Below are 72,089 nucleotides of genomic sequence, written 5' to 3'. Positions count from 1 at the left end.
AGGGGGTAGTTGTCCTCGGGGGGTAGTTGTCCCCAGGGGGTAATTGTCCGGGGGGTAATTGTCCGGGGGGTACTTGTCCGGGGGGTACTTGTCCGGGGGCTAATTGTCCGGGGGGTAATTGTCCTCGGGGGGTAATTGTCCGGGGGGTAGTTGTCCTCGGGGGGTAGTTGTCCTCGGGGGGTAGTTGTCCCCAGGGGGTAATTGTCCGGGGGGTAGTTGTCCGGGGGGTAGTTGTCCGGGGGTAGTTGTCCGGGGGGTAGTTGTCCGGGGGGGTAGTTGTCCGGGGCGTAGTTGTCCAGGGGGGGTTGTTGTCCGGGGGGTAATTGTCCGGGGGGTAGTTGTCCGGGGGGTAATTGTCCGGGGGGTAGTTGTCCGGGGAGTAGTTGTCCGGGGGGTAGTTGTCCGGGGGGTAATTGTCCGAGGGGGTAATTGTCCGAGGGGTAATCGTCTGGGGGGTAATTGTCCTCGGGGGGTTATTGTCCAGGGGGTAGTTGTCCGGGGGGTGAATGTCCAGGGGTAGTTGTCCTGATACGCTAACATTGTTATTTGGGTTGTTATTAATGAGGAAAATTATTATTCAGTACATGTACTTTAATAGAGGCCTGAACAAGTTCACATCAATTTACAGATTTTCTGGTAACTGAGTTAATCTGAATGTATATTTGAATTAAAGCAATGTTATGTCATGATAATCAGAATTGAACTCTGTGAACAAAAAGATTACCCACATTATTTTTTCATTCCTGATAGACTGTTAGCTCAGTCATTTTTTGAGTACCATATTGTAGTCGATTTGACATTTTCCGAACCTAGAAATGTTCTTTCCGATGAAGTTTTTGTCTTGATTCGTGTTCCTATGGGGTCCTAGAACAAATTCAGCTTGGTTGCCCAAAGTTGCCGTTTGGGCAATTTTGCTAATTTGCATAAATCCAAAATGGCCGCCAGATGCCATCTTAAAAACCTAAATTCTGAATCCCTTGACCTAAAATGATGAGGAATGTCTCCTTTTATGGGTTTAGGGGTGTGTAGAATCCATTTCTATAATAATTTTTGCAATATAAGGTCATCTTCAGGTCAAATCCAAGATGGCCGCCAGATGACGCCATCTTGAAATATTAACTTTTGAACCATTTGCCCCAGAATCATGAATAATAACTTTATTTAGGGGTGTGTGAAATCTCTTTCTGCTATCTATTTTGCAATATAAGGTCCTCTTTAGGTCAAATCCAAGATGGCCGCCAGATGATGCCATCTTGAAATATTAACTTTTGAACCATTTGCCCCAGAATCATGAATAATAACTTTATTCGTGAACCATTTGGTATGTTGATTTAATATCTGATGTTATTTTGCAATAAAGGATAATCTTCAGATCAAATCCAAGATGGCCGCCAAGCGCCATCTTGAAAAATTACTTTCCGAGTCTTATAGTGTAAGAGCTTATATAAGGAGATTTCAGTAAGAATACTAATTTATTTTAAATTTCAATTTTTAGTTCAAAGGGAAGTCAGATCTGAGATGCTGTCAGACGTTCGACATTTACTGCTCACCTAAAAGAGAATCCTCTTTAGGTTTCGGCTATGATCAATTTTGTATTCTTTTAATGTCCATCCATACTTTTGTACGGAAGAGGCTTTTAAGTCTTATTTGAATTTGAAAGTGTTTTCTCCATATTTTCCCTAAATCAAAGTGTCCAATGATAGGTAGGCATCAGTTCGTCTCAAAAGACGATGGTGTAGCGCGCTAGGTATTACATTTTCGAGAGTGGCTGTAGAGCTCCGCTCTAGAGTGGCAGTCTCTAAAGCAAATTTTGTACAGATGAAGGAGGATGGCGCTGAGACAGGTTCAGATAGAGATGCTGCCCTAGCCTTCCTCCTTGGTCTTTGGCCTGCCAATGTAGCATTCCGATTTTTTCTGACGTCTTGACCCCTGTACTTAGTAGCTCTCCATAGATGGCGACTATCATCTACATCTTCACAAGTGTTAACGTTTATGGCGGTAAGTTTTTTCGTCACGTTTGCATGTGTGTTTATAACGGATGTGATCTATCTGGGGATCAATCACACAGCTCACCTTACATTGGCGAATCCCTACTAGGATTTGCCAATTTCTTATCCGGCGAACATGAGTCACCAAAGGAGCGAGAATAAGCTGGGGATGCCAGCATGCACGTACGCTGAAGGGCCTTATATTTTTCAATCTGTCCTGCCATTCAATGTGTAGGATACGTCCGAGGCAGCTGACATGGAAGGTGTTTAGTCACTTTTCTTGATCGGTGTACGTTTTCCAGGACTTATTTCCGTTCAGGGGCTTGGCCATGGCTGTGACAGAGTTTCCTATCCTGGTGCTTATCTCCTTGTCCAGTAAAGGGGAACTAGAGACAGATAGTCAATGCATGGTAGGTGAGGAGTCCATCACAACCAAACTAGTGCGTGCTGTTGATAGAGATATCTGGAGGACAGTCAGTGTCTTGAGTCGATCAGGATTTCTGTCTTACAGGCTGATGGGTCATCCAAACTCCTTACATGCACAGGACAGGCGGCTGCATGACTAGGTCTTGTAGGCCTACTCCAGCTTCTTTATGAAAGGCAGGGGCGACATCTCGCGAATGAGAACCATCCTGACCATTGTTTTGGAACGTAGCCGGTCGATGTTGAAGAGTTTCCCATTTGCTCTGTTATATGGATACGTAGATGCATTCTGTGCATTCGCCAAGTGCATACTGGGGAAGCATAGAGAAGAAGATCCTGAGTGTCAGGGCCGGGCCCAGCCTAATTGCTTCACGCCACTGCTCACAGGAACTGAGGGAAGCTACCAGATGTTCCAGCATTGTAGCAAACTGTTCACATAGAATGATATGACCATGGATCAGTCTTGGGGAGCCTATCTTCTACAGGTGGCTAAAAAGTGCACTCGTGCTGACCAAGTCAAAGGCTTTTGTCAGGACGAAAAGTCCAATGATATTTATAAAGGAAGGTAATAAGTTAACAAATTTTCTGAAAAATACGGAGAAATCACTTTTTAGTTAAAAAATAATACTTTGAAGTCCTTTCACTAGAAAAATATGGCTGGACATAAAAAATGATGAGAACTTTCGAAATAGGTCATAGCCCAAACCTTGAATGGATTCATTCCAAGGTGAGCGGTTAATGACGAATTATATCAGAAATCTAACCATCTAAGACCTGACTTGACCACTAAAAATTGAGAAATTAAAAGAAATTAATCATTTTACTGAAATACCCTTACATGAGCTCCTACACATAATAGTAAATCTCTTTAGGACAGCCTGTACGATTTTGGGGAGAGTACATCTTCAAGGTTTAATAGTCTCGGGGGGTAGTTTTTTTCTAATATGGCGTTTATCGGCCATCTTTTTTTTCTTTATCTGAATGATCCTATATTGCAAAATTATTAACAGAAATGGAATCAGCATATCAAATAACTCACGAAAAGCTATTATTCATGATTCTTGGACAAAGGGTTCAGAAGTTAATTTTTCAAAATGGTATCATCTGGCGGCCATCTTGGATTTGACCTGAAGATGACATTATATTGCAAAATAGATAGCAGAAAGAGATTATACACACCCCGAAACCCCTAAACAGAGGTATTACTCGTCATTCGGGGGAAAGGGGATTAAAAGTAAATTTTTCAAGATGGCAGCTGGCGGCCATCTTGGATTTGACCTGAAGATGACCTTATATTGCGAAAATGATAATAGAAATGGATTCTACACACTCCTAAACCCCTAAAAAGAGTCATTAATAATCATTTTAGGGCAAGAGGTTCAAAAGGTAAGTTTTTAAGATGGCATCTGGCGGCCATTTTGGATTTATGCAAATCAGCAAAATTGCCCAAACGGCAACTTTGGGCAACCAAGCTGAATTTGTTCTAGGACCCCATAGGAACACAAATCAAGAAGAAAACTTCATCGGAAAGAACATTTCTAGGTTGGTGTATTGAGCCTATGGGACTGTCAAATCGACTATTGGGTTGATCAAGCCTGCTGGCTTTGCTCGTATTTTGGTCTCCTTGAGCCAATAGAAACAATTGTTCCTCTCATGACATTCCATTTCATGCATCCACTGGCTATGCTTTACATAGGAGTTTTATAGCAAGTGTGCTTTATTTACTAATCTATTCAAAGGTAACAGACAAGTTGCAGCAAACAATTATTTCATGAGATTGTCTTTTAAATCATGGTTAATTGTCAAAATATTATCATACATCTAGATCTGGTACAATAATGTAAACTTCTCTTTGCAGGGTGATCAGATTTCACAAAATGAAATAGGGGACAATCGACAAAGATCTACGAAGAAGGCTACACAGTGTTAGACTTGTGAAAAAAATATAAAGAATTGGAAGGGAGGGTGAACGAAATAATGAAGGAGAGAAAGAAAAAAAGAAAGAAAAGAGATCAATTGAAAAGAAAGAAAGAAAAAAATGAAGGGGAAATGAGGGAAAAAGAAAAAAAATTAAAGAAAGTTAGAATAAAAGAAGGATGAAAGAAAGAATAAAAGAGAGAAAAAAAGGTTTCCATCATTCTTTGAAATGAATATAGAAAGAAAGAAAAAGAAAGGAAGGGAAGATAGATGAATAAATGTGTGAAAGACAAAATGAAGGAAAGGAAAAAAGAAAGTAAGAAAAAATGCAGGAGGAAAGAAAGAATAAAGGAAAGAAAAATGTTTCCTTCATTCTTTGAAAGAAAGAAACAAAGAAAGAAAAAAAAAAGGAAGGAAGGAAGAAAAAGAAAGAATGAGGGACAAGAATTAGAAGAGAAAAAATAAAACAAAGAGTAGAGGAAGGGAGAAGGAAGCAAAGAAAGCAAAGAAAAGTTTAAGGAAAGAAATAAATAAAGAAAATTTAATACAGATGGAAAGTAAGAGAAAGAAAGAAAGAAAAATGAACTGTGAGAGAGAAAAAAAAGGTTAAGAAAAGAAAGATAGGAAATAAAGATAGATGGAACAAAAAAAGGGCAAGCAGGAAGGATAGAAGGAAGACAAAAGATGGATAGAAAAGAAAGAAAGGAAAAAAGTTCAAACTTCAGCAAACAAAAAATCCAATCATCTAACAAACATAATGATATTTGGTCTTTTTGCCTCGCCTGCATAGCAGAGCGAGACTATAGGCGCCGCTTTTCCGACGGCGGCGGCGTCAACATCAAATCTTAACCTAAGGTTAAGTTTTTGAAATGACATCATAACTTAGAAAGTATATGGACCTAGTTCATGAAACTTGGAAATAAGGTTAATCAAGTATTACTGAACATCCTGCCTGAGTTTCAGGTCACATGACAAAGGTCATTTAGGGTCAATGAACTTAGACCATGTTGGGAGAATTATTTTCAAAATCTTAACCGAAGGTTAAGTTTTTGAAATGACATCATAACTTAGAAAGTATATGGACCTAGTTCATGAAACTTGGGCATAAGGTTAATCTAGTATTAGTGAACATCCTGCTCGAGTTTCAGGTCACATGACCAAGTTCAAAGGCCATTTAGGGTCAATGAACTTTGGTCAAGTTGGGGGTATTTGTTGAATTACTATCATAACTTTGAAAATTTATGGATATAGTTCATGAAACTTGGACATAAGGTTAATCTAGTATTAGTGAACATCCTTTTTGAGTTTCAGGTCACATGACCAAGGTCAAAGGTCATTTAGGGTCAATGAACTTTGGCCAAGTTGGGGGTATTTGTTGAATTACCTTCATAACTTTGAAAATTTATGGATCTACAATGTAGTTCATGAAACTTGGACATTAGGTTAATCAAGTACCACTGAATATCCTGTGCGAGTTTCAGGTCACATGACCATGGTCAAAGGTCATTTAAGGTCAATGAACTTTGGCCGTGTTGGGGGTATTTGTTGAATTACCATCCTAACTCTGAAGTTTATGGATCTATTTCATAAAACTTGGGATATAGGAGTAATCAAGTATCACTGAACATCCCCTGTGAGTTTCAGGTCACAAAACCAAGGTCAAAGGTCAGTTAAGGTCAATAAACTTAGGCCATGTTGGGGTAATTGTTGAATTGCCATCATAACTTTGAAAGTTTATGGATAGAGTGAATGAAATGTGGACATGGGTGTAGTTGACAAGTCTTAAGTCACTGTTTAAATGTCATCTATGGTCAATGAATGTGGTATGTCATTATATGAATGGTGTTTTTGTGAATGATTATTTTATAGTAGTTTTCAAAGTTAGCACTGCTGCTATATTACATCGCGTAATGCAGGCGAGACTGCCAGAGGCGTTCCACTTGTTTAATATATTTTTAAAATTTCGAAAAATTAAAATGTTTTAGAAATGAATAAAATTTCAAAGTGAAACATTGTCAGACTTAAAAATTAGATGAAACATCGCGGCATCATACACACCAAATCTGAAACGAAAGCTGAAATAACTAGATCTAGTTATGAAAACTCAATAACTTGTTCCTCCTATTACATCTTCAAATCAGCAATCTGAGAATCCATAATACAATTATAAAAATAATATCCCGCTGATTTTTTTGATTTATTTCGGTGGAAAAACTGTTTGTCATGTGAGATTGTTTGCACCATTGAGAATCTCCTCCGATCCTACATGCCTAGCTAGTAGCTGCCACACTCAGGCAGGAGGCCAGTTCGTTTGCAATGTATTGGGTTAGCAAGAAAATCACCACAGACCTTGCAAAAGTTTACAGTTATTGATTTTATTGTTGTCTCTGCTCCGTCATCTGTGGTTATTTGATGAAAATTCGTCTTTTTCAAATGTTATAACTACATTTCGTTCAATATTCTGAAATACGGGACAAATAGGTGTCCCGGGAGGGGTTTGCCGGTTTGCCGAGACAAAGGAGCAGAATATGAGACGATCCCGGGAAATGTCTCTTTGTGAAATCATGAAATCTTATCTCAAAATCGATGATTCTGTTGTTCACTAACGCAGAAAAGCATATATGGGAGAGTATATTAATATTGTTTCGAAAAATGTGCGACATTTGTTGGAATTTCGTGCTTATTTTGCTAAATTCCTCAGCTATTATGCATAATCTTCCAGACTATATATTTGACACATTACATCCAAATATTTTGGTGGTAATTTCATTGGATTCTGTTTGAAATCATTTTGAGATCATTACCACAATTTTTTAAAATCTTTAACAGGCTTGCTTGAAAATGATTATACGTTTAAAATGAGACATCTATGATCTACACATACATATATGCTGTACCTTCTATATATCCATATGGACAAAAATGTTTTGCAACAATCAAGGGAATACATTGTCTTTACTATCATGATAGAAATATACATGTATGCTGTCATGCCTTCCATTTATACATGTAACAGATGAATTCATTAACAAGATGAGATTCGTGGATAGTATTTTCTGATTACCCTCTAATAACTATAGGGACGGCCTTGTGTTTTGTTTGTCACCTTTGAAACACAATAAACCCTCACTGAATTGAAAGGCAATAGCTTTTCAGTATCAGAGTGAGCCAATTAATTAAGCTCTGTGTAGTAGGCTTTATAATAGTGATGAGTAGTTCATTCTGTAGAAAGACACGGTCATTTTCGAATAAAATTGAACATGAGGCTGAAAATTAAAACATTACTTAAAGTAAAAATCAGTAGGGTTCAATGTTGTGTCACTCACGGTATCATATTGTGTATAAAAAAAGGACATTGACTAATTTTTTACGCATTATACAAAATAAATTCAGGGATAGAGTCAAAAGTTGTTCATGACATCATTTAGACCTGTTTTAGGCTCATCATTTTCCCAACTTCATCCATATCAATGGAAGTATTGACTTTGACGATGAGTTCATCTATTTTCTCTCCATGGTCACCTCAGTTTCAAATTTCTTGACAAATTTCCATTGGTGTGAAGATTCGGACCCTAAATCATTTTTTTGATGAATGAACTGTGATTAAGAACATAACATAATCAATCAACACAAAATTACAAATATATCAAGAGAATTATGACCATACACAGTAATGAACATATTTACAGTGTGTATAGAGTAAAGATGATGTTCAAGTCATACAGGTATGACTTGAACATTCTCCGTCTCCATTTACCAATGTTATTCTTTGTTTTACTCATTAAGAAAGGTTTGAAGCTAACAAAGTCAAGGATCTTATTTTGAAATTTGCAGAGATAGATAAAATATTCTAACCAGAAAAAAAGCTGCTGAAAACTGCTTATCTAATAAAAGAGAGCCAATGGAGTAAATTAGAGAGTCAAAAGGGGCTTAAGCTTTCGACGAAGAATCTGCTAGGATCGAAAGCTTAGGCCCCTTTTGACTCTCTAAAATATTCTAACGTTAGAATAGTGTATGAGATAAGACTAAGAGAGTCTCTGTGAACACCAAACATTCTTTCAAAATCAAAAAAATATGTTTTTTTTTTTTCCTTCTGATTGATTAAATTAACCTTTTTTTTTCCACAAAGCTTGTATTCGAGGACATGAAATAAACAAATGCAAGTATGTGGATATAGTTTGAAGTAGCTATATGCCAAGTTCAAAATCATTCTCTGTTCGGCCACCATTCATACCACGAGTGATGAACTAGGGTCTGAGTAGCAAACTACCATAAGCGGGCCGATGTGGGTTCAGAGCAGATTTGGATTACACATTTGACAAAATGATACCTGTAGGTCCCAACAAGTCCCAAGTGGTCTTGGAAGCGATCTTCCAAACCAGTTCGGAAAACCACCTCGCGATGTAGTTTTCAAGATCGCTTCGCCTCGGTAAACTGGTTTTAGCACAAGTGAGGACACAGCCGTTCTTCGTGAAGCAATCTTCGTACATGTTGAGCGCACTACTCCACACGACATGTGTAGAATGCCTACGCTGTGGTTTCAAATTTCGCGCGAAACGTGTCACCCCACTCAGAGTATTTCCATAGCAACAAGATCGCTTTACGTGAAGTGATTTTGAAAACCACTTTCCTGTGATCAAGTGGGAACGCCATCAAAGTGATCTTCCAAACTGGTTTCCTGAACCGGTTTCCAGTAAACTAGTTTAAGAAAGCGTAATGAGAAAGGTGTCCAAATCTGGATTTGAGCAACTTTGGGTGGGTTGCCATGTTTTCATGTACATTATTTTTGTATCCTGGCTAGAACTGAGCTCGACCTGTGGGAAAAAAGTTATGGAGGTATAGGGGGAGTAATTGATTGTTGGGGATGCTGAATTGAATTTCAGTGTATGTTTCGTCCCTCGGCAAAGGAAAGGCTAATGACTTGTAGTTGTAGGTACCTTACTAACAGACTGTGCTGTGACTTTCTGCAAGAATCAGATACTGACTATGCATCTTTCACCTAGTGGGTTTCCCAGGATTGCCCATGGTTTGGTTTTTATAATAAAATGTGATAATTAGGAATGAAAAGCCGCTTGCAAGATTCCTGCTGAAAGTCGCAGCTCTGTAGCTCTGTTTTCCATTATGATGAAATAAGTTGCGGCAATAAATAACGCACTTAATCAGTTGTCAATCCAAATGTTTTAGTTCTTAGTAAAGAAAATTTAATAATCCTAATTTCATATAATAAAATATAAAAGAACAAGTGAGAATATGACATCAGCCCACCTGATGAATATTCATAAAGACATGCCTAGAACTGTTTCACCGGAATAATGCAAATCTTTAAAATTCAACATTAACTTTGTTATTTGTTGTCCGATTTGATAAATATTTCAGCATTATGCTCAGTGAATTTTACTCTATTTATTGAGATATTTATATCTGGGCAGTTCCAAGCAAATGAGGACATTTTCCAAAAAGTTATATTGGCTCTATTTCAAATCTGGATCAAATTTCTCTATCGAAACTCATATGGAATTTCATAAATACAAAAGGGGAACATAAATAGCCACAATTTTTTTTCTTACATATCTCCTTATAGGAGAATCCAAACCATACAAGAAATTCTATACATGGGACTACATATTTTTTGTTTTTTACTTAATTTCAATTAACAGAAAACTATTGCTTGTTTTGTAAAATTTTCTTTTGGATAATCTGAAGGTCATCATTTTACATCATATCAAACAAAAATTTTAAAAAATAAGTTCATTTTACGTTGCTCGTGAGTGGATATTTCTGATGTCACTCCGTAACCGGGTATGGGTTTACGTTTTAAGTTGTAATTAATGAAATAATACACAAAGTTTTTAATGTAATGCAGCATATTAAAGCTAGAACAACATAGAATCCAATCAATAAATCAGAATTATGATAGCATTTGAAAATTCACAGAGTTTGAGCAATACGTTTTCTCCTCAAATATGCATGTCCATTTTGCGTCACTCCGTAACCATGTTTATGAATATTCATATCTCATTAATTCAGTGGATCAATATAACAAATGTTATTATTTTGAAAAGTAGGTTTCAGCAACTACTGTCAGGTACCATTTCTTTGAAAATAACTATTCAAATATGGGTGATATCTTTGTTTGAATGCAAAAAAGTTGTTTCTGAATGTCACTCCGTAACCGCGGAACTGCCCATCTCCAGCCTGGACCATTCCTTTATGGCACTCTACTTTTCTGCATAGTCTCAGCTTGAGATGTGCTGAATATCTCACATGTACAAAAGGGTATGCAGTGTCCCTTGTGATACCAAATGTAATTAGCCAATCACATAAATTACATAAACCTGATGAAGTTTTGATGTGATGATGTAGACATGCCCCAATATAAATAACAACTTTGGAAAGTTTGAGCCAAATTCAATTTTGTAATAACAAATGAATAAGAAAAATTGTTGTAAAAAAGGTAACACATGGAACATGCATACTTTGGAACGTTTCTAATTTGCATGCTCAATTAGCCACCCAACTGTGTGAGTGTGTGACTACTGTTTTTTCTCTCTTCTCAATCACTTTTATGTTACAATTTATGAAACGTGTAATTACAATGTAAATGCAACTGTAAAAAAAACATAATGGAAGTTGAATTAGTGTATAAAGTACCTAACCTTTGTCTGGCAATCACTCAAGCAAATTGTTACTGACAAACATTGCCACTTTTTAATTAAAGACACACTGGAGAAACTTCATTATAGTTCACCACAATTATTAGGTTTGACTAAATTATGATAATGATAATAGCTGGATTTATATAACACTTTTTGCCTGAGTAAAAAGCATTGCTATTATTACCCCGGCTTTAGCTTGAGCTACCATTTTGTCAACAGCTCTCAGTATTAAATGCAAGGAATTCATCCTCCCAGGTACCACCATGCATTTTCATCAGCATAGAGGACTATCCTTTGTTCATGGGGGGACATCTATTGTTGCTTCCCCCACCCCCCCCCCCCCCATACAAAAGGTATTCCTCTACTCTGACACCCATGCCACCATGGCTAGGATTTGAACCCATGACCCTCTGAAAGGCACGGTCAGAACCACTAGACCATTACGCGCTCACATACATATGAGTTGGGTTTGGGGACTATGATAAATATTCATGCTTATGAGAAAAAAATAGGATAAGAGGAAAGGAAATGGAAAAGGGTAAGATGTGATATTATCTTCTGAATTTTATGTCCCCTTCAAAATTTACGGTGCATTACACTACTGGAGTCTACAAGAGGCTAGCCTTTTGACAATGCCTTGTGACTTGGCTATGTATATTTTTTGTCAAATACTGGCTGAATGCCGGGGGGGGGGGCGCAGTCAAATATGCTGTACACATGCATGACAACAAAAAACGCGTTTGGGTGTTTTTTCAGTTTTGGATGTGGGCCGCGCGTGCACTTGTTAAGGGTATCAAAAACATTGATTTTCAAAAAAAGGGGTAGTTTTGAAAGACTGGTCAATGGTCAATCGCAGGGTCAAATGTATTTAGGGTATGTTTTTTTTCCAAACCTTTTTTTTAAAGACTAGCCAAACGTGTTTAGGGTATTTTTTTTCCCCCAAGCTTTTTCCCCGGGGTCATATTCTGGCGACAACTTGTTTAGGGGCCAAAATGTGTAAATAAAGCCCGCGAAAAACTTGTTTAGGGGGTGTTTGGAAATAATTTGGACACACGTGTGTACAGCAATACATTTAACTGCCCCCCCCCCCCCCCCCCCGGGGGGCTGACCAAGACTTGCAGTTGAAGAAGAGAGCTGCATGGCAATACTGGGCCCAAAAAAGTCTTGTTTCATTTGTGGGCGTTATTACATTTGTGGGAGTTATTACATTTGTGGGTATAACAGGGCACAAGATATCCCTTTTTTTTTTTACATTTACTTTAGAATCAACAGATGAAGAAAGATAGAAGCTTACACCCTTTGCCAAAGATTTAAACAGGCTTATAAGGGAATCATTTCTTAGTTGGAGTCTCATACAGCACCATACACTGCATCTTTTCCAGATTCCCAATGGGTTGATTTGTGTTCTAATCAGTTTTTGTTAAAATGCCATAGAAATTCCAGTAGAATTCTTTTTAGGGAGGTGTGACATTCACGATCTGACAGTAAGTCTGAGTTATACACCAACCATAAAACGAAAAGCAATTTTTCATGGAGCTCTTCTTTTATTGTACTATTTTTATTCGTAATAATTATTGACAGATATGATTTTGTGTCATCACAGTCAAAGAAATATGAGAATGAGGCTTTTTGTCTGAAGGCTAAACATGGTTTTTGAATGTTTGATAAATTGATGCATTTGGTAACCTTGACAACTGCTATGCCTTGAAAATACTTGATATATTATGCCTTGCTTTTATAGTACAAGAAATGAAAGAGAGAAAGAGGGAGAATTTCTACTTTGGTACAACTGAGACTGCTTTATGTGCTGCCAAACTACTTGTATGAAACTAGCTGCCTCTTTTCAGGTCTATGATTGTTAAATATGCTAACAAATGCTCTTGACTTTAAATTTCATTTTTTTTTAATAGAAATAAAAGTGTTGATGTAAATATGCATATATTATATACCTTGATATTTTTTTACAATTTCCAATATATATGGTTTTTGTATTGCGCAATATCCAGCTGGTGAGGTGCTCAAGGTGCTTCTATATATGTTACCCCGGCTAGGCTTGGCTACTGGTTTTGGTGCTCACAGCTTTTTGTGGAATTACTTCCTGCCAGTACCCATTTTCCTCACCTGGGTTGAGTGCGGCACATTGTGGATCATTGTCTTGAAGGAAATTAAGCCATGGCTGGTATTTGAACTCACAACCTTCTTTTTCAAAGTCGGAAGACTACTCCACTGGGTCACAACACTCCACATCAAAATTTGATGAAGAATGAGCTATTAAAGGCCATTGTTCAGTTTTACATCATCGTGTATACATGAACATGCAATAAAGTGAGCTAATGTATAGTGATCCCCACTTTTTCTTTTGTGTATACAAGTCATTATAACTTTCCTCTCTAAGCAAACTTTTGGGTTGATTACTGAGTTAATTTTTTTTTACTTAAGATCATAATATTGTGATAAATTAGACAAGGGAAATATTGTCATAGTTTACACACATGTAAAAAAATTGAAAGGATTAATATTTCATGTGATAATAAAAGGAATATCATTAGCATACTCCTTGCACATTCAGACATATATTGCTCAACTGCTTCGCCAAAGTACATGTACATGTATGAAAAAATCTCTGATTTATTACCTTTGCTTTTTCATCCAGTTTATATGTCTTTTTTATTTTTTGCTCCTTTGTCATTTAATTAAATTGTGTCATATTATTTTCAGCATTCGCCTGGTAGTGTTGAAGTTTTTACCAGTGAAATATTATTTTGTCCTTTGTTGAAGTTGATGGCAGAATAATTGTGCTAACCTTGTAATGGTAGTTTTCTGGACCATGCCTAGATGTTCCCTGTTAAATTGCAGCTACCCCGGTTAATTCAAATCTTTTACTTATTTTTTGTGTTTCTTTTTATTTTTTTTTCTATCTTTTTTTGTAATTTTATTTCAAATTGTCATGATTGTGTAAATATTGAATATGTGATTCATGCTAGGTAACAGATTGCATCTTAAACTTTGCTGACAGAAAGTATGAAGCATTGATTATTCCCTATTAACACAAGAGCCCTAGAAATAAATCAATATGTAGGGCCCTGATTTTATTTGATCAGTATTGCTATCAGTGAGTAGACATACATTCTAGATGGAGATTTTTACAATACTGTGGAGGGAAAGTGATGTGACATCAGACTGAAAATATGAATTCCTTTATAAAATGCCCTGAACACACTGAGTTATCAATAAACATTCATGAGATATCCATAACCAGGGGAGATAGTTCAAACCGAAGCGGTCTCCAATGATATGAACATACTTTGATTTTTTTGTCTTTTGTATGGGTTTCTATTAGCATTTTATGAATTATGCTTGGTGTCCACCATAACAAATCTTACATGAGTTAGAGAATTGGCTTATTTTCTTCATGCAAAAGTTCAACATCTTCAAGTTTTTAGTTTGTGGTTACATTGTGATTATATCCTGCCAGTTAAATATGGCTATGTTCATTTCTTCAGAGATTTCTCCTACCTCTGAAAATGCATGGAACATTTGTTAAACAGTGTCCAAAAGTGGACACCAAATTGCTGCCACATTAAAAAAAAAATCTACTTTTGGATTGATTTTATTCATCTGTTTTTATAGACCTTTGTGCTTTAGATTTCTGTATATGAGTATTTATTGCAGATTATAAATTAACAGAACTATGACCCGGATCCCTGCAAAATGGATGCGGAACATGTGTCACGATGGACACCAAATATTTATATAATATAACCCATGATTTCAAGTACCCAGAATTTATTACATTTAGTAGATTTTGAAAACAATTTCTCATTGTTTATCCATTATTCAAGGAGTTCTTCGAATTGAAGTTTTACTAATGTATCTCATGTGCTAGTCCATATTCTAGCTGTGCTGTTGAACATTTGTTACCAAAAAAATCTCTACACTATCATAAAAAATACTCATATTTGTTCGCTTTTTTGTTAATTAAACTTCATAAATTTTTAATTAAAGTTGTTTGGATTTATAAAAAAAAATCAAGAATAAACCTGAATAATTACTTTGAAGATAAACTCTGTGACATTTTGATGCGATGCTCATTCAATGTTGCAAAGATTTAGATAAAATCCAGAGTGGCTATGAACAGTGACTAGCCCACATAAGATTTACATGTTGCCTTGTAGATGTAAATTCAAATCCTTTGAGTTTGGAATATAAATTTCTATCTAGGATTAGCTTTTGATATGAAAAATTGAACTATTTTATCAATAAAATCTAATAATGTATTGGAATATGCCTGTCTGATAAATATTAAAAATCAATTTTCATTAGTGTTGCCACACAAAAGGCTAAGACCAAATCTCTTGAAACCAAGCATTTATTAGAAGTAAATATTTCAAGAGAACTTTGTTTTCAAAGTTTCTGATATACATGAATATCAAGAGTAAAAAAATATCATCTTTATCTTCATTACTGATAAGATCCTAAGTATCTTTTATGGATATTTTTTAATCTTATTATAATCATCTCATCAAATTGTAGTTGACTATTAACCAGCAATGAGCATGCACCAGAGATTTTGTTTTGGCTGCATATAACATATAAATATTAGTCCTGAGAAAAGTATACACTGTACATCCATTTTACCTTCTCAACTGGAACAATACCAAATGGAAGATACTTGCTTTATCTTGCTTTAACTTAAGAATCATGTTTTTGTTATATAATGGTTGTCTCTATTATTCTTTTCAGCTGTATAATTTCTTCAATAGCATGATGCAGACTGTCAGCTCAGAGGATAATAAATCTAAATACATCATACAAGGGTCTAATGAAGGTTAGTATAACACCATGGATGAAGGCACCCTGATGATAAATTGATTTTAATAAAAACAGAAAAATTAAGAGAAGATTACTGGTGACAATCTGACGAAAATCCGTCCAAGATTAAAAGAGTAATGATTTTGTTAAATTTTGATTTTCTGACGTCACAGATTTTTCTCAAAAAATTGAAAGTGATTTTAATTATGCAGTGGAGACATCAGAAACATCATTTTATGTCCCCTTCTATAAGAATAATTATATTATATTGGATGGCTCAGAATGGAATACACGGAATATTCCAAGAGTTCGGTAAAATATTCAACGAATCGCTGATGAGTAGAATATTGGCTCTAACGAGTGGAATATTTCTGGCATTTCATGAAATAACGCCATCCAATATAATTATTATCATCTATCCCACCCCCCCCCCCAAAAAAAAAAAAGAGGGAGAAATTTGATTTAACAAGTCATATCACTTATCACATTATGCCATTATCACTTCATAGGATCAATTTTGGTCGTTGATGTGCAACTTGCATGTAGTTCATTATGACGTCATAGAGCGTAGTTGTGCTCTATGCTGCGCATCGCATTGCTTTCATTGTTGTATATTATGCGGCCGCGCCCTAAACTTGTATAAGCTCTCATATTCAATAACAAATTTTGTACAGGAGCCTATGGGATATTCGTTGGATTTCCGTTCTTTTTAGGGATACGCTCTGATACTGCACGGCAATTGATGCAGACCAAAATACGCATTTTTAATGCATCGCGAGAACACTCTATATAGATGATAATATCTTTTATTCACCATATTCCATTAGTTGAATTTATAGAATTGATATGTTACATAATATATGGGGATGGAGGCTGCTCGTTTATGACATCGTAAATCAAAAGCTTCAAAGTTCATTAATCTATTTATACTATTTGATGGAATTTTATTGAACCTTCATCAATATATTGATAGAGTGATTTTACCCTTTAATTCTATTCTGAAGGATATGAATTAATGAACTTTCTAGGCTCACCAGATTCAATATTCACCTTATTCAAGATTCACCTTTGGTTGTGCTTCAATAGCATACAATTGGGTAGATTATCGAAAGCAGAAATTCCTGTCCATCTTCCCTTGAATTTTAGCTGAAAAAATCGCCAAGAATCGCGCTACTTTGCTCTAAAAAAAATGACCCAGGATTATATGTGTAATATCAAGATGGAAACCTACAAATTTCTTTCTTTTTTTTTTAATCTTTCAAGATTATTTTGTTTGGTATGATTCGGCAGATTGGAAATAAGATAATGTGAATAATCTCAATTATTTTCTTTTTTAGTAGAAAATAATAAAACATGTAGTTTATTATCTCAGAACATGAAATATAAAAGGCATTGAGAATATATTTCAAGTTAAGAACCTTCATGTATCATATTTTCATGCCCTCCTCAGATATTTGATCTATTAATGTAGTCAATATTAATATTTTAAGAGGGGTAAATTTCATGAAAATATCAGACTGTATGCCAGATGTTTGGCATGATAAGTTAATAAGTAATTTATGAAGAGAATGTTTTGACAGTTTCAAGATGCAGCTATCCATGAGACCATTAAGGAACAGAGCGATGGTGGGGGGGGGGGGTGGATAATAGAAGCACAGATGTTCTCAAGGCATCAAGACTAAAGTGTCTCTATAGATTATGATGTCAGATAATTAAGCTTCCATATCCATCAGGGTTGCTAGGTAATTGTGGCATGTACCTCAGTTTAAAATATTATTCAAAAGCTTTATGTTCATGATCAGTGCCATGAGAGGATGCTTCTACAAAAATTGTGTCTTTAATTTTAGTCTTTGATAGCTCACACATTTTTTTTCTAGTTTGCAGTCAGATGATAATTCATTTTTTACACTAAATACTATAATTCATGAATGAATCCAATTGGGCACTGCTACGATAGAATTATACGCCATACACGGTTAATTTGAGCAAAGACCTTAATTGCAGTCTGCCTTTTTTTCTGATTTGTGACATGGCTGTTGGAGGAAACTCAGATTGTTATAATATATCATCTATTTTATATTTTTCGATGGAAAATTCACCATATTCCCCACAGAATATATACCCATTTACATATTTTATTGACAATGAACATGCACCACCTCCCCCATCTAATGTAGATTAAAATTTATTAAGCTTTAATATGTGATGAGATAATTGCAGTGCATTTTCTTTTAACTGCTTGTCGTGCAAATGGAAGACTAAAATTAATCAAGTAGTGACCCATTTAGTTATGTATTCTAGCCCGGATTCAAATTTTGATTTACTTTACAGTACATGTAAGTACAGGGTCTGAAAGTTTCATCATTAAGGAGTAGAATGTTGGATTATTAAAAAAAAAAGAATATTGGATTATTTATTTCCCAATTATCCATCAGGGGAATAATTCCATGCAGCATGAGGTGAACCACTTCTAAGATCCAATTTGAAATTTTCAACCCATCCGTATTTCAAACTAGTAAAATTGAAGGCATTGGTCAACATAGATGTGACTTTTTTTAAAATCTGAGCTGCAAGGTATTTCTTGTCACCTGTGTCTGTGATAAAAATAAAGCCCAGAACAAAATTGCATCTGAAAATCATTATTTAAAAAGTGAAATAAGCTATCAGGAACGCCATCTTAATTTCATCCCATAAGTTATAACTTTTCAGTCACAGATATCCTGAAATTGTGTGCACAAATTTATTTTTATTTTCTTCCTGTGTGTTTTTTTTTTATCCATATGAACAATACAGCATGAATCAAAGTTCAGTATGTTTGTTAATTAAGACCTTTACATTGTGAGCCTATGCCTTTAATATTGGTTTTACTTTATATGTGCAAAAAAATCATATTAATCATAATGTTTATGTATTTCTTATGAATAAGATTAAGCCTTTATAAGGTGCCAATTCCTATTATATTCAGATGAAAATGGTTGAATGACACTATTGTCAGTAATAAAATTATTTTTTTCTTTCCATTTGTAATTTTTGGAGGTCTACATATTTTTTTTCAAAATTCCTTTTAATATTATTTCCAACTCAAGAACTTCTGAAAAATTGTATTCATGGTCTTTCCAGTGATAGTCATTTCTCAAAAGACAAACATTTGCTCTGTTGATCTTTTGATGTCATTTTTTAAAATAGAAATGCTGATAATAATAATTGCATTTTACTATATAAGTTCAAAGTCTTTAATACAATGTAGATGGAGAAATTGTTAAATTTAGACCTAAGACTGCTTGAGCTTTGTTATCGCACTATCTATGTGAGTGTCTTACATTCAGTAGTACTTCATGCAATTATTCTTTTTATCTAGTACTACATTGGCAGTCATTTATGTCTTTGTACTAACACCTATTCTTCCTTCAGTTTAGATTCATTGGATTGTTTTTAGTTTTAATATTATTTACACAAGGCCTATCTTTCTATTGTACATGTAGAAGGTGTTAGTTTGAATTGTTTTGAGGCCAATTCTTCCAATTATTGGCAGTATTGTAAGCAAACCTCTTGAATGTTTCATTATGATTCCTAAGTATTCATTGAGAACTAAAATATATTCATCAAGATCTAATGGATGTAGTTTGTATAATTTTATATCATGAGAATTGGAAAGGGGGCACTGATTGAATTTTGGGGTTTTATGAGTAGAATATTTTGATGTTATACTCAAGTTCTTTCTGGGTTTTACATGTATGAGTAGATTATTTTGATGTTATACTCAAGTACTTTCTGGGTTTTATGAGTAGATTATTTTGATGTTATACTCAAGTTCTTTCTGGGTTTTATGAGTAGATTATTTTGATGTTATACTCAAGTTCTTTCTGGGTTTTATGAGTAGATTAATTTGATGTTATACTCAAGTTCTTTCTGGGTTTTATGAGTAGATTATTTTGATGTTATACTCAAGTTCTTTCTGGGTTTTATGAGTAGATTAATTTGATGTTATACTCAAGTTCTTTCTGGGTTTTATGAGTAGATTATTTTGATGTTATACTCAAGTTCTTTCTGGGTTTTATGAGTAGATTATTTTGATGTTATACTCAAGTTCTTTCTGGGCTTTATGAGTAGATTATTTTGATGTTTAAGTTCTTTCTGGGTTTTATGAGTAGATTATTTGATGTTATACTCATGTTCTGTGTGTTTTTTGTCTAAATATTGTATTGTTAGATAGTTCTTCCTCCTTGTATAATGTGTAGTATCTATTATGTCAGTATAGTGTGTCAATGCAATGTACCAGTTTCACAAATGATGCATTCTCTGTACAAATCTACTTGTAACTTTATGTTTGAATGCATTTGTGACTACATTATGTTGCATTGAATTATATTTATTAGTTTTGTTTATAAGATATGAATCCAGTCTGGTTCATATTTTCACAACTTTTCACAATGTATTTACTGCATACTCATGCTTTGCTGATTAATTATCTTCCATATTGTTCCTGTAACTAATTTCCTTCTTAAGATCTGTGATAATACTGTTTATTTTTCTATCATGTCATAATATTTCCTTTGATGTATGAACCATTATCTTTCATGTTTATCTCTATCTTTCCTGTCATGTTGCGCCAATGCCTTCTTTAATCTTCATACAAACTCAGACTTACAAGCTGAAGGTGAGTTGTTTCTTTGTGGATTGGGCTTGCTTATCATTCCTACAGTACACCACAGTTGGTAAAACAGTGTTGATCAAACTACTCTAGTCAGTGTATGAGTAGCCTATAATCTAGGCGGAGGCTGCAGTTATTGTCTTTGCTGTATGCTGAACGTAAGCGATACGTCTGATCTGGCGAAGACTACGCACTGTGGCTGCGTTAGCAGGCACTGCCTCTACACTCCCGTCTTGCTTTGGATGTTGTTTTTTTATTATCGACTTTGAAATGACGCCAGTTTTTCGTATGAGAAGAAATAAATCAGACTAATAAAAAATACGTTGGAAAGAAGAAGGTAATGCATATAAGTCACGTGACATGATGTCACTTTCTTCATCCACAATGGTGAGTATAAGTACACGCAAGAAACTTCTGCGAGAGTTTGGATTATGCTGCCGATAAACTCCACATTCCTAGTGGAAAATTCCGAGACCTTGGAGAATCTGCCATTCGTAGCATTATTGACGACGGAAGGGATGTGGAAAAAGCGAAATCTACCAGGCAATCCCTCTGTGTGACGATAATATCTTCGCTTTTATGATCTGAAGTTATGGCACACAACAGCAATACAGGTACAGGTACCGGTACGGATCCCGTTACCACAACACGTCAAACGACGAGATGAATACATGAATATTGATTGGGCAGACAGGAGTGTATAGGTAGTGGCTGCTAACGCAGCACACTGCGTAGTCTTCGCCAGATCAGATGTATCGCTTACGTTCAGAATAACAGCAAAGACACTAACTGCAGCTTCCGTCTAGATTATAGGCTAGTGTATGAGTAGAAAACACCAGATATTTTACACCAGTAAGTCACGGTGATAGTTCTACATTCATTGATCAGGGACTCGGTTTTATATTTATGAGGGGAGCAATAAAAAGCTCTCCTAGAACTTTTAAGGAGAGCGGTAGAGGAGCACTGCAAAAAGCTCTTCTTCAACATACAAGGGGAGCTTTTTGTCCAATTAACAAAACAGATGGAGGAAATATATGTACTAAGTTACAATCAACAACCAAAAGGAAGGAAACAATCGAATATGCAATATTTATAATTGTTTTACAATGTATTGTAATTAGATTGTAAAACCTGTTTGAGTGAGGTTTTGACTTTGGCTAAAAGTTAAGTCACTGACAATTTTTTTTTTTCGGGGGCTCCATTTTAATTTTTTTGTCAAATTTTGGGGCTAATTTTGCATTTTGGGGGCTCTTTTTAAATGCTACTTTTTTGTATTTTCAGGAATACCTGTTCACTTATTAATGAATTATTACTTTTTGTTAAATATTGTATGATTTTTTAAGTTATTTTTTCATGCTTAGAATCTTGGATGTGGGTGTGTGTGGGTGTGTGGCACTGTGCGTGTATGTGTGACTGTGAGTTGGACTTGGATGTAAATGAATTCAATATCTAATTTCTACTCCGTCTATTCCAGTACAATACCCTGTACTCGGCCATGTACATGTAATAAAGGCCCACACACCCTAACTTTTCCTGAAGTTCTTTGAAAACGCAGATCTCCACGAAAATTGCATTTCTCTATGGGGGAGTCTAAATTTGGTGAGAATGTATTCATTAAGAACTTAAATATACATGACAATGAAGAAATCATCAAACTTTATTGGCAGTTTTGAATAATATACCTGAAATGTAAACTCTGTCTGAAACAGAAAATCACCATCATTGAGGCCTTTACTGAGCGAATTGTCCCCCAGAGCTCTGGCAGAGAGACAGAGCTCCGACTGGCTACATGCGCCAATGCGTTCGTGCGTGAGCCTGCCGCCGGCCTTGTAAAATAGATGGAGCTTTGTTTGATGATTTATTTTCTGATATTTACCTCATCCTCTAGAAAAAGAAAAATTATTTTTTAGTTATAATTAATAAATAAGGTAACTTATTTTGGATGTTAATAGGCCGTTTTGAAAAGCAAAGCCGAATGACAACTCACCAATGCTAGGTTACTAGACTCTGAATTGTGATATCTGTAGGGGAAACACGTGCATTAGAAATTGCACATGGTGCGTGGTAGTCATAATGGACCCCTATACATGCAACTGTTTCCCGACCGTTGCGTTGATTTTTTTTTCCATACCTGGTACCATGTGTATGGAAATACGTGGTACAGAAAAAAAGACGCAAAATTTGAAACTGCGCTCCTCGCTATTTTCAAGGCTTATTCATGATTTTGAGTGTGGATATTTGATGATTTTTAAATGGTATGCGGAGCTCGAACATATGGCGTTAGTGGGCCGTTGAGTTGTTATCACTCGGCAATGATTTTGGGTGATTTCGAGGGCGACTTAAGGCATTTCCGCGCAGCTCAGCGATCACGAGGCGCGCTATTAATCGCGCTACCTAAAATGGATTAAGGCGCGCATGTAGCGCGCGATCGCTCTCGCGCGCCTTAAAATCGAGTCCCTGATTGATGTTACTGTACTACATGCTCTATCTTTTTAACACTGAGGATATGGCTATTTTTTTAAAGATTACCACTACAAGACAATTTGTAGAGTACATTGTTATTCACTCCTTTGCTAATGTATCTGTTACAAAAGGCTGATTGCGGAACAGAGAATTTTTTTGTTCTTTATTTTGGAGACTGATTGCATGTACATGTAGTTATTTCACATCTACCTTAGATAGTCTGTATTCAAATCTTTGTTTATTATCAATTTATATAAGTAGGACTTCCAACACATCCTCATCTTCCCAAATAAATCGAATCATGGAAATAAGGATTAGTCATACAAGTAAATATACATTAAAGAGTATATTATCCAGTCCTCTCCCTTTGTTTGAATGACATTGAATTGCAATACAATCACTTTTTTGGTGGGGGGGTCATGAGAATTTTCTTAACATAAAGACTGGATACTTACATTCTGGCTGCTAATATAAAATACCTTATATAAATAGAGAGAGAGTTGAGGCCAAAAGTTTACATACCCCATGGAATTCAGTGAAAATTGTTTGCTTGAGAAACATCATACAATTTACTATATCTTCGAAAATATACTACCATGACGAATTTGGTATCAAATGAAAGAGCATATTAAGCTCTTACACATGATCGGGATGCTGTTGGGATTAAAGTATATTTCAGGTGAAATTTTCTTTGAAGGAAAAAATTAATATTCATGCCAAATGTATTCTATTTGTTATCATATTTTCAAACATCATTTCATAGAAATGTATAAATTTAAATCTATGATTCATATTACATTTTCTATCATGATATGTCACCACTGAACAAAAAATTGTAATCTGAAATGTTTGTGTTGAGAAGTAACTAGCACAAATATGAAAAATTTTGTCAAGTTTTTATTTTTAATTTGTCTAAAATATGAAGATCCTTGAGGGAAATGACACCTAAATATTTTTCAGCACCTGATGACAAAGCGATGTGATGAAGGGGCATGACATACTCATTTGTTTGATATCAAATTGATAGCACAAATATTTCATAAGATACAGTAAATTTTATGATGTTTGGCAAGTGTCAACTTTTGTTTGAATTTCCTGGGTGTATGTAAATTTCTGGCCTCAACTGAATATATATATATATATATATATATACATGTATATATACAAGACCATGACACTTTATTCTTCTTTGTGTGTGGGGGGGGGGGTTGTATTAAATTCATGTTAACACACTTCATCATAACTGCTAACTACTGCAAAATTTCGTTTAGTTTGGCATTGTTTTGATTTGTTTTATCCATCAACAGCAAGCAACAACAATTTACCAAATGAAAAATGGATATTAAACATTTTGAATGAAAATTGTCATTGAAAAGCATGTTAAGGACGTTCCACGGTTAAAATGAAGTCCATGTCATTTTCACCAAATTTTGCAGAGAGTTACTTTGGTATCTATGCATTATGAAAATGCAAAAAAAAACATAGGTTTATGTGCTTATTTTTTTTCTACGGGTCTTCAAAGTCGCCATATTTGAATGATATGCATTATTGCGCAATCAAGAGAATTATGCCTCTCTTAGACCTCACGAATTCACCAAATTAGTTTAAAATCATCTTTACTCAGTGGATACCACATCAAACTTCATCAAATTCTCAAGATATATAACAAAGTGTATACCAAAGTAAGAGAAGGTCTTTTAATTGGTAAAACTATATCTATTTGGAGTCAGCAGCGCCCTCATTTGGCAAGGATGGTGCAAAAACTCGAAAAAAAAAACAAACCTTCAAAGACGTGAATCTACTCAAAAATTAAAAAAGTATTTTGTAAGCTGCACTTTTTTCAGAATCCATGTCATTTTTATAAAATTCGGCTAAATTGTAGAGGAATGCATATCGAGAGTGTAGCGAAGTTAAAAATATGGGGTCCATGTGCTCATTTTTTAACTGTGAGTGTCCAAAGTGAGGCGAGTTGGCATGAAAATCGCCCAAAATGCCCCCAAAACGTGCAAAAGTCTAATAATGCCGTCTAAAAGGCGAATGGCTCTGTAGTTTTGCCCCAAAACATTCAAAATCCATGTCATTTTCATCATACTCTCCAGATTTGTAGAAGAATGTATTCTAAAGACATTTAAATCTTAAAAATATGAGGTCCATGTGCTCGTTTCTAAACTATGAATGTCCAAAGTGATGCGAGTTGGCTTGAAAATCGCCTAAAAATCGCTGAAAACATGCAAAAGTCTCATAATACCCTCTAAAATGCAAATGGTTCCATATTTCGCTCCCAAACATTCAAAATCCATGTCATTTTCATCATACTCTCTAGATTTTTAGAGGAATATATTCTAAAAGCATTAAAATATTAAAAATATGGGGTCCATGTGCTCGTTTTTAAACTATCTGTCTCAATTTCTGCGAGTTGGCTTGAATATATTGAAATCCACCTAAAATGCGCCGAAAACGTGCAAAAGTCTAATGATACCGTCTAAAATGCGAATAGTTCCGTAGTTTTGCTCCCAAACATTAAAAATCCATGTCATTTTCATCATACTCTCTAGATTTTCAGAGGAATATATTCTGATGACGTTAAAATATTAAAAACATGGGGTCCATGTGCTCGTTTTTAAGCTATCAGTGTCTAAACTGTTGCGAGTTGGCTTGAAACAGCCCAAAATGCGCCGAAAACAAGTATGTCTGATAATACCGTCCAAAATGTCTAAAATATGAATGGTTCCGTAGTTCTGCTCCCAAACATTCAAAATCCATGTCATTTTTATCATACTCTCTAGATTTGTAGAGGAATATATTCTGAAGACGTTAAAATATTAAAAATATGGGGTCCATGTGCTCGTTTTTAAACTATCAGTGTCCAAAGTGTTGCGAGTTGGCTTGAAACAATCCGTAATGCGCCTAAAACGGGCAAAAGTCTAATACCATCCAAAATGTCTAAAATACGAATGGTTCCTTAGTCCTGCTCCCAAACATTCAAAATCCATGTCATTTTCATCATACTCTAGATTTGTAGAGGAATATATTCTGAAGAAGTTAAGACATTTAAACTATGGGGTCTATGTGCTCGTTTTCAAATTATCAGTGTCCAAAATATTGCTAGTTGGCTTGAAACAGCCCTAAATGCGCCGAAAACAAGCAAAAGTCTGTTAATACCATCTAAAATGCGAGTGGTTCCATAGTCTTGCTCCCAAACATTGAAAATCCATGACATTTTCACCATACTTTGCATATAGATACTTTAGCACCTGAATATTCCAAATATGCACAAATTAACATGGGTCCATGTGCTTGATTTTTTGCTTTAGAGCTTAAATGTTAACCCAAAATGGATGATGTTCTTAAGAATTGCGCATCCAAAATAATATGGCATTTTTAGACCTCGCAAGATCGCAACATTGAGTTTAAGCCCTATTACTCAGTCAAAATCCATGAAAATTTCATTAAATTTTGCAATGTGATTAATAATTGTATCCGTAACATGGATAATCTATCTATATTGCTGTCAATTGTTTGCTCATTTAAGTCTAACAACACTTTCAGTTCTTAGAAATTGTGGAAAAGATACTCAACCTCAAACAATTCAAATTTTAATAACAAGTAAAAGAAATGCTGCACTTTATTCAAAACCCATGTCATTTTCACCAAACTTTGCAAAGTTGTAGAGGAAGGTATACCTAAGAGGTGCAAACATTAATAAATATGGGTTCATGTGTTTGTTTTCAAACTTTCAGCACTCTTATTAGAGCAAATTTGCTTCTTAAGACACCCGAAAACGCCCCAAAAGCAACCACTTTTCCATTTATTGATACTCGGGGTCATATTCATCATACTTTGCAGCACTACAGAGAAACTATTTTGAAATTGTAGAGGAATAAAAAGAAATGGTCCATGGAATAATTCCAGTTTATTAGCTTCATAAAATAACACATCAAATCTGCAGTTAGTGCAGATGAGGAGAAAAATCAGCTCACATTACCTACAGCCGATTAAAACACAAGTTGGTCCATTGTGACATCAGCGCGCAGAGTGTAAAATATGCGCAGATCATGATGCGCACAAACATAACTGTGGAACGTCCTTAAGTGTGTCTGTTCTTCCCTGAGGTACAGATGAAAATATCTCCATGCAGTAAGCTTACATGGGTTACATTTACAGTACCTGTATCTATATGACTTGAATGCTCAAAAGTATTAGATTGTGTGAAGTATAAAGAGCGCTATGGTTTTATAGTGGTTCTTACTCCTTTGAATCAGATGATCATGGGATCTTCAGCAAGAAAGTTATCCATATTTTGTTTCACTCAAGCCAGGTTTGGTAATGGGTAACTTATGAGAATTATCATTGCACTGGAATTGTGCTAGGCTACAGCCATATTGATATACAAAAAAAATTATAATTATTATTATTATGATTATTATCATTATAAGTAGTATGTAATAGTCACTGTGGAAGTAATGATATTAATTTCTATCATGATTCAAGTATAAATTGGTGCATCTATTCATTTGAGTGACAGTAACACTGCAGATACAATAAAACACTTTTCTATTAATTCCTATTATTTTGACCGTCCTGCTCTACATTATCAGAATATGTTGGTAAGTAAGTAGATGTTATGGTTTAGTAATATCATTTAGATTCCATTAAAAAAATCATCTTGTAGTATCACATCCATTACCCCTAATTTCAGTCATATCCTGATCTATCAAAGCACTTATGTTAGTTCCATGTATTAGATCATAGAACTTCAAACACAATTTTAGTTACTTACCTTCTTAATTAATTCTTAGTTTGATACATGCAATTGTGAAGATCAAATATAATCAGATATTATTTTTTTTGCAAAAACAAAATATTTTATAATTTGACCTTCTCACTTGTTGAGTGAATTTTGAATAAAACTAATAAGAATGATTTTACTTTTTAAAAAAATGATTGTTACCCTTCACACATTATGCAAAACCATGTATTTTTTATTATTTGTCTTTCTAAAATGAATTATAGCTTTTAAAAAAGCTTGTCTGAATTAATTTATCACAAGAAGATAGTTTTTCATGTGCATGAGCATACCATGTAATTTATTGAATAAAAATTGAAATACAACTCCTTGAAGTTGTAGATCTATGGTGATTTGTTTGTACTGAGTCTATGACTCTAGCAAAATACCCCCTGTCAATTTGTTGAAATTAATTTACATCTCTATAATCTGAAGAAAAAAATGTGTAAAGATTTTTGTGTCATCAAACTATATTCTGTTACGCTTTTTTCACAGCATCTCAATACTTCTCTTGAATTTCTTAATTTTAATCCACTAGATTTTACTTCAATTTTGTAGAAACAATCTAATTGATCATATTTTGCCACAAATGTCATGTTTTGTTATCCGTGTTGCCATGGAAACTATTTTTGTGTTTTTTTGCATGACTGGCACCTGATTTGACTAATAAAAAATGAACACCTGATGCATGTATACATAACACATTTTAAACTTTGAAGAAGTAATGCTGAATGAAATTAAAGCACAAGTCCACCCCAATGAAAGGTTCAAATGAATAGAAAGAGAAAAATTAAACGAGCATAACACAGGAAATTTCATCAGAATCCAATGTAAAATAAGTTATGACATTTTAAACTTTCGCTTATTATACGCACATCCTGGTCGGTATGCAAATGAGCAGACTGGTGACATCATCCACTCACTATTTCTTTTATATTTCATGTATTTATTCATTGGTTTTCTTTATTTTATACAGCAGGGTAGGCCTGTTCAGTTATGCAAAACTGCTTTCCCATGGCGCCCTGCAGTTTAACAAATAGCACTTCAATGTATGTAATATATAATAAAGTAAAAACAGAATACATTCTATACATATAGAGTGAAATCAACAATTATCATGGAATCATTACATCTACATCAAGTTATTCAGTTTAATTATATGTATGACAGTCAGAATTTTAATGATTTACAGTGTTATTTAATGCTTGGAAGGATACATGTGCATTTTTGCATATATCACAAGGGAGATAATTAAATAAGACGGCAGCAACATATTCAAAAGATTTTCTTTTATAATCCGTCCTTGGGCAGGGTATTTGAAGAGGATATTGTTCAAAATACTGTGTTTTGTAAGTTACATTACGTTTGCAGATAAGTAGTCCCAGATAGGCTGGGGCTAAATTGTTTGGTATTTTGAAAGCAACAGCACAAACTTGATATTTGATACGTTCCTCCACTGTTTGCCATTTGAGTGTAGACAACAATTCATGTTGGGGAGTAAGATAGTCCTTATTCAAAATTATTTGGGCATACTTATTCTGCAGTTTTTGTATTTTTTTTTATGGGTTTTGCACAGCTTCCCCAAGAAGTACAACAATAATCAATGTAAGGTAAAATCATGGCAAAATATACATTCTTAGGAATTCTAGGTGGAAGGAAATGTTTGATTCTTTGTATACAACGTTTGAGATGCATGTTCTCCCCACGTCATACCAACGTCAAGTGTTACACCCAAATATTTGATCATATTTACATTTTCTATGAGATCATTTTCAAATTTTATCATTAAAGCATAATTTTTCAATCTCTTTCTACATGTATGACCAAAAGCCATGACTTTTGTCTATTTTTATGCAAATTCATACCGTTAAGATTGAGCCAGTTATATAACATCAAAATCACTTTGCAGATTTTTTTGAACCTCAGATAATACATCATGACAGAACACAGCATTATCATCTGCATAAAGACACATTGTGGAATTAACATTCAAATTCATGTTACATATATCATTGATAAAAATATCAATGGACCCAATATGGATCCTTGTAGGATGCCTGATCTAATTTTTACACTTTCACTGATACAATTATTTACTACGACAGACTCCTGTCTGTTAGATATGCTTTCATCCAATCATATTCGTTACCCTTAATTCCATAATGCTTCAGATTTACAAGAATGAAATTGTGTGGTATAACATCAAAGGCTTTACGTAAATCAAGGAAAATACTGAGTCCGATCATTTGCCCCTGATCCATTTTTATCAAACAAATAGTCTGTAATTTCAGTTAGACATGTAGTAGTAGAATGCAAAGGTCTAAAACCTGACTGGGAATTTGTTAGCAGTTTGTTTTCATTCAAGGATTGCTCTTTCTAAAGGAAGGTAGAACTGATATCGGTCTAAAATTATCAACATCATATGATCCTCCTATATGTATGGAGTCATTCTTGCCGTCTTTAAGTCTCTTGGAATAGTACATGTTCACAATGTCATATTGTATAAATATGCCAATCGTTCTACTAAAAAAAGGGCAGCCAATTTAAGAAGCTTGGGATGTATGCTACATGTATCTACTCCAACAGCCTTTATTATATGAAATATGAAATGTTCTAATTTTCTCCTCATTGTCAAGTGAAACAAAGATTAATTCCTCCTTGAACATGTGGAATTAGCAGTATTTTAATACTCTATGGTTCAGTCAAGTTGGCCCTTATTGTCAAATCTGTAAAAAAAAGAGAAATATTGTATAATTCAAACAATAAAGAACAAAAGAAAAAGTGATTGATGGACACTATCGAATGTCTCATTTGCATGTCACTGAGTTTTGCACATAACTATTTTGTGAAAAATAAGCAAAACTTTAAAATGTCATAACTTATCTTACATCCAATTTTGATTAAATATTCAGCATTATGCTAGTTTAATTTTTCTCTATTGAAATCAAACATTTTCTGAGGTGGACTTGACCTGTAAAACTGAATATTTAATACCACAACAAGGTGAATCTACTTTTTCCATTATTTTCTCACATTTATTTCCTTTATTAAAATATTGTTTTTAGATATTATTGTAAGATTATATTCTTGCAGTATTTTTTTATTATTTTGGTTTACTATTTACACATTCATTATTGATCAATTGTATTATATTATATTATCAATTGATATTTGTTTATTTTTTGTTCTATTTTTCATTCTTATTTTATAATTTATCAATGGATCAGTCGTTTCAATTTCCTCCCAAAAATGGAAATGGATATCTCTTGTACATGTATAGCCATCTCATTGCTTTCACACAGGTATTCTGGTTGTCATGCAATCATGTATTGTTTTGTTCTACAAGGTCATGTGACAATAGAAGCTGGAAGGCAAGGGCAATAGTTAATTAGTCTCTCATTTAGTTGCTTCTACCCTATTGTATATGTATGCAATTTCCTGAAATCAAAACATATTATCTCATTTTCAACTGGAATTGGTTTCTCAACTGCTACTGACTCTTCAGACTTGAAATTGCAGGATGTACTGTAGTTATTTCTTTATGACATGAGCATTGAAAGCTGGGCCTTAAAATTATACTTTACATATTAATAGAAACAATATACTCTCTTATGAAAAACTCAAAATTATTTTTACGTTTATGAAGATGATTTTTAACGTTGACAGATACTCTCAAATATCCATCATAAAACACTAAAAAGAAATCTTGTTTGTCTCTTGTTTCACAAATTGGCATTAACAGAAAAAGTCCTCTATTTTTTTCACTTTCAATTTTTGCCGTCTCATGATTAATGTGCCTGGTCTAAATGCCACTTTGTAAAACCAAAAAAGAACATGGATCCTTGATTTCAGTTTGAGCGTGTGGTATTGTTTCATTTCTTTCTATAGCAATAACTGTTGTCCCTAGCACATTAAAAATTTAATAATTGATGTATAAGTATAGATCATCTAAAATTCAAAATACAATGCTAATTTCATTCCTCTATCAACAACCCAATTAATTTGTTAATAAGCTCATAGTCATACATTAAATACAACTTATCCGACTGCCCACTTAACATATGTTTGAAAATTGTTGGAAGTTAGACCTGTGTGTAATGCATCCCTAATATAGAAGTGGTGGAGGCATTAAAACTACCGGTACATGCAGTTTCTGTATTTACACCCAGTTTATTAATTGGATATGCATTTTTTTTTTTATGTCCTAAAGACAATATGGGCTGAGTATAATCCTTTATGATATTCTCCATGTAATTTATGTTTCATAAATTCAGATTTATTTAATATAATCCAGTTATTATGTTTGCCTTAAATATGAAGCACATATTTACATCATAAACACTTTGCAGACATATTTACACACATGTATCAATTCCTGTTCACATATTGTACACATAATTTCCTTTTCATTTCTTTGTCTTTCTGATATTGTATGTAAAGTATGAAGCTGTCACTGCAGTCTTTTTAATTTATTGTAACTTGTACAAGTCATTTATTAAATGTACAGTGTATATCATTGTCAGTTTCAAAAAGTGATCCTTTTTTTTACCACCGCATGTACTGTACATTATCCAATCGATGCCATCTATTAAAAGGAAAAACTCAATCTTACTGGACATTGATGGTTTGGTAACTAAGCAAAGCCTACATCCTTTATAACCTGGTCATCGTCATAATCACAAAATTCTTTTGGCTTCTTAAATATCCTCAATTAAAATTCCCCAATTGCTTCTTCCATGAGGGTGAAAACTCCTTGTCGTAAATGGGCCAGTTCTTGTGACGTCATGTCATGCCTTTAGTCACCAGCTGTGCACAGAAAACAATGCATGAGCTTTGGAGAAACTTTGTAATGTGTTTTTAAAAAGGTTGAAAGTTATATAACCCAAAACCCTGTGCACAATTGTTCATATCATGTATGTAGTTCACTCTATGAATACTATTTTGCTGAGAAATGTGTGCTTATGATGGGTTATTTGATGTTTTTATGGGTCATTTTGATGATGTTTTTTTTAATGACTGGCGAGATTGCCCGGGTTTGCTATACAGTGCGTATCAAAAAAAAGTTTACACTTTGAAAAAATCCTGTAAAATGAAACATTTGTAATATCCTGAAGATTTTTCCACATTTTAACATTGGTACAGATCTATTTAAATTTAAGCAAATGACGATATAACTGTCGAAAAATATATATATGTGAGCACCACTTTTAAAAAGTTAGTGAAAAATGATATGAAATGGTTAAATGCGAATAAAAGTAGATAATCATGAAGAACACGTTGAATTTAGCTAGTAAAATTGATTTGAAGATATCTTTTACCTTTTTAAATTTTTTTCCTTGCCCAAAACACTTCGAAGAGTGCATTGGGCCCCACCACACTCCCCCACACACCGAGGCAATCGTGACGATATTTGCTTTACACTGAGCTGTGATTTACATAAAATGGCTTAGGCTTGATTTTCATTTTGTTAATCATTGTCAAGCTTGGAAAAGGGGTGGATAAACAAGTATTAAATAAAAAATGAAATGTAAACCCACTTTAAATGATAAAAACTTAGTGAAGAAATGCTGGAGATGTCTGATATAAACTTTTGTTCAGATTTAGTTATGTCCTCAGATCCAGCTGGCACAAAAAGGGTAAATGTTGTGCTTACTAAGTGTTGAAATTTCAATTTGGGTGGCAAAATTGTTACCAAATGCTTGAATGTATCTATTTTATTTCAATTGACTAAAAGTGCAAACAAAATGTATGAGAAATGTTTCGCAGGGTAAATTTGATTTCGCCCTTTTTCCTTGACACAGCGTGAAAACAAGCATTTCTGCGCAAACAGATTTCTGCGAGCTTTACAAAAATGGACAGTGCTCACTCAAGTGTAACATTCTGTCAAAAGTTTTACTTGCATTGGATAGATGAGACCCAAACCTAAGATTATATGTGAATAAATTACCCACTTACTAAATAGGTTCATTATTGCGGATTGAAAAAATCGCTAGAGGGTATTCATTTGTCTCGCAATCTACTATGGTCAACAAGGAAATTCGTGATCACTCTCGCAAAAAGTGTTCACTGGCTTTCTAGGAAATTCGTGATCACTCTCGCAAAAAGTGTTCACTAGCTTACAAGTTCACGAGCTTTCGAGTGCCGCTGCAACTCTTTATCAAGTGACGGAAATTATCTGATAACGTACTCTATTTATACTAATCTCCAGGACCGTACGCACGAACGCGAGAACAATAGGTGGGCATTGATCCGTTGCGTCGGTGTGCGGTGCGGCCGGTAATCCGTATATGCAAATATGCCGGGGGTATATGCAAATACGCCGTGGGTCGGCAATATGCAAATTAGACCAAAATTGGCGGGCTCGCTAGTTTCCCGTGGGCGGGGGTTGACTAGCTGATCGGTCCCGCGTTCGGGGCCGGGAACGATCGGGTCGGCGTGCACTGCCAGGTAAGGGGGTATTGTGCTGTCGGATGGTTCGCATCCAGAAGTCGGGGATGTCGATCCCGCTGTCTCTGTTGAAGTTGTTAGGACAAAGACGTATACTAATAGCCTCCTTAATCCTGCGTGTATACCAATGTCTCTCTTTGGCAATGCAATGTACACCCTCCCAATCTGGGTGGTGTTGCTTCTCCCAAGCATGTTCTGCCACCGCGGATGTGTCGGTTCGCTGTAACCGAACATCGCGCTTGTGTTCAGAAATGCGTTCAACTATCGGTCGGGCTGTTTCTCCGATGTAAGACCCGTCACATCCCTGGCAAGGAATGTTGTATACTACGCCATCACGTCTGTGATCAGGGATAGGGTCTTTGGGGTGTACAAGCTGTTTGTGTAAGGTGGTGTCCGAGCGGAAAACCGTTCGGATACCGTGACCTTCTAATCGGCGTTTAAGTTGTTGTGAAAGGCCATCTATGTATGGCAAGACTGTGCAAGTCTTGAAAACCTTCTGATCCCTTGGTGGTTGTTTTTTCTTCAAAGTGTCACAGGGATGTGAGGATTATATTTAAGTCACTGGACAAGGGTTGATTTTGTTTTGCTTTGTTGATTATATAAAATGTGTAATTATTCTCTTACATGTAACCCCCCCCCCCCCTTTAAAATTCTTTACATAAATCACCCATTATTTGTTGACAATGATTCTACGGTTATAAAGGTAAATTTTATTTTTGGCTAGAGGTTGTGTGTCAGCAATATCAGCAATGTAGAGGTACTACCCAACATTTTTTGTCCATAAGATCTTAAGTAAACACAGGCCGAAAACTATTACACATATAACAATTTAACACCCAACATTATTAAAAACTTTTACGAAAAAATGCAGTAAAAAGAGATTACATGGAAAACCATATTATTTTCCAGAAGAAATGCATGTCTATAGGATATGTATGTGCTACGTAAAACAATGTTTAATGTATATTAGTTGAATATGAAAGCATTTCTTTATCTCATTTATGACATTAATCAGGTAAGAGTAAAGACAGTAATGATGATATCTACCAAGATATGGAAGTAGAGGATTCCTACGATGGACCGCATCTCAAATTCCCTCTCTCTTTGGATCAGGTAGAGAAGATGATGGAGGCTTTCAAGGAACAGAAACTACTCCATGCTAAGTATGTTTTAATGGTGCTTAGGGAGACAGAGAAAGTCATGAAAACAAAGAAGAATATCAACAGAGCTACCACAGCTATTGCCAAACAGATTACAGTTTGTGGTGAGTTTTTCTAAATACAATAGTTATTTGATTTATTTCTTTTCATGAAAAGTGTCAGTTCATCATCTATAATTATAATATACATTTGCATAATTTTGGACACAAGTGATAGTATTTAATGAAATACATGCTTCTACCAATATTTTGGGGGTAAGACTTTGTCCACTCTAGAAAAGACTTTCTGAAGTCATCAAATAATTCATAATTTCCCCTTTTCTCTCTGCCTGGTGTCTAGTGATCACTCAAGATTGATAATAACAAGTTATTAACAACCTTAATAAATGGTTCATTCCATTGGGTTGGTGTTATGTGACATACCAGAACTGAACAAAAATTGTGTCTTGTTTAAACTAGGCACATACAATTACATTGAGCAAAAAAAAAGGTGTCCCATGAAGGTTTACGCTAAATCAAACATCAGTTTGTGACCTAAGTTTCTATTGCCAATTATATGATGTCCATAATGTTTACAAATAAACTGCAACAAATCCAGAAAAGATTTCAAATTCAACATGGATATCTAACTAGGAAGTGGACCTTCCTTACATTGACTCATCATTAGCCATATCTAAATAGATCTTCATTCAGAAATGAAACAGTTGATAACTATGTTACATAATTTGTGCCCCCAACCAATTGGAATGACCCAAATCACTATCAAGTGTAGGTTAAATAATTTTTTCTTTGTAATGGTGTCTTCTTGACCAAGTTGGATGTAACTTAAATAGTCAATAATCAGGCCATCATTCCTTCCAATATTGTGTTTTATGTCAAGAGTATTTTTGTGAATTCATTCAAATTAAAAATTTAGATGAACTCTTAATTTCAACTTAAGCGTAATTATAAATGTTTTTGAATCCCCATTTTGCTACATATGAAATTTGTTCATAATTATTGGCATGCAGGAAAAAAATAGAGAGCTCTACGAGACCTCATGGTATTAATTGAATAGATTGGCAAATACTCGGCATTATTTCAATTCAGTTTGCCATATTCTCATTTATAAAATATCCAATTACTACATGATCTATGATCATATATTTTGTTTTACAAAGAATCTCTTTAAAATGCACACAATGAGCACCCCCTTCATATCAATCTCCTCATTACAGGTGATTTACATGGTGCTATTGAGGATTTATATCTGGTGTTTTACAAGGTGAGTATAATAGAGGTAGAAACCAATTTGCATGATTGATTGATTGTTATACCCCCAGACTGTGTGAATACTAGTATGATATTGATTAGTAAATATATGATGATGGATTGGATATAAAAGTGATATGATTTAGAATGAATTATATAATTTGAATTAGAGGTGTATTTTGGTCAAATCAAAAAACAGCATCAAGGGAGATATTATGCAAGGAAATGTGCTGTTAGATTCAAAGTAGAGAAGTTAGAGAAAGAAATAGAGAGGGGAGAGATGGAAAGAAAGAGAGAGGGGGAGAATGATGTAGGGATGTTGGTAGATCCATGGATAGATGGGGAAGAACAGAAAGAAAAAAAATAGGGAAAGGGAAGGCTTTTTTCTGCAAGGGGAGGGGGGATTTTTGGTAAGGAAACTATACCCTTATTTGTAGTGATAACCTTTTTGTGTTTATCTTGTGAACCAAAAAAAAATTAAAAAATTGTGCCCCTCACTGATTTTCAAATCCAAGGTCTGCTCCTGGATGAGATGGAGTTAATAAATGATATCTAAACACAAAAAAGTAGCAAGAAAGATATATTAAATGAATTGGAGGAGAGGATGAATTTTGTCATTGGGTGATTTCAATTATAGTGTTGAAATCTGGTGTTGGTGTTGTAACAACACCAGCCACAACACTGTACTTGATTTGATGCTAGTGTTGGGATTGACCTTGGAAAATATGACGTATTTCCGCCAGTTCATGTTCAGTGCTGGTGTTGAATGTCGTCTGCTGAACTGAGCTTCACAGCTGGTGTTGACGATCTATGTACGTGCAATTTCCCAATTCACCAACACCAAACCCCAAGGATTAGGAAAATTGTGATTTCAAGTTCGGTGTTGGTGTTGATGATTTGAAGCCCATGAACAGGCGGCAAACAGGATAAAACATCCCCGTAAAATGAGTTTTTACAGTTTAAATGAGTGCAAATCATTAGAACCTTAAACATTTCAATGGACAATAATCTTTACTCTTTCGCATTCTTGAAGTGATTTTAGCCTTTGCATTCTGTACTATGAGATTTTACTGTAATTTCTCCCTGATTCCACTATCGTCGTTGAGAAGTTCTCGCGTAGAGTTGAGAACATCTTGCAGCGCAGTGCGGAGGCGTGATGTCATAGGCTATCGATAGCGCGATCATTATTGCTCCTCTGAACCCAGCTCGGTGTTGGAGCTTGGTTCATCAGCCTTTTCACGTTCTCAACACCAAACACCGAACTTGAAATCACCCATTGGGTAACTTAAATACAATAGAACGAGTGGATTGGTTGAAATTCAAGAAGGAAAGCTCTGTTCTATTCATGGCTAGGGACAGTATTGAAGAAAGGTGAATAATTGAAAAGAGTTGCAGGGAGAGAGAGAGAGAGAAAGATACAGGAACCTCATGAAATACATCTTTTATCATCAAATGCAGACAAAATAATAGAGAGATGAGGGGGAAAAGAAACAGAGAGAGAGCGGCCGTGTCATGGGAGAGAAAAATAAGAGCCAGATCAATGCAATGAAACAGAGTGAAATTGGTTTTTAGTTGACATGGTTACAGAACAAAACAATTTGATTTGTTTTTGGTACACATACATGTAGGTTTTAATTGAGCATCGTGGCATCATAGCATGATTTTATATCAACATGACACAATGCTTTGCACACTGTAGCCTTTTATAGCACTCTAGAAGCACTATCCTCACATTATTATTACATTACTATATCACTGACTGTACATTTTATGTGAGGTTGTTTGTTTATAACAGACACTGAAAGTACTTATCAAATTGTAATTTCATCAAATAATGTCTAACCCTAACCCTTTCCGCAAGAAGGAAATAATTTGCAAAAAAACGCAAATTATGTTTTGACCTTATTTTTGTGCTTTTAGCAGCTAGTGTATTATTTTCTGTCCTAATTCTCAAACATTCTGACAAAGGAAGATTTTTCTTAATTTATATTTTGTGATTTTATTTAAAACACTCATAACCCTTTCTAATCTTAAGAATAAACACCATACGCCCTTTTCCCGGGAAGAAATATACACAATTCACTGATCAAGTTCCCGCAAAAAGTTACTAATGCAAATGCGCAATACAGTTCCCTGAAAAGGGTCGCTAGTGCAGATCAATCTATGCGCGTAAGCATGTTGAACGAAGAACTGTCTTTTTTCCGGGAATGAAATGCGCGATCCATTTACCAGAAAAAGGACGCATCTATGTGCGTAAAGCACATTGGAATGTTTTTGCTCCTTACGTCATATTGACATCACATTTAGGTTTGAGAATGGTACCAGAAGAAAGTTCATGACATGCTTTTTCCATTCCAGCAATAAAAAAAATAACCTTTTTAAAAGAAAATGTTGATAAGTCCCTTCTTGCGGGAAGCTGGCGATGTGTCCTTGACATTAAAAAATGTTGCTTTATGGTAAAGACAGTTGTTCTTGCACATTTAAAACACTGTATGACATCTAAATTGCTCCATTTATTTATTTGCTCTTTATAGTCATATTTTTAATGTTTATGCCAATATGGTACCAAGGGCATGTAGAGAACCTTATTGACATTGGTTGACAATATCAGCAATAACTTATCTATTAGCTGCAAAGCACTGTTAATAGTGGTATTGTTACTGTAGTAACTGTTGTATACTCAGTTTTGTTTCTACCTTATTCTGTCATTAAATGACCATCTTGAATGAAATATTGTTAAGAAACTGTGAAAGATAATTGCTGTTGAATTAATTGAAATTGTTTACCATCAGCTAAGTACCCTTGTATCTTTAATCATGTTATCTCTTACAAAATGGTTTACCATCTGCTGAGAACCCTTATATCTTTAATCTTGTTATCTCTTACAAAATGGTTTACCATCTGCTGAGAACCCTTATATCTTTAATCATGTCTTTTACAAATGATTTACCATCTGCTGAGAACCCTTATATCTTTAATCATGTTATATCTTACAGAATGGTTTACCATCTGCTATTACCTTTATATCTTTAATCTTGTTTTCTCTTAAGGCGGTGCTGCACCATCCTGAGTTTGCTCAATCTCGAGATTTTAGCCCGATCGGCCCACTTCGCGATTTAATCTCGAGATTCAAGAAACCCCGTCTCCACCATCGCAAGAAGAGCGATTCCTGCTCGAGCAAGGCAACAAGCCCGATATTCCGAGCATGCGCACTTTCGGATCTTGGAGTTTCAACGGCCCGCGCTTTTGAATAACTTCCCGCGATATGCAAGCAATGTACTCCTCTCACTAGCACTTTCGCCGAATTCGACCGGTGTTATGCAACAATCCTCTCAGCTCAGCGAGTGAAGAAGTGATGTATTCTTCGTTAAATATGATGGCGGAGTAGGAGGCAAAGAGAGAGAGAGAGGGAGAGAAGGAGGAAAGAAATGCTATTTGCTCACATTTTGCAAAGGAATAAGACAACACTGCTGTCAGTGTTGTTATTGAATATGACCATCGTCGATGAGCGCCTCAGCTCCCCCTTCGGTCTGGTCTCTCCCAAAATCCATTCACTGGTGGGACACCATCGTTGCTGATTAGGCAATTGATGAACGCTATTCGCGATAATATCTATTCGCATGTATAAAGTTGACTTTCGCACGTGTTTATGTTTTGACCAAGGCGGAAGTGGAACGCAAATTGCATTATGGACTGACGTCATGAATAAATTACCCCGAGTCCAATCTCGAGTGCGTCTGCACCTACGAATTAGCAGGATAATTCGTAAAATAGCGCGCTATTTTGCAAATAAACCCGAGTTGACTTGGGATTGCAATCTCGAGATTAATCCTACGAACTAGCGCGATAATTGCGTCTCCACTGCAAACTATCTCGAGATTTTTCAGATCGGGATAATTTGCCGGATCAGAAATAACGCGCTAATTTGGAAACTCGGGATGGTGCAGACGGCCCTTTACAGAATGGTTTACCATCTGCTGAGAACCCTTGTATCTTTAATCATGTTAGCTCTTAAAAAATGGTTTACCATCTGCTGAGAACCCTTGTATCTTTAATCATGTTAGCTCTTACAAAATGGTTTACCATCTGCTGAGAACCCTTATATCTTTAATCATGTTATCTCTTACAGAATGGTTTACCATCTGCTGAGAACCCTTGTATCTTTAATCATGTTATCTCTTACAAAATGGTTTACCATCTGCTGAGAACCCTTATATCTTTAATCATGTTGTCTCTTACAGAATGGTTTACCATCTGCTGAGAACCCTTGTATCTTTAATCATGTTATCTCTTACAAAATGGTTTACCATCTGCTGAGAACCCTTATATCTTTAATCATGTTGTCTCTTACAGAATGGTTTACCATCTGCTGAGAACCCTTATATCTTTAATCTTGTTATCTCTTACAAAATGGTTTACCATCTGCTGAGAACCCTTGTATCTTTAATCATGTTGTCTCTTACAAAATTTTTTACCATCAGCTAAGAACTCTTGTATCTTTAATCTTGTTGTCTCTTACAGAATGGTTTACCATCTGCTGAGAACCCTTATATCTTCAATGGAGACTACGTGGATAGAGGAATGCATTCAGTAGAGATAGCTCTTATTCTCTTCTCATTCTTCCTCCTTTTTCCTAATGAGGTCTACCTTAATAGAGGCAATCATGAGGACTACATTCTTAATCTCAGGTAATTTACACTGCCTTGTAGTTCATGTTTTAAAGAATGTGCATGCCATAGTTTGGAAGAATGGCAGCTAAGATCAGAAGGGGGGACATCATGCCTCCCCCTGTTTTCAATACATCCCTAAAAATAGCCCAGTCCTTTTTCAGGTTAATAATAATAATTTGCAAAATTTGTACAGCACTTAAGTGATTGGTTAACATTGGTTTGACTTTAAAAAAATCTGAGCTAGAAGGTCACACTTGTCACCTGTGTCTGTGATATGTTACAAAAATGAAGCCCAGAAAAAAATTGCGTTCGAAAATAATTATTTAGTGCTTCAAAAATTGAAATATAAAGTGACCGAAAACACCATCTTAATTTCATCACATACACTTACATGTATGTGTACTATTTAGGCGTCTATAAGACGCCTATTTACAAAATCTGGGTTTGCCTTGTAGTTTTAGCTTTTCATTCTCAATAATGGTTGTTTTCAGGGTTTATTAGTTCTAATACATGCACTTGTACACATGTTTCATCTTGGTTTGAGAATTTTTTAAATCGGCTGCTCACAAAGTTAAACAATACCTTTAATACAATGTTTCAAAGCTCTGCATGCTATGATATATGTAATAAAAATTCACCATGTTTACTGTATACTAATTTTATATTTTCTGTTTTTTCAATTTTTTTTTCAGATATGGTTTCTTAAAGGAAGTGCAATCTAAATATGGTGCCAAGGTGAGGGAGTGTGTGATGTTTATTTTTTATGGCAGAGCGATACTATAGGTGCCGCGGCGGCTGCGTCAACATCAAATCTTAACCTAAGGTTAAGTTTTTGAAATGTCATCATAACTTTAAAAAATTCACGAATCTATTTCATAAAACTTGGAAATAATAGTAATCAAGTATCGCTGAACATTCTGTGCGAGTTTCAGGTCACATGACCAAGGTCAAAGGTCATTTAGGGTCAATGAAATGTGGCCATGTTGTAGGTACATGTAATTGTTGAATTGCCATCATAACTTTGAAAGTGTATGATTATAGTTAATAAAGTGCGGACATATGGTTAATCTAGTATCATTGCTCATCTTGCACAAGTCGTAGGTCACTTGATCAAGGTCAAATGTCATTTAGGGTCAATGAACGTAGTAGCATATATGAATGGTCTCTTTTTGTGAATAATTATTTTAGTCATTTTCAAAGTCAGTACTGCTGCTATACAACATTCTCGCTACCACGCGTCACGGTGGGCAGGCACGGACAACCTTGAAAATTTTCAGGGCAAAGCCGCCAACCGTAAACTTCCCAGACAACCGTGGCCGACAACTGTAAAATAGGCCTAGATGATACACCAAAAACAATTATATATATATAAAAACAATTTGCTTTTCAGATCCTAAAATAAACTTGTCGATTATTTCGTCCAGGATTTCTTCCCGGGATTTCTTTGACTCACTCAGAGCGAAGTCTATATACGCTATAGCCTATAAGATACGACCTCGACTCGCTCGAGGCACAAAACTCTCAAGCGCGAAGATGTTTACCTCGCATTGCTCACATTCTGTACGTCTTAAAAATGGTAGTAAATACGCTCAAAAATAAAGTGAGGAGAGAGGGGTACCGAGGGTTACTGGGTTGGGCAATGTAATTCAGATGTTACGATGTTCAGTTGATATTGTCACATTTTGTCAAAAGTAAAGTGTCCAAAATGATATCAAGATTCGATCGAAATTTAATTTCATCCAGTCAGTCCCACCAGCCTTACTATGAATGCTTTTTGGATGACACTGCCGGAGGGACCTAATCGAATATCACGTTAATAATGACAAAGTCAAAGGAATGGATTGATATAATGTCCAACTCATTTCCTTACAGAAAAATGATTTATTCACATTTATATTCCGATTTTAATCCATAATTTCCAAAGTCTTGATCTCTACATCGATCTTTTGAAAGTGTTGATTAATTTCTCGACGGTGTGTCTACCAAGTTCTGTCTCACACTCGCCACATGCCACACATCAGCTACAGTACAGAATACAAATCGCACATGGCATCAAAATCCTTGATCCGAGTCTTCCAAAATTAGATGGGGTCCAAAACTAATTTCATTTGAATGTTTTTTTTTCATTTTCATATATTCATTGAATCTATTAAAATTTTCACAAGTAATTTTTATGAATATTATTCATACTTTTTTATTAAGACTCATTTTTAATGTGAGTTATATGTACGATGTATTTTCATTTGTATTGTTCTTTAGTGGGTTTTTTTTTTTGCCTGACAATTGAATAATGAACGCACCCGTCATGGTCCTGAGAATTTTTTCTAGTCATCACATCGTGAATACTTCCTGAATGTTGTACATGTGAAACAATTACGATTTGAAATAAAATATTTGAAATTAATTTGTATAAAAGTTCAAGAGAGAATAATGAGGGGGTGGTCGTGGGCAATGTAAATGAAAATGATGGATGTTTGTGACTTTGTGGGGGAGGGGATTGGCGAAAAGAAGTCAATGTTTGGAGTGAATGAAATTAATATTCATTTTTAAAATATGGATGTGTCTACTTTGATTGTGGCTGAAAAATCTTTATGGCGATTGGGAAATCCACCTTGGGTCGGGAGGGGTACGTGATTCAATAGATTTCGATAGAAGTACACATTCAACATAATAACAATACTTTGTTAAACATATGTCTGATAATGTGGAATTGACACAAATATTAATTTGAAGTACGAATTATTGGAAGTTGATATGTGTGAACGTTTTAGAGGATATGTATTTCGTTTGTTCACGCCCACATGAGTTGCTAGTATAATTGGATGAATTGTTTAATTTCACTTATGTCTTTATATGTTTTATATCGGAATTATGCTTTATAAAGAGTTGTCTTTACAACGCCGTCAGCCTAATTACTGCGAGTGGATGATATTTATGAAACGAGTTGGAATGTGAACGAGACGCCCCTAAGTCGAAGGCACGTGATCGAATCGTATTCACTTTCTGGGTTGAGCCAATCGTGTTTAAAAACGGGTTTCCCCAAAATTCCCGCCCTTGGAATGTGTACGTGTGCCACGTGTTTAGGTGCGAATCAGCTGATTTGGTGACCTCAAATATTCTTCATGTTGTTTACGCTGGATGGGGGCAATAAAATTAAGAAGATCTTTTGACTCCTTTTTTTTTCATTTTTAATAATCTGTTTGTGAATTTCTGTAACTTTAAAACTGCACCTATGGTTTATGAATCACGTACCTCTTCCAAGAAAACATTTATAAAATTTAAAATCGCCAAAATATACATGTAAAGAAATATTATTCAGCCGTCATCATAATCAGTAGTATAGATTTGTCTATAAATATGTATTCGCTTCGAATGTTGACTTCTTCACCAATCCCACACACACGATCTCAAAATCCCCTTATCACTGTCCACGACCCCTCCCCTTTCGCTCTCTCCCTTCTACCATCCTACAACCCCCTCCCCCCTTACTCTCTCTTTCACACATGCTGTAATTGTACAGTGTATTATGTAAAAATAAAAATCTGCTTTCCTGTCAATTAAGCTATACTTTCAAAACATATTTTCAATCGCAATTAATTTTATAATAAGAACAACAAAATCGTAATATTAAAGTATTCATTATGAATATTTCTCACGCTTGTGGTGAGCACATTCATTGTTTTATAGGTGAGTAAAAAACAATACAAATGAACATAGCAATAACTGATAGTGAGAAACGAATCTTGATTGGATATTATTAGTATAAACATCATTAAAAGAAGTCTAATATATGAGAATTGTAGTGAGTATCTGAAGAAAAAAATATGCAAATTATATAAGTTGGGGACCCCGTCTCATGAATACCGATGTCCATTATTTGGAAGCCTCGGAACTTCCGAGGCTTCGATAAAGTGGGAACAATCTTTGGATTTTGATACGGGCATGGCGCGGCGCAAGGGGCTACGCATGCGGTCCGTATACGTAGTCGGTCATTGACATGAGAAGCAACACGCATTCACAAAATAAATTGCACTTATCTAAGGTTGTAGCGATCTAGACATTGGAAAGTATGGAGTAAATTTATCGATATCATCGATGTGAATAAATCTATAAACTGTAAGTATAAAATGAGATTGATTTTGAATCCTTTCCTTTGAGCTTGACTTGAGTTTGACCTTTCAAGTTGAAGTTATCAGTAATGCCTTAATTTTCTGCTTCAATTGCAATTCGCGCAACCATTACGGCTGTGTGGCCGGAGAAGCATTAAATAGACATAAAATGTGTTGCATTTAGCAGCAATCTAAGCTCGTCGATATTGGTATTTTCGATGACTACCGCGCTTCGGGCGCACGCAACGAGGCCACTACACGGCTTGCGTCGATTCGCGCCGCCAACCGTCAGAATGAACCTGGCGAGAACGTTGCTGCTATATTGAATCATGTAATGCAAGCGAGACTGCCAGATGCGCTCCACTTGTTATATAAAAAATGTTGGAAGGAGTCAGTGTTCTTGCTTAAAAGCTTAAAACGCTGTAACCGTTTCTAAACGGTTACAGCGGAGCAGACCTCCCAACCCTTCCGCTTTTGGTGGAAAATTTCCGCTTTTTTTTTTATTATTAGGATTTTCTGCCGTTGTCCTTTTTCGAAAAAATAAGATTATTGAAGTACATGTACCGTATTTCCCGGTTAATAAATGTACCCTTTTCCCGGCATTATTATCTTGAAAAATTGGGTGCATTTATCCAAAGAAACTAAGGTTTCATCAGTAAGATGACATAGTTTCCTAAGTGTTAAAAAGTTTAGAAACAACCAAGAAAGATATGGAATATTTAATGTGATTATTTGTTGGTTACTAAAAATAGAGAGTATATTTTGGGAAGTTTTGTTTGAAAAATCTTCTTTGTAAAGGTTGTTTTATATCATTTATTTGATAACTATTAATTTACTAATGTTTTCCTTTAAAAAAATGGTAGTTTTGTGATAAAAAAAAATTTACAGCTGAAAAGGCATGGAAAATGCTCCACAATATGCATGTAATCGTAATCTATCGTAATCGGTTCTAAAAATCAAAGGCAATAAATAATGTCCTTTATTCTTCATTTATTTTCCTCTTACTCTCAATATTTTTTTTCACCTTTGTATACTATAATTATATATATTCAATACTGCCATTTCATGGTCTTTTTTTTCTTTATTCTACAAAGGAATAATTTATATTCTTTGAAAAATCAAGTTGAAGAATGAAGTAACCATCTTTCAAAATACAAAAATTATCTTCTGATCTTTCATTGACTTATTCAGCAAAATTGGCAGACCCTACATGTTTTCAACTTTAAGTTTGTCTTCCAATTATTTTTTTTTTAAATTGAAAAAAGTCCTTACCGTGGGAGAGAGGACACACCCTCCTCCGCTCTGACACTATGCTCATATAGTTGCAATCTTTTTAGGATTTTCTTTGTTGAAATGTCGGGAGGTCTGGTGGAGAGTGAATTTGTATATGAAGTTACATCAAACAAAAATCATAAAGGTCTTGCTTTGCTGAATATTCACATATTTTGGGTTATATGATGAAAATGGAAAAAAAAAGTCAAATTTATATTGAAAATATTCCAATTTCTTTCGGAGATATTTAAGTATTAGTTGTGTCACCAAATTCTAATATATCATTTTTTTTCCAGAGATCACATGCACAGAAGATAATTGGTCAGTTTCAGGATTTGTTTGCTTGGTTACCGTTAGCAACATTGATTGATAGCAAGATTCTGATATGTCATGGAGGTATCTCAGATAAGACTGATCTCACATTTCTGGATAATATGCCAAGACACAAGGTTAGTCATAGTCAGTTTGTAGGTATCAATCCAAGGCACAATATTAGTCATAGTCAGTTTGAAGGTATCATTCCAAGGCACAAGATTAGTCATAGTCAGTTTGAAGGCATCATCGCAAGACACAAGGGTAGTCATAGTCACTTTATAGGTATCATTCCAACAAGACACAAGGTTAGTCATAGTCAGTTTGTAGGTATTAATCCAAGGCACAAGATTAGTCATAGTCAGTAATGGGTATCATTCCAAAAATAAACAAGTTTAGTCAGTCAGTTTAAAGAAACGAGCCTAAAGCGGATTATTATTATAATTAATCAGTCTATAGGTATTATTTTGAGACACAAGTTTTAGTCAGTTTATACATGTAGGTATAGTCAACCAGTCAGTTTTAAGGTATCATTCGAAGACATAAGGTTAGTCTTGGTCAATATAGGTAATGTCACAAGAGACAAAGTTAGTCATATTTTATAGATATCATTCCAAAACATTTTTAGGCCTATATGTTTTTTTTAACAGGGGGGTATTTTCTTATTTTTGCAAATATTGTTCCAACTTTACCTATCCAGTTGTCTGATTTTCAATTTTGATTTGATTCCTATTTAAATCACTCTAAAACCTTGACCAATCATGATACTTTACCTATGACCAAGCTAGTGTAACATAAATACACTGTTATTATGTGTATGCTTTCAATCAATTCATTGATAAGGTTCTGATTACCATCCTTTCTATCAAGCTGTCGAAAAAAATTATCTTAATGTCAACCTTCATATTTCATAATTGTGTTTTTATTCCACTACGCACTATTTGTTTTGGGGGGTTATTTTTACTTTTTATTTTTAGGTTGTGAATGTGGCGATGTCTCATCGTAATACACGTCAAATGGAGATTGAAGGTTCTGGCGAGACACTTTAGTCCTCTGCTCATAGTATGTTCAATATTGTATATGGACAGTGTTTTAATGCCTCATTTGCCAGCTAAAAAATAAGGGAAAAAAGAAATGATGTAGGCAAATGAAAGAAAATAAGGATACGTAGGTAACATATTTTTCTTCAAATTTGAATTAAAAAAAACAAAAGTTGGCAGGTTTGACTAGGGTCGGCTGGGTTATGGCAAACAAACTTTTTGGAAGAGGGGCTTAGTGCAGTGGTTTACTGAAGGCATAATAATCTTCCTTTTATTCTCTGTTCTCTAACTAATATCAATGTAATGTTTTTATCTGCAGTATCTGTCTGTATTGAAACCACCACTGAAAGAAGGAGCAGATGAATTGACAGGAGAAGAAGAAGATTTGAGTGCTAAGATTGATCTATCAGAGTGGAGACAGGTTAGTTTTTGTCTCGCCTGCATAGCAGAGCGAGACTATAGGCGCTGCTTTTCCGACGGCGGCGGCGTCAACATCAAATCTTAACCTAAGGTTAAGTGTTTGAAATGACATCATAACTTAAAAAGTATATGGACCTAGTTCATGAAACTTGGCCATAAGGATAATCAAGTATTACTAAACATCCTACCTGAGTTTCAGGTCACATGACCAAGGTCAAAGATCATTTAGGGTCAATGAACTTAGACCATGTTGGGAGAATTATTTTCAAAATCTTAACCGAAGGTTAAGTTTTTGAAATGACATATGGACCTAGTTCATGAAACTTGGGCATTAGGTTAATCAAGTATTAGTGAACATCCTGCTCGAGTTTCAGGTCACGTGACCAAGGTCAAAGGTCATTTAGGGTCAATGAACTTTGGTCAAGTTGGGGGTATTTGTTGAATTACTATCATAACTTTGAAAATTTATGGATCTAGTTCATGAAACTTGGACATAAGGTTAATCAAGTATGAGTGAAAATCCTGCCTGAGTTTCAGGTCACATGACCAAGGTCAAAGGTCATTTAGGGTCAATGAACTTTGGCCGTGTTGGGGGTATTTGTTAAATTACCATCCTAACTGAAAGTTTATGGATCTAGTTCATAAAACTTGGACATAAGAGTAATCAAGTATCACTGAACATCCTGTACGAGTTTCAGGTCACATGACCATGGTCAAAGGTCATTAAAGGTCAATGAACTTTGGCCATGTTGGGGGTATTTGTTGAATTACCATCCTAACTCTGAAAGTTTATAGATCTATTTCATAAAACTTGGGATATAAGAGTAATCAGGTATCACTGAACATCCCCTGTGAGTTTCAGGTCACAAAACCAAGGTCAAAGGTCAGTTAAGGTCAATAAACTTAGGCCATGTTGGGGTAATTGTTGAATTGCCATCATAACTTTGAAAGTTTATGGATAGAGTGAATGAAATGTGGACCTGGGGGTAGTTGACAAGTCTTAAGTCACCGTTCAAATGTCATTTATGGTCAATGAACGTGGTATTATGTCATTATATGAATGATTGTTTTATTGTAGTCTTCAAAGTTAGCACTGCTGCTATATTAAATCGCGTAATGCAGGCGAGACTGCCAGAGGCGTTCCACTTGTTGTTCAACTTGCTCCTATTTCTTGTTTTGTGTATCCATTACTTTCATACTTGTAACATATGATCCTTGGGTAATACTGGATGTGATCCCATGAAAATGATTGGGTCAAAGGTCATTTATGGGTCAAAAGGTCAAATGATAGGAGGTCATGTTCATCCTTAAGGTTTTGTTCAATTTGCATTCATTTCTTCATTTCTGCATCAATTAAATGTATGTTCACACTTGGTACAAATGATCGTTGGGTAATGCGACATGTCTGTTGTTCAGGATGATGGGGTTAAAGGTCATTTAAGGATCAAAAGGTCAAGTTTTTGTCTCGGTTGCATAGCAGAGTGAGACTATAGGCGCAGCTTTTCCGACAGCAGCGGCGTCAACATCAAATCTTAATCAAAGGATAAGTTTTTGAAATGACAGCATAACTTAAAAAGTATATGGACCTAGTTCATGAAACTTGGACATAAAGTTAATCAAGTATTACTGAACATCCTGCTTGAGTTTTGGGTCACATGAATAAGGTCAAAGGTCATTTAGGGTCAATGAACTTTGACCAAGTTGGGGGTATTTGTTGAATTACAATCATAACTTTGAAAGTTTATAGATCTGATTCATATAACTTGGACATACATGTAAGACTAATCAAGTATCATTAACATCCTGTGTGAGTTTCAGGTCACATGACCAAGGTCAAATGTCATTTAGGGTCAGTGAACATAGTATTGTATCATTATATTAATGGTGTTTTTTGTGAATAATTATTTTATAGTAGTTTTCAAAGTCAGCACAGCTGCTATTTTGAATCGCGTGATGCAGGTGAGACTGCCAGAGGCGCTCCACTTGTTCTAATAGTATTCTGTGCTGTAGAGTTTTTGTAAGCATGATGATAAAACTTTTCTATACTTTTCACAAGTAACATGAAGGTATTTCAATACTTCAATTGTCTATACTCTTGTACACAGTAACAAATAGATTCTCTCTTTTTTTTTATTGGATTTTGAAATATATTGTTTTTATACATATATGTGTTATTTGAAGAAAAAAATGCATATCAGTGATTCTGCCACCCCCCACACTAATTCTATTTCTCTCTTCCATTTTTCCTTTTTCACTTTCATCCAGCTTTTGTTTTCTTTCTTTCCTTCTTTTTTTTCTATTGTTTTCTTCCGCTCTTTATTGTTCTTTCTTTCTTTCCCACTTTCTTTCTTTTCTATCTATCTCCATTTCTTTATTTTTTCTCTTTCTCTCTCTCTTTCTTTTTTTTTTCTTTCTTTCTTTTCTATCTCTCTCCATTTCTTTCTTTGTTTCTTTTTCTCTCTTTCTTTCTTTTCTATCTCCATTTCTTTCTTTGTTTCTCTTTCTCTCTCTCTTTCTTTCTTTTAAACCTGCATTTGCGAATTATGTCTTCAAATGTCATTTTCATTTGTTATTTGTTGAACTGTATTTTAATGTTAGTGTTCTTTCTAGCACCAGCTAATGAGGTGATTCTGTTTACAGAAACATGATTTCTTTTGACAATTCCCAGGCATTAGCTGGTGTTCTTTCCTTTTTTGTGTGTGTGGTGTTATGAGTATGTCTACCTGGAAATGAAATAAAATAAAATAAAAATATACAAATAATAGATTGGACTTATCTTGTTCCAAATCCACTCTGTAGAGTACTCAAGGCACTTTTCAAGAAATATTAAAGGAAATTGAGAAGAATTGAACAGAAATGTTTCCAAAGTTTTTTAATGTCTTCAGGAAGGCTGTTCCATAACTGAGATGATGAGAGGACAAATGATCCTTCCTCTCAGGTTTTAGAAACTTTTGGTTTAACAAGAGAACTGGAAGTGGAGGAACATGATATGACATTTATATTTTAGCAACTAGGGGATTTGAGTAATGTTTTATAGTTTCTTTTCTTTGTTTACATAAATAAAGTGTTTCAGTATATCTATTAATCTATCTAGATACTAGACATACTCTGGAGTGATCCAAGGAGTCAAGATGGATGCCAACCAAACACATTCCGAGGAGGAGGGAGCTACTTTGGTCCCGATGTAACCAAAAAGGTGTTAGCTAAACATGGAATTGATCTGCTCATTAGATCACATGAATGCAAACCAGAGGGATATGAATACACACATGGAGAAAAGGTAACATATGACATGATAATTGATGATGATGATGATAATTGATGATGATGATGATAATTGTTGAAGATGATGATGATGATGATAAATGATTATGAATGATTATGAATGATGATGATGATAATTGATGATGATAATTGATGATGGTGATGATAATGATGATGATGATGATAAATGATTATGAATGATGATGATGATGGTGATAATGATGATGATGATGATGATGATGATGATGATGATGATAGATGATGGCGGTGATGGCGGTGATGAAGAGTATGGTGGTGGTGGTTTTGATGATGGTGATGATGATGATGATGATGATAAATTATTATGAATGATGATGATGATGATGATGGTGATAATGATGATGATGATAAATGATGATGATGATGATAATGATAATAGATGATGGTGATGATGGTGATGATGGTGATGATGGCGGTGATGAAGAGTATGGTGGTGGTGGTTTTGATGATGGTGATGATGTTAATGACAATGGTGATGGTAGTTGTGATGATGGTAAATGGTGATGATGATGATGATGCTACTGGTGGTCATGGCAAGGATGTTGATGATACATGAAGTAATGGTGGTTATAAGGGTGAAGATGTTGATAATGATGTTGAGAAATGATCATTACAAAGTGAATAGTGATTATGTTATTAACTGTACTGATTAATCTTTCATTGAATATGATATGGCTGTTTGGCTTTCTAAATGATTAATGCATGAGGATAATAAGTAGTAATCAATTCATATTCATATTTTACAGGTCTTGACGGTATTTTCAGCCTCTAATTACTATGAAGAAGGGAGTAATCGAGGAGCCTATATCAAGTTTGGTACAGATCTCAAGCCTCGATGTGTTCAGTATCAGACCTCGGTTAATAACACCAAGAAGATGACCATGAGACAAAGGTATCTTTCTCATGCATTGCTTTTGTTAGGTATTGCTATTCAATATCTATCACCCTCCCTCAGACAATATAGGAATATTTGAAAGCAGAGTTGTCAGAGATGCGTCAGCTGCAGATCCCGGGGAGGGGGCACTTACATTGACGAGTGGATACCATGTGCGACCAAAAAAACATGTAAAAAGGATGTCTTTTTCAAGATACGGCACGTTACGTATGTAACGTAATAAGGGTGTCAAAAACACTAAAATAATGAAAAAAGGGTATCCATTTTCGCTAGGAAAGCTACGTGTTTAGGGTCAAATTTACGAGGGTGTACAAAAATCTAGACTAAAATGTTTTATAAAGGATGTACTTTCTGCCCCAAGAGTCAACACTTCGTGTTTAGAGTACGATTTGCGCGAGATGTGGGAGGTGGTAAACCCAACGATGTTTGTAAAGGTAAAACCGAGGACCGACGTCCGTGACATTACAATAATAATATCGCTGTACTTGTTTAGGGGGTCTATTCAGGGAATACTTGGCAAGAGTATCGTTTTGTTTCCAATACTTGTTAAGGGTAGGGTTTCACACGTCAATGCTTGTTTAGGGGTGCATTTTCAGAAAAATGGAAAATATGTGTTTAGGGTGCTTTTCGAGACCCCATGGTCGCGCATGGTATCCACTTTTCAATGGAAGTGCCCCCCCCCCCCCCGGCAGATCCCTAATGATGCGATGATGTTAATGGATAAGGGCTATTGTATGCTTATCTGGAAACACTTTGAGACATCACTGCTGTATTATTGTAGCTCCTGATGTATTAAGAGCTACATGAAAGAAATGTTGTGATTTTTATCAATGAACAGTAGTTAGAACCTGATGTCTGGTTTAACTTTGGCCATTGTCTAAGTCTGTACTGAAATTATGGGATGTTGAAAAGGTTAAAACTTTGATTACTATGTACATTTTCATTTGAACTGTGTTGTTTTCTATTGTTTAGGTGGTGAAGAAAACCATTTTAGTTATTATTCCCAGATAGTTGAGTTAGGCATCTAATTACAAGTTAGAGCCACGTCTTTCCTACAGGAATCTTGCAAGCAGCTTTTCATTACCAATCATTAGTTACCATAGACAATACAATGAGAGCTGCAACAAAGCTGCAGTGAAAGGACACATAGCCACCTTATAGCAGGATTCCCGCTTAAAGATTTGGCACAGACTTTTGATAAGTTGGCTTATTAACAGTTTGAGAGATAAATTTTAGAGATAAACTGCGATATGTGTCCCAGTTGGTTGCCCACTACAACTTTAGACCAGAGTTCAGAATAATGGCCATTAGCTCTGTGCGAGGCTAAAATTAAAATGTAGATATTTTGAATTGTTTGCTTATTAGACAACCAGATATGGTGTCATTCATCAATGCTATCATTTTTCTTATCTTTTCAGAGTAAGCATCGTAGAAGAGTCCGCCTTAAGAGACTTAAGAGAGAAGATTGGAGCAAATACCACATATCTTAGACAAGCCTTCCAGAAACATGATCCGAACAACACAGGTAATGTATTATAATGAAAGACTTATATAGGTCAGTTTATGATAATTATCTGAAATGACAATCAATTTGTATGACCCAATTACCAGTTTTTCCAAGCACAGAAAGTAGATTTTATATGGAAATTTGAATTTTAAGTAGAAACTATTGACTCAACTGTTTGATAAACCTTTACCAACATGACTGCTATTCACATCTTTATTTTTTAATCTTATGTCCGTTATTTGTTGGTCTGATATTCTTTTCTGATTTTACACCAATATCCTTATATTTTTGTCTTGTGTAATCCTATTGTTTGTTCATTTATTGAATACTTCCAGTAAAACTGACATACAAATGCTACAGATAATTATGAGAAGATAAAAGCAAGCCAACAAGCATAAAAGAAGATTGAAGAAAGAAGTAATTTTACTATATAAAATAAGGATTGGGATGAGTGTGACGTGTTGATTTATTCCCCTTACCGAAGCATCAGGTTACATCATATCAACTCAAAAGGCCAGGAATATGGAAGATATCTTAGATTTTTCAATCAGATGGAGAACCTTGAATGCTTGTTCATCTTGTTGGTCTTTAATCCTGTGATATGTTTTGTATCATTGGGTATTATCACATCAACTCAATGGGCTAGGACTATGAAAGAGATCCTAGACCTATCAGTCCCATGGAGAACCTTGAATGCTTGTTCATCTTGTTGGTCTTTAATCCTGTGATGTGTTTTGTATCATTGGGTATTATCACATCAACTCAATGGGCTAGGACTATGAAAGAGATCCTAGACCTATCAGTCCCATGGAGAACCTTGAATGCTTGTTTATCTTGTTGGTATTTAATCCTTTGGTTTATTTTGTATCATCAGGTTACATCACATCTACTCAATGGGCCAGGACTATGGAAGAGATCCTAGACCTGTCAGCCCCACAGAGAACCTTGAATGCTTGTTTATCTTGTTGGTATTTAATCCTTTGGTTTATTTTGTATCATCAGGTTACATCACATCAACTCAATGGGCTAGGACTATGGAAGAGATCCTAGACCTGTCAGCCCCACAGAGAACCTTGAATGCTTGTTTATCTTGTTGGTATTTAATCCTTTGGTTTATTTTGTATCATCAGGTTACATCACATCTACTCAATGGGCCAGGACTATGGAAGAGATCCTCGATCTGTCAATCCCATGGAGAACTTTGAAAGCCAGGATGTGCAGGACTAACGATGCTGGATTGATTGAATATGAGTCTTGCCTTGAGATGGAGCTGACTTACAGCGGTGGTAAAGGTGGTCCTAGTGTGACAGAAACGCTTTACAGGAACAAGAATGCTTTAGAGACAATCTTTAGAGTCATGGACAAAGACCATTCAGGTTTGGCATTCTTAATTTTTGTCGCAGAATTATCTTAACTTCTTGTCTTTTGGAACTGGATGGGCCATAATAAAAAAACTTAGGGCATTACATTATTCAGTACCCAACAGCTTAATTGAAAGATTCCTTTGCAGAGATGACATATCTTCTTTACCAACCAAAAAGTTTTCTTATTAGGAAAGTTGATAATTATTTGACAAAAAAGACAATTTTTTTTCTTGCCTGCACAGCAGAGCGAGACTATAGGCGCCGCATTTCCGACTGCGGCGGCGTCAACATGAAATCTTAACCGAAGGTTAAGTTTTTTAAATGACAGCATAACTTAGAGGGTATATGGACCTAGGGCATGAAACTTGAATATAAGGTTAATCAAGTATTACTAAACATCCTGCCTTAGTTTCAGGTCACATGACCAAGGTCAAAGGTCATTTAGGGTCAATGAACTTAGACCATGTTGGGGGAATCAATATCAAAATCTTAATCTAAGATTAAGTGTTTGAAATGTCATCATAACTTAAAGTATATGGACCTAGTTCATGAAACTTGGCCATAAGGGTAATCAAGTATTACTGAATATCTTGCCTGAGTTTCAGGTCAAATGACCAAGGTCAAAGATCATTTAGGGTCTATAAACTTTGGCTAAGTTGGGGGTATTTAACTTGGACATATGAGTGATCAAGTATCACTGAACATCCTGTGCGAGTTTCAGGTCACATGACCAAGGTCAATGAACTTTGGCCATGTTGGGAGTATTTGTTGAATTACCATCATAACTCTGAAAGGGTATGGATCTAGTTCATAAATCTTGGACATAAGAGTAATCAAGTAATACTGAACATCCTGTGCGAGTTTCAGGTCACTTGACCAAATTCAAAGGTCATTTAAGGTCAATGAACTTTGGCTATGTTGGAGGTAATTGTTAAATTGCTGTCATAAATGAAATTTTATGGATATAGTTTAATATGAAATGTGGACATAGGGGTTATCAAGTATCACTGACAGGTCTTAGATCACGTGATCAAGGTAAAATGTCATTTAGGGTCAATGAATATAGTATTATATCATTATATGAATCATGTTTTTTGCGAATAATTACTTTATAGTAGTTTTCAAAGTCAGCACTGCTGCTATATTGAATTGCATTATGCAGGCGAGACTGCCAGAGGCGCTCCACTTCTTTAATTTCTCTCACTGCAACGATCGCCAGCCTATAGCTGTCAAATGACACTTAAAAATGTCTTGGTATTGGGCCAGAGATCTATGCATTTTGCCACTGTAAGGGATCATGCAGGCCCCGAACTGAGTATGGGCACTGCAGCTCTGTCTATGGAAAACAGATCATACATAATGCATCAGTATGGCATATAATCCATGATCAGGAATTTGAAGGAAAAAAGTAACATAACATACAAAATGTATTACCACATTCATACCATAGAATAGGAACAAATAAAGGAAGATTATTCACAATGATAACAAGATACAGAAGGAATATTGTTATATTGATATCTCATCAGTTCTTCTTTAAAGGTCAAGTCCACCCCAGAAAATTGTTGATTTGAATTGATAGAGAAAAATCAAACAAACCTAATGCTGCAAATTTCATCGAATCGGATGTAAAATAAGAAAGTTATGACATTTTTAAAGGAGAATGAAACCCTTGAAACCAGCTGAATCCATATCAAAGAGAAAAATCAAAGAAACATATTGTCGAAAGTTTGAGGAAGATTGAATGAATAATAAGAAAGTTATGAGCATTTGAATATTGAGATCACTAATGCCATGTAGATCCCCCCATTGGCAATGCGACCAAGATCTGTGATGTCACACACGTACAACTCCCTCATTACTTTAGTACTAATTATTTCACTTATATTCTCACTTTTATAGAGTCTATCACAAGGTGAGGTGTTCTCTTTATGAGAGGACAAGTACAGAGGTTTCACAACATATCATTGATGAATCGTTTGTCATATGATTAGAATGAGCAAAAAGAGATGTTTTGGGGTATATTTTCAGTGTCCAAAAGGGGAGAGTTGTTCATCTGTGACATCATAGATCTTGGTCGCATTGCCAATGAGAGGATCTCCATAGCATTAGTGATCTCGACATTCAAATGCTCATAACTCTTCTATTGCTAGTCCTATTTTACTCAAACTTTTGTTGATCTTATTCTTTGATTTTTCTGCTTTCACAAAAGCTAACTTGCTCCAAGAGTTTCATTCCCCAAAACAGTTAAATGCACAACTCAGCGATATGCGAATGAGAGAGTCAATGATGTCCATCACTCACTATTTCTTTTGTTTTTATTGTTAGAATAATACAATATTTCAATTTTTACAGATTTAACAATATGGACCAACTTAACTGTTGAAATGATGGTCATTCCACATGTTCAGGGTGAAATAAAACTTTGTTTCACTTGACAAGGAGGAAAAAAATTGAATATTTCATATTTCAGATAATAAAGTACAAAAGAAATAGTGAGTGGGTGACGTCATCAGTCTGCCAATTTGCATACCGACCAGGATGTTCATATAACTGTTTTGTGAAATTAAGCAAAACTTTAAAATGTCATAACTTTCTTATTTTACATCCGATTTTGATGAAATTTCCAGTGTTTTGCTTGTTGGATTTTTCTCCTTTTTTTCAAAATCAACTTTTTTGGGGGATGGACTTGTCCTGTAAAGGGATGCTCCGGGCTGAAGATATTTTTATCTCAATAAATAAAGTAAAATTCACAGAGCAAAATGCTGAAAATTTGATCAAAATCGGATAATAAATAACAAAATTATTGAATTTTAAAGATTTGCATTACTCCAGTGAAACAGTTCTAGACATGTCTTCATGAATATTCATTAGGTGGGCTGATTACTCCAGTGAAACAGTTCTAGACACATCTTCATGAATATTCATTAGGTGGGCTGATGATAGTCTGCTGTGCAAACCCTTCACTGGAGTAAAGAGTCTGAATTGCAGCCTACTTGTGCCTCTTGCTAACAGCAAGTTTTGTATGTGCTAGTCTTTGCGTGGAGACACACTTGTTGATCAAAGTTTCAATCAGGGTCTATAGGCTAGGCAATAGACTAGGCTGATGATGTCATATCCCCACTTGTCCTTTTGTATTCTGTTATACGAAATTCGGTTTATTAAAAAAATTTCTACCAAGAACCAAAAACAATTGTATTGACAACTGATTTTTATAGTTATTTCTTGCTGCAACTTATTTCATCATAATGGAGACGCATCATCGACACATTTATGAAAAAATGAAACAATTACAATGAAATAACATAAGGAAAGTGGGGATGTGACATCATCAGCCCACCTAATGAATATTCATGAAGACATGCCTAGAACTGTTTCACTGGAATAATGCAAATCTTTAAAATTCAATAACTTAGCCCCACTTTTGCTTTGTGAATTTTACTCTATTTATTTAGATATAAATATTTTAAGCCCGGAGAATCCCTTTAAATAATACCCAGTTGCACTGGAATATTCACATCACTAAACACTATGGTTCGTCCCTTCGACGTGTCTGATAAGAATGTTATGACTTTTACCTTTCGTTACAGTTAATTCTTAATGGATAATGTATTGTATGGGCTTTTGTTTTTAATGAATTGATTTTTTTTAAACCTTTTTAGGTTGTATCAGCATGGATGAATTCCAGGATGCTTGTCAACTTCTTAGTAAACACATTGGTAGTAACATTCCTCCTGAGACTGTGAAGGATATGGCACAATCAATTGATATCAACAAGGATGGTAACATTGATTTTAATGAGTTCCTTGAGGCATTCCGTCTTGTTGATACTCAGGGTATCAAGTTGGATGGACAAACATCAACACAGAACTCACCGGCTCATGTACCTAATGGAGAAAACAATCAACTTTAGTAGGACTTTGTGTTTACAACCAATAATGCTTATTAGCATGGCTCTCAGCAAGCTTGTATAGCTCATGGAGAGAATGATAAATTTAAGAACCATCTCAGCTTAGAATCATTCACTTGCTCATGGAGCTGTTGGAACATCTAATCAATTGAGACTAGAGGAAATATCTCCATGATCAATCGTAAGATTCCTGGATAACATAGATGAATGCTCACGTTCACACTGAAGTAAAGGAATGCTCCATTATGAAGTGTACAAATATTGGAGATAAATTTAGACTGGAATGGTATCAGCGTCAGCACCTTTTAAAACCTGAAAATGTATATAGACAAATAATAACTGTATAGCTTCATTGTGATATGAATTCAAATAATGAATTTGAATCTTTTATGCATGGATTGTCAGCTTGGAAATCTGACTATGCCTATGCAGTAGATTTTACATGTCATACATTATTCTTCACTTGTATCTTTTGATGGTCAATGAATCCTCAACAGCTCTGAAATTCCTTTGAGTAATTGCATTTTCTATTTTGTGTTTGGGCTGTGTGCATAATTATGTATAAATATTGTAAAGATATTTGTGTATTGGATAAATGTGAGGATAAAAGATCTTTAAATTACTACTAAACAATGCCCTGCTTATTCAACACAGGGAATTTTGAGATGTTTGTGTTTTAGTGATCAGTGTGATCTTGACTCCATTAAGTTTGCTATTCGATGCTTTAAAGTCTTTTGGTGTTTCATACATTTTAAACACTTTCATGTTTAACAAAGGTGATGAATATTAGATTAAGTTGTTTGAGAGTAAATTTTGCTTCTGGGGGTACATATGATACTGGTAATTAAAAAAATAGGACTTATTATGGAATACTATAATGGGAATTTGTACACCATTGGGCAGTATTGATACCTATGGGTGTCTACATTTATGTTTCAACTTTCCTCCTAAATATTCTTTGCCATACTTTGCTTGCTGACATTATTATCATTTGATGTGTTGCTTACAGTAACATAAAATTCAGATTTAAGTACTTTAATTGCCACCTTTCGCAATCCTCACGGACGCTAATATTAGGGTCCCCTAACACAAAAGTTGATGCTTAATCATACACTTGATTTTTAAGATTGATTGTACATTATAGTTAATAGAATCAAACGTAGAAACTGCTCCACAATCAATGCTAAGTTTTGTTACAGGGGGTTACAGGCCCTACAGATCTGCTTGTCGTGTGCAAAATTCTTTCCCGCGACACCCGCACCATACATGCATGTACTGATGGCTGGAGATATTCGAAATGCAGGACCTAAAATAGAATATGACATGGATAAGAAATTGGTTTTTCAAACAAATCGAGTACATATTGAGTGAGGAAAAACTTACTGAATTAAGGCTTAGATATAGATCATTACAGTCCATCGAATCGATATTGCATTTAATGTGGATGATGGGTGGATGACTGGCAATTGATTCCATGGGTCAGATCACCTCTCCAGCCGAAACCATTTTGCATGCGTTGATATGTACACAGCGTATACAATTCGTTTGAACATGCGGGTTTCTTTTGTTTCTTTTGTTAACTCCTACACAAACGATAGGCCTTCTAGCACACGATGTAATGGGCATTATGTTTTACTTTCCCCAGAAATGGGGGATTAGATTCAAATTCCGGGGGGACCACTTCCATTGATGAGTGGATACCAGGCACGACCATGGGGTTTCGAAAAGTACCCTAAACAAGGGAAGCAAGTCTTTTCCAGATTATGAAAATGCATCTTTTAACAAGTATTTGGCTTGTGAAACCCTACAAGTATTGGAAATATATCCCTTTTTCAGTATTTTAAACATCGTTTTTGACACCCTTATAACATTACATAGGCCTATACGTAACGTACTTGCCCACTCTGTCCCCTTTTACGCGTGGTCGCGCCTGGTATCTACTCTTCAATGGAAGTGGGCCCCCGGGCGGCCTCTCGAGCTCTGGGAGGAACCAAATGTGGCTTTGGAAAGTCGTCCTAAATCGGATATATCGCTGTTACCATAGTAGCAACCAGAATTTTGCACACGAAACGCATGTTTCCGTTGCAGATGCGAAACGAAAAAAAAATCTCATGTCACACAATTTGCATTGCAGGACAGAGTTTTACGACCATGACAACGGGCCCAAAAGTCTCTTCCAAAATCAACAAACGTCGTAAATAAGCGTTCGCGTTCTCCAACGAAAGGTCGGGAATGTTATCTTCAATACATTCCCTTGATTTAATTATTTGCCTTCTTTTCACTTCATCACTCTGAAGATGACAGTGCATCTGAATATTTAAGTATTTTACAATTAATCCAAGTAGTCAAGGAAGATTATAAAGTGCAAATAGACTATTATACCTCTGATACATGTAGCTATATACTAGACTTTATATGTGGAACTTTGAAAATCTGTAATTGGACAAAAAAATATGAATCATTTAAAAACTCATTGTGATATCTGTTAATGCATGTGCTTGCTAAATGTCTAATGTACCTTTGATTGTGTTATTTGTAACTTGTAAATAATATTACTATTATGGAAAGTACTTATTTATTGTAAATAAAATGCCTTATATTTTTGCTATGTGCACCGCATTAGCTATGTTGTGATAATTTGTATATCTACAAAGTGTTAAAAGGAGGTTTAAGACTATAGATGCAGTGACACTTTTTTAATCATGATTGCCATTATATAAGCAACAATAATATTTTCTTGAGGAAAAAAAATCTAAGTCTTGTTAGAGAGAAAGAGAATACAATTAGGAATTTTATTGGAGGCAAAGTTATTTCTCATAGGGTTAGAAATTGGATATTGTTGCATTTATATACACCCTGTACAAATAATGATTGTGCATATACTTGTAGCTTGTTATAAATATCTTAAATTCTTGTAATATACATTTGATAGTAATGTAGAAGGTTTTATAGAGATAAAAAAAATTGACATCACTGTTTATACTTATTTCCAGCTAATTTTCATTTACATTTACATACATATCTTGACCTATTTTTCTTTATTTACAGTGCCAAACACACTATATACATGATTCTTTTTTTTTCATGTTTGTCTTATGGATCACATCTGATACTTCTAAAAATATCATGAAATATGCAATCAATTCTACGATACTGTATTCTGAGAGAAGATACATGTACATTTTGTACTTCTTTTTCCTCTCCCTCTTCGTTTCTAGCAGTGGTGATTGTTTTAAATAGGAATAATACTTTGCTTTGGTTTTCTTTGCCCTGTTGTGAATGTCCCTAATTCATTATTATTACAGGAATTTTGAACTACAATATAAGATATTTCATTGATTGATTGATTCTTCAATATGGACACAGATCGGCTTCTTTTTTTTTCAAAATCAGGATGAAATTTCTAAGAATCAAAATGATATTCGGTCTATAGATTTCCAACATAGCAATTACTTCATGTCATCTGTAATTGCTTTCTGTGGTTCAGGTTGAGAGGGCATGATATGAAGTATCTTCTCACTCCTACTATTTCTATCATTGATACGAAGATTAAATAAGGTCTTATAATTATAGGAATATACAACATACATCTCAATTACTTTTAGCAAATCAATATTATCATGAGGGATTAAACCAGAGTTACTTTTGCAGCATGGGCTGCCAATTGAACTTGATAGTATTTTGTGGTTCTCAGACACGACTTCAACTTTGTCAGAGTGAAAGGTACATGCACATGTCCCATTATGCTTTCCTTCAAAATGTAGCATTTCAGATCCAACCTGTTGTGGGTCTAGACTAGGCAATGGAATGCCTCTAAAAAAACTTTTTTTCCTTCTGAGAATGATCCATCTTCATCATCATTCCTTGATAAATATTACATTATGTAGGCATCTAAACACCAGCTAGGGACGGTCACACTTATAGTTATACATAGTTGTGTATTGTGCCGTAAATTTTTAGTGGAATCTGCCAATATGGGCATATATACAGCACGTCCCAAAAAAATGTCCCTCTGATATATGGCTAAATTACTTCAAAAAATAAAAATTATTCTCAATGAAATGTATTGAACTTGGAAGCCCATCTCATGTTCTAACTTCTATAAAAAATTCATTGGTCTCGTTTCAGTGGTTTTGAATACACAGCCTATTATGTAACAGAGGTGCTTTTTAGCCTGTTCCAAGTTTGCATGCATGCAGTACTGCTTTGTGTTCTGCACTTTCTCGCGTATCAACCCCCTTTGACCATTCTGACCAAGGAGATATCACCTCTATCTCCTTGTTCTGACCAAGGAATTCCCTGATCTGAGCAGGGAAATCTCCATGATCTAACCAGGCTCATCAAATCACCTTGAGCATGTTCAGAAGGGTAAAAACAGGATTTGGCAGTTTATTTCATGTTTGATAACGGGAGATGCACAATGATTGAGACAACGGGTCATGTCTGTTTCATGCATAATTCCAACAATACTGTATTTATGTTTTCATTACTTTATTTTAAGTTAATAAGCTACTGAGGTCAAGTTTAATAATTCAGTGTAACTTTTTAAAAGAAAAAAGTCAAATTTTTCTTTGGTAAAGTTCCTTATCGCAAAGGGTGGTTATCTTGTGGATTTCCCCTTTTTTTTCCAGCTTATTTTACTCATCCATCATTCACATTTTCTTTCAAGTTGGTGCACTGATTCCCCTTATCAATCATCAAACAAACTTAATTTTTTATGTTTCTTGTCCTTCTGAACATGCTCAAGTTTATGTTATGATGAGCTTGGATATGATTAGGGAAATGTCCCTGCTCAGATCCTGGATGTAAAAATGGGGGTTAACATGCCATAAACAATGAAGAAATACATCAATGCTGCAAACTTGGAATGGGCTAAAATGCACCACTGTTACGTAACAGTGTGTGTATTCAAAACCGCTGAAGCATGACCAATGAAATTTTCATAGAAGTTAGATCATGATATGAGCTTTCTACTCATGAACATTTATTTGAGAATACTACCACATTTTATAATTAATTCAGTCCTATGTCAGAGGGACATTTTTTTTGGGACGCGCTGTATAGCAATCACATTATTTTATCTAGCCTTTGTGTTGCTCATATAAAAGTGAACCATATATGTGTTGGACTGTCAGTGTAGCAAGCTGCATTAATACTGTTCCAAGGGTTGTCAGAGAAACAGTGCATACAAATGACCAGTTCAAGGGAGGTTCTGTATGCATGAAAAGAGATTGAAACCCTCATGGCTAGTAACAAGTTATCTTGTGTGAAAACAGAAAAATGAAACTAATTATTGAAAGTTTGGGTTAAAAAAATGAACAAACGATAACAAAGTTAGGAGTACTTGAATGTTGACATCAGTAATGATGTGGACATCCTCCTATTGGCTATGCGGCCATCATACACTTACATTGTATGTGATGTCACATTTGTTTTAAAAAACTCAAATTTTCTTCATATTTCACTTGTCTTTTTATCAAGGCTATCCATAGATCTGGGTCCCGTAACACATCGTACGCTTGATTTTTATGATTGATTGTACATTGTAGTCAATGAAATCAATCGTAGAAAAATGTTCTACAATCATTGCTAAGCTTTGTGTTACGGGCCCCAGATGGGTTTTTTTTCCTTCAGTAGAGGACATGTAATAGAGTTTTCATAAACATATAATTTGCTTAGAGTTTGTACCATCATTATAATGAGCAAAAATAGATGTTTTCCAATATTTTTTTCAGTGTGCAAAGGGGGAAGTTGTACTTGTGAGAATCACAGATCTTAGTCATATTTTCAATGGCAGGATCTCCATTGCATTAATTATTTTGACATCCAAATACTCCTAACTTGCTTGTTTGTCCATTTGCTCTCAAAATTTCATTGACCTGATTCTTTGATACAAGCTAACCTGTTTGAAGGATTTCATTCTCCTTTGTATGCAGTATTCAAAGAAGTCATGTTTGCATCATTATGATAATGTAGAAAGTAAATGACTATTTTATAATGTATTGAGCTCTTTTTTATTGTACTTTGAATGCATAGCGCATGTATGTCCATGTTTTAGCATTACAAGCCACATACACACTGGTAAGTTGTGACTAGGGTATCCTACCTGGTCAGAGAAACTAAATCATACACCTTTAGGCAGGTCCATTGAGAAATGACTTTACAGGGTATTCAAATAAATAGTATGTATGCATACATGAATGCCTTTTGATATTTTTGTGATAGAACAAGGCATGTTTTGCCTAGATCAGATATTGATACATTAGAGAAAAATTTGTATTCATCTTCTTATCCAACATGTATTCATGGTTTTCTCTTGTACTTTTGTAGAAATTCTGCCTTCTTACATGTACCATGCATACCAAGGGTGTTCGTAACGCTTTAATTGATATTTTTCTATTAAAAACAAAAATCTTTATTTTGTGGCAAATAATAATCTGATGGACAGTACATTCAGAAAGTACATTATAAAGAATTACAAAAATATATCAAACGAATAACTATTTTCCATGATATTCACTACTGAAAAATAGTATCAAGAATTGTTCCATTTGGAATTTTTCTGCCAAAGGGAATTCGTGTTGATTTTCAGAGTTTCATCACTGATCATGCTTTTTATATTAGATCACTTAGCTCATATTTTGCAAAGCTCTTTTACAGTGTACCACATTGTTTTTCTTTGTCACTTAGAATAGTTTGTTATCTAGGTAGGTGGCGCACTGTGTTTATTCTTATATACTACAACTCTAATAGAAATGAAAGGGAGATTGGTTGAATCACTTATTGTTGACTTTTTTAGATAATTTTAACTGATTGACAAGAAAATATGTTTTAAACTTTTATGCATAACTTAAAATATATGTGAACAATAAATTTAAGGTCAGAGAATTTTCAAATGGATTTTCCAGTAGCAAAGAAATACATTTATACATACATGTATATTCAGGCAATTTCTTCTGCTAAATAATGGGGAAATGGAAGGTATTTTTAATGTTTATTACATGTGTGCTCAAGGAAGCCCTCAATCATTAGATAATCTTTTTATGAAACTCATTCATTGTTTACACGTGTGTAGGAACCATGAAAATCCTTATAAAATGTTTATATAAAATTATGTGTATGTAGTTCTAGTTACATAGAAAATGGGATATTTCAAACTTGATCCTATGAGACAGAGGTGTGAGCTTTTTTTATCTCTCTGAAATAAAAATTTATTTTAGATTCATTCTCTCCATATCTGTTCAAGCAAAAACACAATAGAATGATATATACAGTTAACTCTTCATCTGTTGGCACCATAGACTTAAAGTGCACATTTTTCATCTAAAAGATGTATTGGGATAGTTGACTGTCCAGTAGCAGCAGATATGGAGAGAAGGGCAGTGAATGCAAAATATTTATATACACAACAAAAAAAGTAAGTCCCCCCTAAATCAAATTGCTGTAACTTTTGAACAGAATTATTTTGAGATATGATATTTCGTAGGTGGTTTTTTACACTCATTAAGCAACTCATGGAGAAAAATGAGATTGATCGATTGAGTAATGCATGAGAAATTAAAGATTGAATTAAAAATGACCATTTTTGAAAGTCACAAGAGTCGTTTTTTCAGATTGTACAAATACAAAGTTGGGCAAAAATTGTTTTTAGGTGAATTTTTTGGTGTTATGCTGTTTTACTATCCATCATTTAGCCACTCCACACACAATTTTGATATCGTATGTTCATGGTTGAGTGAGCACAATGTATGGCAAGGGCCCGGGCCGCGGAAGCGGGGGGAGGCTTCAGCCCCCCACTTTTTTCCAAAAGCATTTACAAAAATGTAAAAATGACCATACGTTTACGATTTTTTTGCATGGTCAGCCCCCCACACACTTTTGGCTCAGCCCCCCCCCCCCCCTCTTTGAAAACCGTTCCGCGGCCACTGTATTGTGACGTATCATCATAGGGGTTTGTGGAAGTATCCTCTACAACTTGTTAGATCATGTTAAAATTTGAAAATGTTGGTGGCTCCCCCCCATTATAGGCCCCTCCCCCATATTAAAATTCTGGATCCACCACTGATTTGTCCATAAATCAGACTGATCATGAGAAATTGTAAGGAAAAGATTACATTTATGCAGTATATAAGTATTCATTTCTAAGTTTTCGAATGTGCTCGCTCAACCATGAAAATGTGTAAAGTTCAGAAAGTGTGTAGTGATAGAAATGATGGATGATAAAAACATCAATTAAAGTCACATTTGAAACCGATTTTGCCCCCAATTACCCTTTAAAATGAGTCTGTGACATTGACAATACCAATTTTCCCACTTTGGCGCGTGCTCACTCATCCATAAATAAACAAATCGATTTCATTTTTGCTCAGAATTCTGCCCATAGGTTGTATAACATTACTGCCAAATGTCATTGCTAAAGACAGCCTTGAAAAAAAGTTCCACCATATTGAATAAGAGGTTACTTATTCTTAAACATATGCACCCATAATGTACACAACTATTGGCAGAAGTAACAAAAACCGTCCATGAAACAAACCCTCATTTCATTTTTATTAAAATTTTGACTTCCTCTCTCATAGACTTATTTCATAAAACTTCGCACATGGCTTCAGAGTAACATTATCCAAAAGGCGCTCACACCAAAATAACCATTCGATACGGCACAATGTGGGGCCAAGGCCTTGAACTTTCCTCTAATTTGCATAATTTTCGAATATTGTGTGCTCACTGATGCATTAAACATCGGGATTTTCATAAAAATCAAATAAAATGAACTATGCAAGGAGGTTTGTGACAGATATCCTTAGTTACGAATTGCACTTTTTCAAATAACGTAAATAAGAGCTAATCACTTTCCACATGTTCATTCAAGCGTGAATGTTTACATAAACGCCTTTGAATCATTGAAGCATGTTAATTGGTCATGAACATAACGAAAAAGCTGAGAAAATATCATTTTCAGTTACCAAAATGAAACAATACTTGCCTCTGATATTTGAAAATCGTATTTTTTGTTTTCAATAAATGTTCATTGAACCGTGAAACGATGAATATTGTTGAAGAAACTCTTCCCAAAAATAACTGTCATCATATTCTTTCATTTTTATGGATAGAAATGTGTAAAAATCAAATTATAGCAAATTTGGACTTGTGTTTATTCAACCGTGAAATTTAGCCAAAAAAGTTGTATCGTCTTTTGGAAAGTACCTTTTGCAAGCCTTCTGACTATTTTTCATGATAAGAATGTGGAATTAGTTCCAATAAAATGGAATCAAAGTCGTGATATTTGGCTTGTGACTTTTGAAAAGTGACATTTTTGCCTTCTGACGGTGCTCACTGAAGCATGACGAAAAACACGTCCATAACATTTACTCAGAGGGTAGCTTAGAAAATTACCTACACGCTCATGTAAAAATATATTAAAAACTCGCATAGGTTCGGAAATTATTTATGTTTGTTTAAGGGGGGACTTACTTTTTTTGTTGTGTATATATACATGTACATATTTCATTTCAATTTTTCAATTTGCTTTGTTAATGTGCACTTTAAAATGCTTTCTATGATAGACTATAAATAAAATAAATAAGACTTTGAAATAAAATTCACATTTTGCTTCTCTTCTCTTTTTTGTTCCAATTATTAAGTTTTTCAAACTATTAAATTTAACTTCATAAATTCCCATCTGACGGACTCGGGTCATCCAGTCAAAAAAGATACAATTCCTACATTTTCAAATTGGCATAGTTAAACTTGAAAGGTAAAAGACAGTAATTGCAGCAAACAATATTTCATGAAAAAGTCTTTTATATCAAGGTTAATTATCAAAACATCATACATCTCCATGTAAATTTATCTCTGTAAAATCATGAAATCTTAGCTCAAAATCAATAATTCTGATGATCACTAACACAGAGGGCGTTGTTGGCTCAGTCGGTAACACGTCGAACCAAAGATCGTGGGTTCCAGTCCACCCCGGGCGGATGACTGAAGCCAGTGCGTTGTGTGTAAACGTTTCTCCCACGTTTCATAGATGCAGGCTATGTTACAATGGAAAACACTCCGTCCCTCGAATAGGACGTTAAATGGAGGCCCCGTGTAGAGGAGAGTCACCACCTTTGCACGTTAAGAACCCACTGCACTATCCGTATAAGAGTAGGGGGAAATCCCGGTGTAGTGGTTCACCTGCACTCCCCCCAATCAGTTATATCGGGAGGAGAGACCTGCGGGTCATAGTGATTCAGTTCGCTTTTTGCCTCCCATGCACAGGCGACGCTAAACAATTAATGATAATAATAATAAAAGAATAGTATATGGGGACTGTGTATTAACCCTAAAATGGCCGGGGGGGGGTTGAATCAACCCCCCCCTCAACATTTTCTGCGATCATTCTGCCGCGCGAAATTTTTTGACCGCGCCACTCGCAGAGTTTATACTTTTAAGTCTCGCGCATCTTTTGAGACCAAATTTATGACGCCCGGGTACGCATTTCCGAAATTACGCAACATTTTGTAAGTGCATGTCAGACCAAAAATTGTCCGAAAACGTGATTTTGTGTACAAAGTCAATGCAAATTGAGTTTTCTCATCTTATTCATAAAGATATGATTATTTTTACTTTAAACAGCTGAAAGCAATTGATTGTAGCATAATTATGCTTCAAAAAGGTTGTGCAATAAATCTGGTGAAAAAAACAAAGAAAAACAAAGAAATACATAAGAAATTCATAAAACAATAAAATACATAAGAAATTGATTTCCAAACCGAAGTTTTTTTCAATTGCCATTATTAAGAATGCTACAAAGAATATTTTTACCAAAAATTAGCATTCTAGGAGCTTTATTTTAGTGAATTAGAGCAAAAAGTATGATTTATGCATAAATTAGCATAATTAATTCATATAAAATAAAATCTCATTATTTTGGAAAATTTTACCATACAGCCTTGTAGATTACATCGCACACTACCAGCGTGCAAATTTTTGCGGCGCTTGCGCGATCGGCGGCCGAGATCTCAGGGGGGGTTGAATCAACCCCCCCCCCGGCCACAGAACAGCCAAAAAAGCCCGGCCTAGTTAGGGTTAATATTGCATCGAAAAATACCTGACATTTTGATGGAATTCCGTGCTTATTTTGTTTATTTCTCTGCAATTACGCATTTTCTTCCAGAGATATTTTTATTAATACGTATACAAACACTTGGGTTGCAATCTCATTGGATTCTTCAAACTCATTTTGAAGTCTTACCACAACTCATATCTTTATTTTTCAATAAAATTTTAAAGGACATATCAGAAAAGATCGGTGAAAGTCCTCTTCCAAAAAGAGAAAGGCCTGTCAGATGGATTGTTAACATTAAAAGTTCTAGGTCAAAACTCAAAACAAATATTTGGAGTAGGTGTGAGAAGACCACTTTGAGCCAGAATGCTTTCAAGCTGTTCATATATACGAATAAACGCCTGGTACATTTGTTTTATATCAATTAGAACCAAACTCTATGCGCCGGGTTTTGAAAGTCTGGTTACTTACATTGAATGAACTACTTTTCCCAAAGCCATCGCGCTCAGTGGAATGCAGATTAGTGCCTGCGCTGATGTCACATGAATCGCACGAGACAGACCGCTGACCGGCATGCCAAAGAAATATTAAGCTAATAATAATCTCTTTATCTAAACTAATGTCAGAATATTTGCATAGCGGGAAATATATAGAGCTCTGACATCACAAAACATCTGAATATATTTGGTCACATGATGCTTACATGTAAGTACAGTATCAGAACAAATCACTAAATAGGACTAATCTGTGTAGGATGCGATTTTAATTATTTCAGGTGGTCAGCCTTTCAATGAAATGATGCTAAATATGGAAGATTCATTAAACTGACATTAAGAATCCGATATGCCTCAAATGCAGCTCTCTCGCAGTTACAGTATCATTGACCATTCGTTTATGAACTGCATCTGTTATGTGACACGTCACTGGAATGAGGTGCCAACTGAACTGGAAGAAAAGGGGCTAGTACTAAAACTTCTGTTTACGGTACACAAGTAAATTGTTGATTTCTCCCCTACGCTTGGACATTTTAAAATAAGACATTTTCTCGCAGGTTAATTTTTCCTCTTTACGATCGATACTTTCTAATCATCTGGTCTTCTCCTTTAAGGCCTGAGATTCAACTAGGGCAGAGTTGCCTGCATATAAAATTCTAATCAGTTCAATACTCCTAAAAAAATCCAATATAGTCCTGTGATGGCAAGCTTTCATCATGTTTTTGCAGTCTCTACTGATGTCATATTATCTGCTCCTTGGTTGACATCACCAGTTACAGTAGAGTTGAATGCAATCTGGGGAGATTCATCTGATACAGGCTCACTCTGTGATGTTGCCATGGTATCCTTCCCAAGAGCCTTTTCTACTTCTTGTGCAAGGTCAGGGGTTTCTGGTTGAAGGCCTTGTTCTTCAGAGTTCATTTGATTTAATCTTCTATTCAATGGATTGATTTCCATGTAAACTGAAATCTCTCTGTGATTCACATTAATCAGTTTGGAGATACATTTACTGGTGCAAGTCTCCTACAGATAGAAGGGATAAATAAAATGAACAAAAAAAGGTTCAATACCAAATACATGTATCTGAATGCTGATCATCACCCAGGTTTGGAAAAGACCATGGTAAGTTTGGTAACATACATGTATATGGCAAACAATCAACATCCCTTTCAAAATCAAATACCAAA

The 72,089-nt window shown here is 35.1% G+C and overlaps 2 protein-coding genes across 2 annotated transcripts in view; one reads left to right on the top strand and one right to left on the bottom strand.

Moving 5' to 3' along the window:
- Nucleotides 1-32,598: 32,598 nt before the first annotated feature.
- On the top strand, nucleotides 32,599-60,084 carry LOC129260732 (serine/threonine-protein phosphatase with EF-hands 2-like). Its single transcript, XM_054898684.2, has 11 exons — nucleotides 32,599-35,407; nucleotides 36,520-36,566; nucleotides 41,075-41,241; nucleotides 41,916-41,958; nucleotides 46,901-47,053; nucleotides 48,276-48,377; nucleotides 51,471-51,656; nucleotides 52,426-52,571; nucleotides 53,993-54,099; nucleotides 55,212-55,457; nucleotides 59,108-60,084. The coding sequence occupies exons 1-11, from the start codon at nucleotides 35,197-35,199 to the stop codon at nucleotides 59,356-59,358; spliced, it is 1,659 nt and encodes a 552-aa protein (XP_054754659.1). The 5' UTR covers nucleotides 32,599-35,196; the 3' UTR covers nucleotides 59,359-60,084.
- Nucleotides 60,085-71,156: 11,072 nt separating this feature from the next.
- Nucleotides 71,157-72,089, bottom strand: part of LOC129260733 (mitochondrial import inner membrane translocase subunit Tim10 B-like) — a 4,182-nt gene continuing 3,249 nt past the window's right edge. Inside the window, exon 2 of the mRNA XM_054898686.2 lies at nucleotides 71,157-71,925. Within this exon, the coding sequence (XP_054754661.1) occupies nucleotides 71,617-71,925 (309 nt within the window). The 3' untranslated portion in view covers nucleotides 71,157-71,616. The remainder of the gene's footprint in view (nucleotides 71,926-72,089) is intronic.

This window comes from Lytechinus pictus, unplaced genomic scaffold (genome assembly GCF_037042905.1).
Source record: "Lytechinus pictus isolate F3 Inbred unplaced genomic scaffold, Lp3.0 scaffold_19, whole genome shotgun sequence".
Classification (NCBI taxonomy): Eukaryota; Metazoa; Echinodermata; class Echinoidea; order Temnopleuroida; family Toxopneustidae; genus Lytechinus; species Lytechinus pictus.
This window is presented reverse-complemented; position numbering and strand designations above follow the sequence as displayed.

Bases quoted from the DNA above. Each gene is read 5' to 3' on its own strand.
- LOC129260732 (XM_054898684.2), top strand. From the start codon at position 35,197: ATGGAAGTAGAGGATTCCTACGATGGACCGCATCTCAAATTCCCTCTC. The intron at 47,054-48,275 runs GTTAGTCATAGT...TTTTATCTGCAG, and splicing joins ATAATATGCCAAGACACAAG to TATCTGTCTGTATTGAAACC. The intron at 52,572-53,992 runs GTATCTTTCTCA...TTATCTTTTCAG, and splicing joins AAGATGACCATGAGACAAAG to AGTAAGCATCGTAGAAGAGT.